The 72,089-nt window shown below is 42.9% G+C and overlaps 3 protein-coding genes across 3 annotated transcripts; 1 reads left to right on the plus strand and 2 right to left on the minus strand.

Moving 5' to 3' along the window:
* Positions 1–2,865: 2,865 nt before the first annotated feature.
* LOC135515510 (uncharacterized) lies at positions 2,866–21,170 on the minus strand. The gene is made up of 6 exons (XM_064939133.1): positions 21,144–21,170; positions 11,795–12,029; positions 4,901–4,978; positions 4,359–4,409; positions 4,031–4,237; positions 2,866–3,595 (listed from the first exon to the last, which is right to left on the minus strand). Exons 1-6 carry the CDS (start codon positions 21,168–21,170, stop codon positions 3,387–3,389), a joined length of 807 nt encoding a protein of 268 aa, XP_064795205.1. The 3' UTR covers positions 2,866–3,386.
* Positions 21,171–23,768: 2,598 nt separating this feature from the next.
* On the minus strand, positions 23,769–45,085 carry LOC135515369 (calpain-5-like). The gene is made up of 12 exons (XM_064939046.1): positions 44,921–45,085; positions 43,100–43,231; positions 42,628–42,839; positions 42,005–42,197; positions 41,207–41,409; positions 40,957–41,034; positions 40,346–40,820; positions 39,733–39,855; positions 25,213–25,409; positions 24,869–24,987; positions 24,187–24,323; positions 23,769–24,025 (listed from the first exon to the last, which is right to left on the minus strand). Exons 1-12 carry the CDS (start codon positions 45,083–45,085, stop codon positions 23,849–23,851), a joined length of 2,211 nt encoding a protein of 736 aa, XP_064795118.1. The 3' UTR covers positions 23,769–23,848.
* Positions 45,086–56,898: 11,813 nt separating this feature from the next.
* Positions 56,899–59,698, plus strand: cnpy4 (canopy FGF signaling regulator 4). Its single transcript, XM_064940492.1, has 6 exons — positions 56,899–57,069; positions 57,278–57,404; positions 57,616–57,712; positions 57,863–57,985; positions 58,081–58,198; positions 58,341–59,698. Exons 1-6 carry the CDS (start codon positions 56,985–56,987, stop codon positions 58,448–58,450), a joined length of 660 nt encoding a protein of 219 aa, XP_064796564.1. The 5' UTR covers positions 56,899–56,984; the 3' UTR covers positions 58,451–59,698.
* The last annotated feature ends 12,391 nt before the right edge of the window (positions 59,699–72,089 follow it).

Consider the following 72,089-nt stretch of genomic DNA (forward strand, 5'->3'; position numbering starts at 1 on the left):
AAGGAATTCTCCGGTTGGAACATTATTGAAGATTTATGTTAAAAACATCCTAAAGATTTATTCTATACTTCGTTTGACATGTTACTACGGACTAACAGAACTTTTTGACTTTTCGTCTGCTCCTAGTGAACACGCTTCGTGAGTTTGGATTTGTTTACCAAACGCGCTAACAAAAGGAGCTATTTGGACATAAATGATGGACATTATCGAACAAATCAAGCATTTATTGTGGAACTGGGATTCCTGGGAGTGCATTCTGATGAAGATCATCAAAGGTAAGTGAATATTTATAATGTTATTTCTGACTTCTGTTGACTGCACAATATGGCGGATATCTTTTTGGCTTGTTTGGGCTCTGAGCGCCGTACTCAGATTATTGCATGGTTTGCTTTTTCCGTAAAGCTTTTTTGAAATCTGACACAGCGGTTGCATTAATAAAGACCCTACACGAAAACACTACACGATACAAAACAACAAATGTGAAACCCGAAACAGTCCTATCTGGTGCAATGACACAAAGACAGAAGACAACCACCTACAAAGTACCCACAGAATATGGCTGCCTAAATATGGTTCCCAATAAGAGACAACGATAGACAGCTACCTCTAATTGAGAACCAATCTAGGCAACCATAGACCTACAAACTACCTAGAAAGGATACAGCCCCAGAAACATACAAAAAACCCTAGAACAAACTAAACACATAAATCCCCCATGTCACACCCTGACCTAACCAAAATAATAAAGAAAACAAAGATAACTAAGGCCAGGGCGTGACAATATGGTAGACCATTCTTGAGGGGAAGGGGATGCACACTCTCCGCACGTAGCAGGGTATTGTGGTCTGTGAGCTTGTGTATTAGTCTGTGTGTAATGCATCATTCTCCATTATGATCCATGTAGTTTGCTTCTAATTTTCAGAGTAAATAACTCACGGACAAGTTTAATTCTTCCCAAAGGGTCGATACAGCTGTATTCAGTCAAAGACATGGCTTCCCCTGTGGTGGTATTCATACCCCACTTTGGGTGGAGCCTCCTCCTTATCACTAAACATTGCATCGTTCTTGCTAAGCAGGGAACTAAGTGGTTTGAGCCTTCAACGGTTTCTCCCATTATCAGTACTGTCACATGCGATTGTTTTCCCTGCGCTCAGCCCCTCCCAAGCTTCATTAAGGCACCCCTCATGTCTCTTTTGTAACTAATCAAATCAGATCAAATGTTATTGCTCACATACACATGATTAGCAGATGTTAATGCGAGTGTAGTGAAATGCTTGTGCTTCTAGTTCCTACGATGTAGTTATATCTAACAAGTAATCTAACAATTTCACAACAACAAAGGAATGAATAACAATATGTACATATAAATATATGGATGAGCGATGACCGAATGGCATAGGCAAGATGCAGTAGATGGTATAGAGTACAGTGTATATATATATGAGACGAGTAATGTAGGGTATGTAAACATTATATTAAGTAGCATTGTTTAAAGTGACTAGTGATACATTTATTACATCCAATTTTTTATTATTAAAGTGGCTAGAGATTTGAGTCAGTATGTTGGCAGCAGCTACTCAATGTTAATGATCGCTCTTTAACAGTCTGATGGCCTTGAGATAGAAGCTATTTTTCAGTCTCTCGGTCCCATCTTTGATGCACCTGTACTGACCTCGCCCTCTGGATGATAGCGGGGTGAACAGGCAGTGGCTCAGGTGGTTGTTGTCCTTGATGATCTTTTAAGCTTTCCGGTAACATCGGGTGGTGTAGGTGTTCTGGAGGGAAGGTAGTTTGCATTGATGTGTTGTGCAGACCTCACTACCCTCTGGAGAGCCTTACGGTTGTGGGTGTAGCAGTTGCCATACCAGACGTTGATAAAAGTTTATGAGTGTTTTTGGTGACAAGCCAAATTTCTTCAGCCTCCTGAGGTTGAAGTAGCGCTTTCTGTGTGGGTAAACAATTTCAATTTGTCTGTGATGTGTACGCCGAGGAATTTAAAACTTTCCACCTTCCCACTACTGTCCTGTCGATGTGGATAAGGGGGTGCTCACTCTGCCGTTTCCTGAAGTCCACATCATCTCCTTTATTTTGTTAACGTTGAGTTTGAAGTTATTTTCATGACACCACACTCCAAGGGCCCTCACCTCCTCCCTGTAGGCTGTCCCATTGTGGGGCCCCAGTGTTGAAGATCCACGGGGTGGAGATGTTGTTTCCTACCCTCACCACCCGGGGGCGTCCCGTCAGAAAGTCCAGGACCCAGTTGCACAGGGTGGGGTCGAGACCCAGGGTCTCGAGCTTAATGATGAGTTTGGAGGGTACTATAGTGTAAAATGCTGAGCTGTAGACAATGAACAGCATTCTTACATAGGTATTCCTCTTGTCCAGATGGGTTAGGGCAGTGTGCAGTGTGATTGCGATTGCATCAGCTGTGGACCTTTTGGGGTGGTAAGCAAATTGGAGTGGGTCTAGTGTGCCAGGTAGGGTGGAGGTGATATGATCCTTGACTAGTCTCTCAAAGCACTTCATGATGACGGAAGTGAGTGCTAAGAGGCGATAGTCGTTTAGCTCAGTTACCTTAGCTTTCTTGGGAACAGGAACAATGTTGGAAGCATGTGGGAACAGCAGACTGGGATAATTTTTGATTGAATACGTCCGTCAATATGTCCGTCAACACACCAGCCAGCTGGTCTGCGCCTGCTCTGAGGACACGGATAGGGATGCCGTCTGGGCCGGCAGCCTAGCGAGGGTTATCACGTTTAAATGTTTTACTCACGTTGGCTGCGGTGAAGGAGAGTCCGCATGTTTTGGTAGCGGACCGTGTCGGTGGCACTGTATTGTCCTCAAAGCGAGCAAAGAAGTTGTTTAGTTTGTCTCGGAGCAAGACATCGGGGTCCCCGATGGGGCTGGTTTTCTTTTTGTTGTCTGTGATTGACTGTAGACCCTGCCACATACCTCTCGTGTCTGAGCCGTTGAATTGAGACTCTACTTTGTGTCTGTACTGATGCTTAGCTTGTTTGATTGCCTTGCGGAGGGAATATGTTCCTATACTTCTGCACTTCTATACTTCTGAGTTTAATTCAACAATGTTCCAAGTTTAACCCCGAATCCAACAATGTCCAGGTAGTTTATTTTTCTCTCATCAGTCTGCATGGTGAATTTGAGATCCAGTCACAATACAACACTGGTACTCTGTAACAACAACTGCTTCAACATTGTATTATGTTATTATTACTATTATTACTAAACATAATCAGTCATATTGCTGAAATTGTGATTATAATGTTTAGTAAACATTATACACCCTCTCCTCCCCTCTCCTCCTCTCCAATACCATCTTCCTCTGCTCCTGTCTTGTATTGTTGTCTCTTCTCCTCCCCTCCTCTCCCTCATGATCTGTTGTCATCAGGGTCCCTCTTGCCCAGTATAAAGGCACAGACAAGCATACAGCATTCCCCCAGCAGCAGAAGGCCCAGCACAACGTAGGCTAGAGTGGTGGTCCAGAAGGCAAACAGGTACAGGGTCTTGTTGCAGTAGGGGTCCTCAGTCAGTGTCTGGTTGAAATTGGGCTGATAGATGGAGTAGATCCACACGTTACCTAGAGAGAGAGAGAGGGCGATATATATATATATATATATATATAAATATGAGAGAGAGAGAGAGAGAGAGAGAGGCCTTTGGTATGAAGTTGAAAAGACGGTCATTTTGTCAAGTAAATGTTTCCTAACAGAGTGTAAAACTCACAAGTCTGTTATTTTCGCAAGTCTTTCACTGTCACAGCTTGACATACGTTGTATTTTTGGTGGGAATCAGTTAGTTCTTGGAAGAGGTTAAAAGTGTGCTGGAACGCTTCCTCCTCCTCTCTCTCTCTCTCTCTCTCTCTCTCTCTCTCTTCTCTATTCTTCCTATTCCCCCCCCCCACACACACACACACACACACACACACACACACACACACACACACACACACACAGTGTTCTTTCTCTATCCTACCACACCGTCTTTCTCTCTCCCACGGGTCTCTCAGACTCACCGCTGATGAACCAGCAGAAGAGGAAGAGGGAGGCCAGGGTGCTCCAGGTGGTGCAGAGGTGGTTCAGGAGGTTGGGGGCCATGTCATCTGAGTCCTGGGCACATGATAGGCAGGAGAGCAGGGCTAGGGCCAGGCCGGAGGCCCCCATTACCACCAGGTAAATGGGGATGTAGTGCTGCCGGGGGCAGTCATACAGGTACACTGCACCTATAAAGTAATACATAGGGGTAGGAGAGTTTGGGATAGTCAGTTGCAGCAAGAAGGGGTTACAAAGTGTACAACAATGGTAAGGAAGGTGTATTATAAAAGTATTACTTCAGCTACTCACCTATGGTGATCTGAGCGATAGGAATGACACACGCAAGTAGTTTTGAGATACCTGGGGGAGAGAGAAGATAGAGGTTCAGATTTTTGCCCGAAACCCACTCTACATATTTTAGCTACATTTTCCCTTTGACTTAAAGTGGTAATCTGCAGCTACTACATACATTTTTGGATCTATATATTACTGATATGTACCCATTGATTATTAAATAATATAACTTAGAAATGTCTCATGAGCTTAGTTCAACTGTCATCCTCAGAACCCAAAATATAAGCTTGTTTGAATTTTACTCCAATGTTTGTATATAAAGTAAATGTAAATCGATAGCATGGATAGTCAGTCCTTGCATCCATAGCCATGTCTATGAATTATGCGATAGTGGTTACATTTCTGCAGCCCCATCCTTCAGCTGTTTACCAAGAGCTATATTATTGTTTCAAATGCGGAAGGGCGCTTTAAGTGGAAGTTAGGATTCGACCCTAAATGCACCATTCCATTGACCTGAGCAACTCTTAAGTGATGCAATGGGACGCATTTCATTCCACCTGAAATGGTTGGTTTGGAAGGGTGACCCATGTGTTGCAGCAGATTTCCCCTCTCCATCTTGTGCGACACAGTCAGTCCTACAGAGGGCGATAGAGAGCCATGACACAAACACGACATAGGACAGCTGTATTAATTCAGTGGTGTACAACGCTTGGAACATTGGAGATAGAAATGTAATGTATAGCTCTCACAATTCTCAATTAGCCACAACAGAGATAATAGATAAGAGATGATAGGTAATGATTTCAGTAGTAAACATACACTGCCGTCCAAAAGTTTGTGGTCACTTAGAAATGTCTTTGTTTTTGAAAGAAAAGCACAATTTTGTCCATTAAAATAACATCAACTTGAGCAGAAATACAGTGTAGACATTGTTAATCTTGTAAATTACTATTGTAGCTGGAAACAAGCAATGTTTTATGGAATATCTACATGGGCACACAGAGGCCTATTATCATCAACCATCCTTCATGTGCTCCAATGGCACGTTGTGTTAGCTAATCCAAGTTTATCATTTTAAAAGGCTAATTGATCATTAGAAAACCTTTTTGAAATTATGTTAGCACAGCTGACAACTTTTGTGCTGTTTTAAGAAGCAATGCAACTGGCCTTTAGACTAGTTGAGTATCTGGAGCGTCAGCATTTGTGGGTTCGATTGCCATCTCAAAATGTTCAGAAACAAAGAACTTTCTTCCGAAAGTCGTCGGTCTATTCTTGTTCTGAGAAATTAAAGCTATTCCATGTGAGAAATTGCCAAGAAACTGAAGATCTCGTACAACGCTGTGTACTACTCCCTTCACAGAACAGCGTAAACGGACTCTAACCAGAATAGAAAGAGGAGTGGGAGGCCCCGGTACACAACTGAGCAAGAGGTACATTAGAGTGTCGAGTTTGAGAAACAGACGCCTCACAAGTCCTCAACTGGCAGCTTCAATAATAAAGTGCCCGCAAAACACCAGCGTCAACGTCAACAGTGAAGAGGCGACTCAGGAATGCTGACCTTCTAGGCAGAGTTGCAAATAAAAAGCCATATCTCAGACCGGCAAATAAAAATAAAAGATTTAAATGGGCAAAAGAAAACAGACACTGGACAGAGGACCTCTTGCACCCAAAGTATACATGCAGTACAAGTTAAAAGTTTGGACACACCTACTCATTCAAGGGTTTTCTTTATTTTTACTATTTTCTACCTTGTAGAATAATAGTGAAGACATCAAAACTATGAAATGACACATATGGAATCATGTAGTAACCAAAAAAGTGTTAAACAAATCAAAACAATATTTTATGTTTGAGATTCCTCAAAGTAGCCACCCTTGATGACAGATTTGCACACTCTTGGCATTTTCTCAACCAGCTTCATGAGGTAATCGCCTGGAATGCATTTCAATTAACAGGTGACACTTAATGGAATAGTGGAATTCATTTCCTTCTTAATGCGTTTGAGCCAATCAGTTGTGTTGTGACAAGGTAGGGGTGGTATACAGAAGATAGCCCTATTTGGTAAAAGACAGCTCAAATAAGCAAAGAGAAACGACAGTCCATCATTACTTTAAGACATGAAGGTCAGTCAATCTGTAAAATTTCAAGAACTTTGAAAGTTTCTTCTAGTGCAGTCACAAAAACCAATTAGCGCTATGATGAAACTGGCTCTTATGATGACCGCCACTGGAAAGGAAGAGCCAGAGTTACCTCTGCTGCAGAGGATAAGTTCATTAGAGTTACCAGTTATTAGAGAAACCACTACTAAAGGACACCAATAAGAAGAAGAGACTTGCTTGGGCCAAGAAACACGAGCAATGGACATTAGACCGGTGGAAATCTGTCCTTTGGTCTGATGAGTCTAAATTGAAATTTTTGGTTCCAACTGCCATGTCTTTGGAAGACGCAGAGTAGGTGAACAAATTATCTTTGCATGTGTGGTTCCCACCGTGAAGCATGGAGGAGGAGGTGTGATGGTGTTGGGGTGGTTTGCTGGTGACACTGTCAGTGATTTATTTAGAATTCAAGGCACATTTAACCAGCATGGCTACCACAGCATTCTGCAGAGATATGCCATCCCATCTGGTTTGCGCATAGTGGGACTATCATTTGTTTTTCAACAGGACAATGACCCAATACACCTCCAGGCTATGTAAGGGCTATTTGACCAAGAAGGAGAGTGATGGAGTGCTGCATCAGATGACCTGGCCTCCACAATCACCCGACCTCAATCCAATTGAGATGGTTTGGGATGAGTTGGACCGCAGAGGGAAGGAAAAGCAGCCAAAAAGTGCTCAGCAAGTATGGGAACTAATTCAAGACTGTTGGAAAAGCATTCTAGGTAATGCTGGCTGAGAGAATGCCAAGAGTGTGCAAAGCTGTCATAAAGGCAAAGGGTGGCTACTTTGAAGAATTTCAAATATTAAAATATGTTTTGATTTGTTTAACACTTTTTTTGGTTACTACATGATACCATATGTGTTATTTCAAAGTTGATGTCTTCACAATTATTCTACAATGTTGAAAATATTAAAAATAAAGAAATCCTTGAATGAGTAGGTGTGTCCAAACTTTTGACTTGTACTGTATGTATAAACATACATGATGTCACCTATACATCTCATGTTTGTGATGTTGAGATATGATGTTATCTACCATTTATACAAACGTAAAGTGCATTCGGAAAGTATTCAGACCCCTTCCCTTTTTCCACAATTTGTTTCATTACAGCCTTATTCTAAAATGGATTAAATAAAACCTTTTTCTCATCAATCTCCACACATAATGACAAATCAAAAAGAGGTTTTTAGAAATGTTTGCAAATTTATAAAAACTAAAAACAGAAATAACATATTCACATACGTATTCAGACCCTTTGCAATGAGACTCGAAATTGAGCTCAGGTGCATCCTGTTTCCATTGATTATCCTTGAGATGTTTCTATAACTTAATTGGAGTCCACCTGTGGTAAATCCAATTGATTGGACATGATTTGGAAAGGCACACGCCTGTCTATATAAGGTCCCACAGTTGACTGTGCATGTCAAAGCAAAAACCAAGCCATGAGGTCGAAGGAATTGTCCGTAGAGCTCTGAGATAAGATTGGCAAGCATCACGTCGGGAGGAAACCTGGCACCTTCCCTACGGTGAAGCATGGTGGTGGCAGCATTGTGCTGTGGGGATGATTTTCAGCGTCAAGTACTGGGAGACTAGTCAGGATCGAGGGAAAGATGAACGGAGAGAGATCAGAGAGATCCTTGATGAAAACCTCCTCATGAGCGCTCAGGACCTCAGACTGGGGCGAATGTTCACCTTCCATCTGGACAACGACCTTAAGCACACAGCCAAAACAATGCAGGAGTGGCTTTCGGACAGGTCTCTGAATGTCCTTGAGTGGCCCAGCCAGAGCCTGAACTTGAACCCAATCGAACATCTTGAGACCTGGAAATAGGTATGCAGCAACGCTCCCCATCCAACCTGACAGAGCTTGAGAAGATCTGCAGAGAATAATTGGAAAAACTCCCCAAATACAGGTGTGCCAAGCTTTTAGCGCCATACCCAAGAAGACTCAAGGCTGTAATCGCTGCCAAAGGTGCTTCTACAAAGTACTGAGTAAAAGATCTGAATACTTATGTAAATGTAATATTTCAGTTTTTGTTTTGTCATTATGTGGTATTGTCTGTGGATTAGAGGGGGGATAATTATTTAATCAATTTTAGAACACGGCTGTAACTTAACAAAATGTAGAAAAAGTCAATGGGTCTTAATCCTTTCTGAATGCACTGTATATCTGCCATGAAAAGTTGACACAAACATCAATCACACAATCACCAATCCCATAACTATACACACACCTGTCTGTCTTTGCTGGCCCTGACCTATATTTTATGTTCTTAGCTTTGCAATGTCACCTCTCGTTGTGTTTTCATACAAAGTTTTATGTTTGGTTGAAGTTACATGAAATAGTGAAGTAACCTGACCTGTCACACTTGTTCACGTTAGCATTTTGTTAGTCCATCACAGACTATATCTTTTTCAATAAAACACAGTAGGACAGTTCTACATTACAATTAATAATATTTAGCTACTACAATGTCATTTAATAATATTAAGTTAATACCAATAACCAAGAACCTATGCAGACAATTGATAACCAGTAATGATCAGCCTCTTATTCTTTCGGCTACTCTATGTCCAATGAACGCGCATCCATGGATTGTCGGCAATAGAATGTAGGCTATGATAAAAAAAGATCAATTAAAAACCTTTACAGAATTTGGCAAAACATGTCACATGTATTTGATGGTCAACTTTGATGGTCAACTTACCTTGGTTGTGCGTGTGTCAGTGAAGTAAACACGACTACTGAGAGATCTACGCTTGAGGAAAGTCAGAAAATAATTAAATTACACCATTTCTCATCAACTGACCGAGCCACCGCTCTCGACAGCACATGCTCTTGAGGTCCCTCATCTGGTGCTGCGGGCGACTGAAAGCAGCCAAGATAACAAGCTACTGTTGGCTACCTTATCGAAACGGTACGGGCGACTGACAATTTACAATGTTACAGTAAGGCAGCACAACTTCATTTGAATAGATTGGCAACCATTTGAATTATGCCAACTTAAATAGAGTAGGTCAAATGAAACACACCAGTCTCGAAGCCCTGGCCTTTTTATTGTGGAAGAACACAACACACATTTTATCAATTCAATGGACGAGCAATGTCAGAGCGGCATTGGCTAAGATACAGTAGAACAGCATATAATACAGTATATACATATGAGTAGAGTAACGCAACATATGTAAACATTATTAAAGTGACATTATTAAAGTGACTAGGGATTTCAAGTCTGTGTATATAGGCAGCAGCCTCTGTGCTCGTGAAGCAGCAGCTACTCCTCCTGGGGTCCACATGAAACATGACATAATACAGAACATTAATAGACCTCACACTCAACGTCAACAAAACTAAGGAGATGATTTTGGACTTCAGGAAACAGCAGAGGGAACACCCCCCTATCCACATCGATGGGACAGTAGTGGAACAATAGTGGCAAGGTAGTAAGTTTTAAGTTCCTCGGTTTACACATCACAGACACACTGAATTGGTCCACTCACACAGACAGCATCGTGAAGAAGGCGCAGCAGCGCCTCTTCAACCTCAGGAGGCTGACGAAATTCGGCTTGTCACCAAAAGCACTCACAAACCTCTACAGATGCACAATCGAGAGCATCCTGTCGGGCTGTATCACCGCCTGGTACGGCAACTGCACCTCCCACAACCGTAAGGCTCTCCAGAGGGTAGTGAGGTCTGCACAACGCATCACCGGGGGCAAACTACCTGCCCTCCAGGACACCTACACCACCCGATGTCACAGGAAGGCCATAAAGATCATCAAGGACAACAACCACCCGAGCCACTGCCTGTTCACCCCGATATCGTCCAGAAGGCGAGGTCAGTACAGGTGCATCAGACTGAAAAACAGCTTCTATCTCAAGGCCATCAGACTGTTAAACAGCCACCACTAACATTGAGTGGCTGCTGCCAACACACAGACTCAACTCCAGCCACTTTAATAATGGGAATTGATGGGAATTGATGTAAAATATATCACTAGCCACTTTAAACAATGCTACTTAGTATTATGTTTACATACCCTACATTATTTATCTCATAGGTATACGTATATACTGTACTCTATATCATCTACTGCATCTTTGTGTAATACATGTATCACTAGCCACTTTAAACTATGCCACTTTGTTTACATACTCATCTCATATGTATATACTGTACTCGATACCACCTACTGCATCTTGCCTATGCCGCTCTGTACCATCACTCATTCATAAATCTTTATGTACATATTCTTTATCCCTTTACACTTATGTGTATAAGGTAGTAGTTTTGGAAATGTTAGCGAGATTACTCGTTGGTTATTACTGCATTGTCGGAACTAGAAGCACAAGCATTTCTCTACACTCGCATTAACATCTGCTTACCATGTGTATGTGACAAATAAAATTAGATTTGATTTGACAACAGCTCAAGGACAGAACTACATAAATTATTTTATTTCTTACAAAAGGCACACTTATGTAACAGTATAACTTTAGTCTGTCCCTCTCCTCGCCCCAACCTGGGCTCGAACCAGGGACCCTCTGCACACATCAACAGTCACCCTCGGTGCATCGTTACCCATCGCTCCACAAAATGCGCAGCCCTTGCAGAGCAAGGGGAACCACTATTTCAAGGTCTCAAAGTGAGTGACTTCACCGATTGAAATGCTATTAGCGGGCACCACCTCTAACTAGCTAGCCATTTCACATCGGTCACACTTAGCCTACATATTAATATGTACACAAACTATCTAGGTCAAATAGGGGAGAGGCGTTGTGCTTAGGCCTAGTATTTGTCAAGCACTAAGATGATGGTCACACAATTTGATCCAGTTAGTTATTATAATTGTAATGATTTACGAACTACAGCTGGGGCAAAATCGGACCAATAGTCAGCCCAGGCATTTTAACACACCAGTCCATTTTCTTTGGGTGTGAGTTTTCTTTGATGGGCCGTTCCACTAAACTATTTCAGGGCGGGTTTTGTGAAGTGGAACAGCAGCCTATTAGCCAAATTATTATCATTCTGCTCAAAAATGGTAACGAAAATATTTGTCTACCAAGGTACATTTTAAATCTTGAAAATCAAAGTGGGAATTAATATTTTTATTTTAATCTTCAGATTTTTGGCAACATAATGGCACAAATTGACCCATTGATTGCTTATTTTCTATGATGACATCTACATTTTTACATTATCTCACACCCCAAAATAGACAAATTCATGTAAATTACTATTGGTATTGTGAATAGTGAATTGCATTAATAATGAGCAGTGTTGGACTCACTCTGCCCAGTTACCACATACTCCTTATACTCCACACTCTCCACATACTCCACACTCTCTTCATGTCTCACACTCTCATCATGCCCCACACTCTCCTGAGTCTCCACACACACCTCAATCCCCATACAAACCTCAGTCCCCACACACAGGTCAGTCCCCACACTTCCGTCAGTCCCCACACACTCCTTAGGTTCAACACAGTCCTCAGTCTCCACAACCCTCAAAGGCTCAACAACCTGCACAGGTTTGACATTGTCAGACTTGCATAAAGAGACACAGCAGACCAGACAAAGTATGCAGCATTTACATACATCAAAAAACACAAGCCCCACATACATATAATAATGTCCAATATGATGGTGGTAGAGGCCACAAAGAGGTATAGAGATTTGTTGCAGTATACTATGTTGCCGATGATCTCTTTCCGTGCGTAGTTGGGTTGGAATACAGAGAAGGTCCAAAAATGGCCTGTAGACAAAGCAGTAGGAAATGTAATCAATGTACACAGTTTGAGAGATCTTGTGTAGTTTTGTGCAGTGTCGAGTTAAGGCTAAGTTAGATAAAAGTTTGGTCCAAATCAGACTATATTTATAGAATATTATATGAATACTATAAATTAAAATGGGCAATTTGGCAATCAATTAGCTTCTCAGAGATCAAATTATTTTTCAACAAAATAATGCTGCAGAAATCCTAATCTTATCTGTTTCTAACTACAGAAATGATTTCAGAACAATCTGAGATGGTGCTTGCTGAAATGACAGTTTCAGTACATTCCTACATTCCTTCCTACCTTCCTTCCTTCAAGTAATCACTGAGCTGATAATATTGGATTGTTGGAAGCAATACAGAAACATATCAGTGATTACCTCAAAGAAAGGAGGGAGGAAAGGTGTGAGGAAGGAAGCATTTAAAAAATATTCAAACCAGGCAACATGTATCGTAATTTGATGTCTCGTACCAATAATGAGCCAGATTATGATCATGAACCAAAATAGTTAAGACAAATGTTGGCACACAACACGGTCCTTGCAGCAGGAGAAGAATACATAGAGGAGACCGAAAGATCCAGAAATTATCATGTGGATAGGGATGACACGTTTCACTGGGCAGTCATCAGCGTACACAGAACCTATGTGGAGAAGTAGAGGAGTTTTGTCAATGAAAGATGATGCGGTATGATAACTGTTACGGATAAAGTTATCCTGTGTGTGTGTGTGTATCCTGTGTGTGTGTTTCTTTTCTCTCCTTCTCCCCTCACAGGTGAAAATCATCACTCCCCAATCAATCATCAATCAGAAGACACACCTCCTCCAATTTCCTGACCTATCACAGTTCCTTCCCCATGGTTTAAAAACCCCATTTGTTTGTTCTAGAGCCCAGCTCAGCTCAGCTCAATCTCTCTGTAAATGCCATGTCTGTAGGTCTCTGTGTTTCACTCTCGCTTTGTGTCTTAACCTCTCTTTTGTTTAAGCACCTCATAGCACTTTGTCATCACCTGTGAGTATTGTTTTTGGTTATGGTGTTTGTGTTTGATTGCTGGTGGAAAAGGGGGAAACCAAGACAAGTCGCCCATGGGCATACACTACCCGTAGGTGAACTTTGTTAAATACACTAGTTAGAACTGGGCGGACCACCCACTGTATTTTTGGTTAGTTAGTTAGCTGTTGTTAAAGTAGGCTAGTCTAGCTTAGGGGTGTTTTTGAATACTTATTGTTTCTTTCCTTGGGTCCAGCTCAGCCCCTTTTCCTGCTCCCCCCATTACCGTGTGTTTATAAATAAACCTAGAGTTTGACGGTAGATTTCAGTTGTCGTGCTTATTTCGTTCACACTTTTCCTTTGTCACAATAATAATTTGCATGAGTTATGTTACGAGTCTCATTACCATCCCCCTAGACTGTCGGGCCAAAAGGGATTCGTAACATAAGTGGAGCCTCGTCCGGGATATGTCATAACTGACACCCATGCCGCTCATGTAGATTGTTGTAGTGGTATAGTTCAGTGTTGAGCGTCATAGCTGAAGTAGCATTAGTGTTTGCTATTTCCTTTGGCACTTGTGAAGTAGTGTAAAAATGACTACTTTTGATTTGAAATCTTTTTGGATAACCCTTCGTGGGAGGTTTTTGACAAATGTCGTAGAGTTGATTTAATGACCTTGGCTGACCATTATTCAGTATCGATTCCGCAGAGTTTAGTTAAGGCGGAGGTGAAACGGATAGTATTAAATGTATTGTTGGAAGAGCAGGTGCTTGTGTTACCGCTGCCTGAGCCTACTACCCCTGTAGCGGATGTTGCTGCTCCTGTAAGACCATTGGTGTCTGATAATGAGGGAGAGGCTAAAACACCAGCCACATTGTCCCATTTTGATCCACTCTCCCCACTGTCAAATGGTGATGCCAGGAGGGATGTCCGTTTAGCACAGTTCCAACTGGAGGTGGAAGAGAGAGCCCAAATTAGGCGAGAGACTCTCCAGTTGGAGATGTGTAAAATAGAGGCAGAAAAAGAACGAGAACAACGGCATTTGGAGATGTGTAAAATTGAGGCAGACAGAGAACAAAGGCAGTTGGAGTTCAAAATGCGCCAGATGGAACTTGAGGCAGAGACAGCGAGGCTAGCCTCCGGTCCTACTGTGCCTGTTTGTGAGCCGTCCTCACCTGCTGTGTCCTCAAACACGTTTGACATTAGTAGGCAGATTGCCTTAGTACCTTTGTTCAGAGAGTCAGAGGTTGACTCCTATTTTTGTGTATTTGAGCGTATAGCCGTAGCATTGAAATGGCCTGAAGAGGTTTGGTGCCTATTACTTCAGTGTAAATTAACTGGTAAAGCCCAAGAGGTTTTGTCAGCGCTACCTCTGGAGGACAGTTTGAATTATGAAGTGGTCAAAGCTACTGTTCTTCGTGCCTATGAGCTTGTGCCTGAGGCATACCGACAGAGATTTAGGTCTCATAGAAAGTCTTCTAGTAAGACTTATGTGGAATTTGCTAGAGACAAGGGAAATCTGTTTGATAAATGGCATGCTGCTAGTAAGGTAACTGATTTCAACTCTCTCCGGGAGTTAATCTTGTTGGAAGAGTTTAAAAATTGCTTACCCGAACGCATTGTAGTTTACCTAAACAAACAGAAAGTATCCACCCTGGCAGAAGCGTCTGTGTTGGCAGACGAGTTTGTGTTGACGCACAAGAGTGTGTTTTCGGCTCAAACTGAGAGTAGAGCCACTGAGTTTCCTACCTTTAGTCCTAGTCGGCCAGCAGTAGTATGTCAAGCACGCCAGAAGAATGAGCGTCCATGTTTCTATTGTCATAAAGTAGGACATATGATTAATGATTGCTTCCTGCTTAAACGCAAACAAGGGATGCCTCTTCGTGCCAAGCCACCAACAGGTGTTGCTCTAATTCGTACGGTTGTGAGGTCTGCAACAAAACAGGTGCCTCAGGGTAACTGTAGTTTGAAAGTCTCAGTCCCCGACCGCAGTTATGAACCATTCATTTTCGAGGGGTTTGTGTCCCTAACGAATGACGAAGCGTCTCAGCGTCCGGTTAAAATCCTTAGAGATACTGGTGCGGCGCAGTCGTTTATATTGTCTGATGTGTTGCCCTTATCTGATGATACATACTGTGGTTCCAGTGTGTTAGTGCAGGGTATTGAAATGGGTTTTGTCCCAGTGCCATTGCACTTTGTGAAAGTACACTCTGAGTTAATCAGTGGAATATTCAGAGTGGGGTACGCCCTATGTTGCCAGTGAAAGGTGTGACCTTCATAATGGGTAACGATATTGCCGGAGGAAATGTAGTACCCGTATTGGAAGTATTGGATAAAAGTGACCACTCTCTCTCGAATGAGCTGGCACAGAATTATCCACATGTGTTCCCCGCTTGTGCCGTCACTCGTGCTCAGGCACGACAAGAGGGTGATGAGATAGATTTGTCGAACACTGTTCTGTTCAAAGAGGTTGATCAAGAGGATGGATTGTGTGATACCTCTGAGAAGCTGATCACCTCTGACAAACAGCCTAGGAAAGAATCAAAGAACGTTGAACTTATTGCTGATGCAATACAGTTACCAGTCACTCGTGAGCAGCTGATTGCTAACCAAAAGGTTGACAACAAGCTTGCTAAATGTTTTTCTAGTGTTGTCTCATTGGAAGATGTAAAGAAGAAGAACGTGGCTTACTTCATTGATGGTAATCTCCTCATGCGTAAATGGAAATCCCATGTTGACGCGGATGGAGATTGGAATGCTGTTTACCAAATAGTAATTCCTACAGCCTTTCGACAAAATGTGTTATCCCTTGCTCATGATCACCAGTGGTCTGGTCATTTAGGAATCACAAAAACTTATGATCGGATCCTTCGACATTTCTTTTGGCCGGGTTTAAAACAAGATGTGGCTCAGTTCTGTCGGACATGCCACACATGTCAGATAATAGGAAAACCAAATCAGGTTATTCCTCCCGCTCCTCTTTGTCCCATACCTGTCATAGGTGAACCATTCGAGCATGTGGTGGTTGATTGTGTCGGACCGTTACCGAAGACAAAATCGGGTAACCAGTTTTTGTTAACGATAATGTGTATGGCTACAAGATACCCCGAGGCCATTCCTCTGAGAAGGATTACAGCCCCGGTAGTGAGTAAAGCCTTAATAAAATTCTTCACGACATTCGGGTTACCTAGGGTGGTACAAAGCGATCAAGGTACCAATTTCCTATCCAAGCTCTTCAGGCAGGTGTTAAAATCCTTGTCAATTACGCACCGTGTGTCAAGCGCCTATCACCCAGAGTCTCAGGGTGCACTTGAAAGATGGCATCAGACACTGAAGTCTATGCTACGTAAATATTGTTTGGAATCTGAGGAAGATTGGGATGAGGGAGTTCCTCTAGTTTTGTTTGCTGCTCGTGAAACTGTGCAGGAGTCCCTAGGTTTCAGCCCGGCTGAACTGGTGTTTGGTCACACAATGAGAGGACCAATGAAAGTCCTTAAAGAACAGTTCTTGTCCCAAGAGTTGTGTACCAGAGATGAGAATGTGTTGGACTACGTTAGTCGCTTTCGTGAGCGCCTACACCAAGCTTGTGCTCTCGCAAAGGAAGCTCTGTCTTCCTCACAGAGGAGCATGAAAAGACAATATGATAAAGAGGCTGTTTCTCGTCCACTACAGCCAGGTGACCAAGTACTGGTGTTATTACCTGTTCCAGGATCTTCACTGTCAGCTCGTTTCTCGGGTCCTTATTTAATTGAAAAGAAAATAAGTGAAACTGACTATGCGCTTCAAACTCCTGATAGACAACGCCAATCTCGTGTGTGTCACATTAACATGTTGAAAGCTTACCACACCCGACCCATCACACAGTTAGAGAGTTCAAAAACAGAGGAAGGTACTGCTGTCTCCTCTGCTACTACTGCTATGATAGTGGACTGTCATATTGATGATGATGGCTTGGAGTTGCGCAATACTCAGCAGCAGTGTGTTAGATTGCCCAACTCAGAAATGCTGCTGTCTATCCAATCCGGTCTGGTTCATTTAACGGATGGACAGGCCAATGATATTGTGAGGCTACTACACAGTTTTCCATGTCTCTTTAATGACGTTCCTACTCGCACAAATGTGTTGGAACATGACATTAATGTTGGAAATGCTACACCTATCAAGCAACACCCATATCGTATCAACGCTTCCAAGAGGAAGATAATGAGGGATGAGGTGAGATATTTGTTGGAGAATGACCTGGCTAAGCCAAGTTCAAGCCCTTGGAGTTCTCCTTGCATTTTGGTTCCTAAACCTGATGGTACGTCCAGGTTATGTACGGATTATCGAAAGGTAAATTCTGTCACTATGCCAGATTCGTTCCCGTTACCCCGACTGGACGACTGTATCGACACTATTGGTGCTGCTAAGTACGTAACTAAGTTAGACCTCTTAAAAGGTTACTGGCAGGTTCCGTTAACTTCACGTGCTTCTGAGATTTCTGCCTTTGTGACCCCAGACAACTTCCTACAGTACTCAGTCATGGCTTTTGGGATGCGAAATGCACCAGCCACCTTCCAACGACTGGTTAACTCCGTATTAGCTGGCGTTCCTAATTGTAGTGCATACCTTGATGACCTAGTGATTTATTCGTCTGAGTGGTCAGATCATGTTGACTCGATAAGGGTAGTATGTGAACGGTTGGCAGCTGCTTCTCTAACCGTGAACTTGGCAAAGTGCGAGTTTGGGAAGGCTACTGTTACCTATCTCGGTAAAGAGGTTGGCCATGGACAGGTGCGCCCTGTTAATGCCAAGGTCTTGGCTATAACTGCATTCCCTGCACCTACCACCAGACGAGAGCTACGCCGCTTTTTAGGGATGGTTGGCTACTACCGTAGCTTCTGTAAAAATTTCTCTGCGGTAGTTGCTCCATTGACCGATTTGCTTAGTCCGGCTAGATCATTTGAGTGGTCCCCTGATTGTAAGAGAGCTTTTGAATCAGCGAAAGCACTCTTATGTAGTACACCTGTACTTGCTGCTCCTGATTTTGAACAACCGTTCAAACTTGAGGTAGATGCTAGTGCCAGAGGTGCTGGTGCTGTTCTACTGCAGCAGGACAAGAGTGGAGTGGATCATCCCGTTTGTTATTTTTCACGTAAATTTAATAAATGTCAAACAAACTATGCGACAATAGAACAAGAAGCTCTTGCTTTGTTGTTGGCTCTGCAATACTTTGAAGTATATATTGGTTCCAGTGCCCCACCCGTGATTGTATATACTGACCATAACCCCTTAGTTTTTCTCCACCGAATGTACAACCAGAACCAGCGCCTTATGCGTTGGGCGCTGATTGTACAAAATTATAATTTGGAGATCCGCCACAAAAAGGGTTCTGATAATGTGTTGGCAGATGCTTTGTCTCGTGTGTGAAAATGATTTCTGCATGTTTTGCAAGGTTGTTGCTTTGTTGGGAGTATTAATTGAAATACTGTAGTCGCAACCCCTAGGGTTGCTCTTTTAAGGGTGGGAGTGTTACGGATACAGTTATCCTGTGTGTGTGTGTGTATCCTGTGTGTGTGTTTCTTTTCTCTCCTTCTCCCCTCACAGGTGAAAATCATCACTCCCCAATCAATCATCAATCAGAAGACACACCTCCTCCAATTTCCTGACCTATCACAGTTCCTTCCCCATGGTTTAAAAACCCCATTTGTTTGTTCTAGAGCCCAGCTCAGCTCAGCTCAATCTCTCTGTAAATGCCATGTCTGTAGGTCTCTGTGTTTCACTCTCGCTTTGTGTCTTAACCTCTCTTTTGTTTAAGCACCTCATAGCACTTTGTCATCACCTGTGAGTATTGTTTTTGGTTATGGTGTTTGTGTTTGATTGCTGGTGGAAAAGGGGGAAACCAAGACAAGTCGCCCATGGGCATACACTACCCGTAGGTGAACTTTGTTAAATACACTAGTTAGAACTGGGCGGACCACCCACTGTATTTTTGGTTAGTTAGTTAGCTGTTGTTAAAGTAGGCTAGTCTAGCTTAGGGGTGTTTTTGAATACTTATTGTTTCTTTCCTTGGGTCCAGCTCAGCCCCTTTTCCTGCTCCCCCCATTACCGTGTGTTTATAAATAAACCTAGAGTTTGACGGTAGATTTCAGTTGTCGTGCTTATTTCGTTCACACTTTTCCTTTGTCACAATAATAATTTGCATGAGTTATGTTACGAGTCTCATTACCATCCCCCCTAGACTGTCGGGCCAAAAGGGATTCGTAACAATAACGATATGTTTTTCTTACTAGCTACTTACCCAAGACAACGAAGGTCACAAAAACTGCAACCCATAAAAACTGCAATCCAGCTTGCAAACTGCAGAATTAGACAACACAAAATGTTTTTGTTGTTGTTTCATGCCCTATCTATGGTTGCATAGCATGATGATAAACATCTTTACATTTTAGAAACCTTTATAAATGTATACATTTATAATCCTGTACATTTATAAACAGACATGTGTCAGTCATTGTTTCCCTACCCTTCAGTTATCATCAACAGCACAGCCATACCATGACTAACTGTTCTCTAAAGGGGTGCAATATGTATATTAAGAGTTATGATGTCATGTTACAAGGGTCACAGATCAGAGCTATCCTGGTCTAGGAGAGAAAGAATAGAAGGGCAGAAATCCTGTGAGTTAATACATTTCCTACCTACTGTAGCTGTAGAACTTGCGTTCTCTTTAGTGGTCAGACACTTACGCTGCTGAACACCAAATCAACTATAAATGCAGAAGTGAAAAGGGAATTGGAACGTCGCTAAAAATGGAACTACGGTGACCTTACAGTAACAGTATGAATCTAAAGGTAGTACTTTCAGTTTGATGAATGATAAGAAACTCCACATTCTCCGGACTTTATCACTACTGCATCTTGTGGGTGGCAGCAGATTTGACGTCTTAATCCTGCATCTTAATTCAAACACAAACACTATATTGATTTAAAGTTGCAGTTTTATTCAGCAGTGGCATTGCCTGTCACATATAAATATATATATATTTTTTAATTATTCAGTTAATAAAGCTGCATGGTCTCTTTTTTGCTTTCTTGAGTAAGGGATCTCCAAAATGCAGGTGTTTCAGCTTTGCTCTGTGCTTTCTGTGGTGATGGGGAAGCCAGGTTGGTAATGTTCTCTAGTTGGGACGTGATTGGCTCAGTGTTCTGAAAGCTTGGCACATCTAGCCACTGGGATTTTTGCCCATTCTTCAAGGCAAAACTGTTCTTAACTGACTTGCCTAGTAAAATACAAAACTCCTGACCAGTTTCCCAGTCCCTGCTGATGAAAAACATCCCCACAGCATGATGCTGCCACCACCAAGCTTCATTGTGGGGATGGTTTCTTGGGGTGATGAGAGGTGTTGGGTTTGCACAAGACATAGTGTTTTCCTTGATGGCCAGAAAGCTCAATTTTAGTCTCGTCTGACCAGAGTACCTTCTTCCATATGTTTGGGGAGTCTCCCACATGCCTTTTGGCAAACACCAAACGTGTTTGCTTATTTTTTTATTTAAGCAAATGCTTTTTTCTGGCCACTCTTCTCGAAAGCCCAGCTCTGTGGAGTGTATAGCTTAAAGTGGTCCTATGGACAGATAATCCAATCTCCAATGTGGAGCATTGCAGCTCCTTCAGGCTGATCTTTGGTCTCTTTGTTGCCTCTCTGATTAATTCCCTCCTTGCCTGGTCTGTGAGTTTTGGTGGGCGGCCCTCTCTTGGCAGGTTTGTTGTGGTATCATATTATTTCCATTTTTTAATAATGGATTTAATGGTGCTCTGCGGGATATTCAAAGTTTCTGATATTTTTTATAACCCAACCCTGATCTGTACTTCTCCACAACTTTGTCCCTGACCTGTTTGGAGAGCTCCTTGGTCTTCATGGTGCCGCTTGTTTGGTGGTGCCCCTAGCTTAGTGGTGTTGCAGACTCTGGGGCCTTTCAGAACAGGTGTATATATACTGAGATCATGTGACAGATTATGTGACACTTAAATGAAGTCCACCTGTGTGCAATCTAACTAATCATGGGACTTCTGAAGATTATTGGTTGCACCAGATCTTATTTCGGGTTTCATAGTGAAGGGGTTGAATACATATGCACAGACCACTTTTCCGTTTTAACAAGTTATTTTTGTCATTTCACTTCATATTTTGTGTATGTCCATTACATGCAATCCAAATAAAAATCCTTTTAAATTACAGGTTATAACGCAACAAAATAGGAAAAACACCAAGGGGGATGAATACTTTTGCAAGGCACTGTATACGCCCCCTTTATATATCCTATGGTTCTGACTTGGTGAACAGGGAGAATACTGTAAGAACGGCCCATGTTCTGAATTCTGTAACTATACATGTCAAAAGTGCTGAACAAATAATTATATTGACTAAATCCGTCCTAGCTCTCTCATTAATGTCTAATCGAAATTACAGATTGCCTCCTATCTGCTCGTCATCTCCTTATGCCATCGTTTGTACATCTCATTTATCAGTAGAAACCACATTTGTTTAAGCAAGTCAGCCATATCAGATATCTATTTTTTAAAGACAGTAAATAAGACTGAATAAACTGATTTGCTGCTAGACAAGACTCCACTGATAGCCAGGTGTAGTGATGGTAAGGATTCACTCCATGATGCTGAAAAGAAAGCTCTGCTGTTGGGACAGCTTCATTTAGGCCCTAACAGTTTGTGGGCACTGTTTGTCACCGTTATAGTGCAATGAATGCATTGTTTAGTGTTGTGTTGTGTAGTGGCTTTGTTGGCATGCATCAACAACAAAACATTTGGGGAGTTTGCTTCACCAAGATTGACATGCTAAAATCACCACTGGTATTCAGGAAAGTCAGAGGGAGGAAGACAGCCATGACACAAACATTCCATAGGTTGCTGTATTATGGGCCTTGTCATCAACAGATCTGTGTTCAAATACTATTTGAAATCATTCACTGTATCTGTAATTGATTTAGGTTGCCTGTTGAAATGGAACCAATAGAAAAGTCTCAAAAGTGCAAATCCCTCATACATTGCACTCCAGGCTCAAAATATTGGAAAGATTTCAACCCAGGTTTGGTCATCAATGGCCTATAGAAATGTAATGCATAAAGCAGCCCCAATTCTCTACTCCTCACAACAGAAAAAATATTTTTTAAAGTTCTATACAATATGTTTCTCTCTTTTGTACTCCTTCTAATCAACACTTTGCCTCAAAGTGCTTTGCATTTGGAGTAATTAAGTTGATCATACCACAGATAGAACAATGAGACAGATATTTCACCAGATGTATAAATGTGAAGCATCCGATTGGCGTTTCCACTCTACCAAATACCAAATATGGTGATGAGAGGAAGCCCAGTTTGCTCCCATTTGAAAAGACAGTCTCAAGTCTATCTTGGTTAGTTATAAAAGTCTTTTATAATACTGTGTACAATATTATTTTTTTAGCATTCAACTCAATATTTTTTTTACAATTTAAATGTTTGCCCACACCCACTTTAGCAATGTCTCTCGCAATTTCTGACTCTCATGCATGACAGAATATGACTATAATCATTTAGGAGAGGAATCAAAAATCCCTCCATCCTTCCCAGTTTTGACCGTTCTGCCTGCCCTGACCCAGAGCGTTTCTGCCGTTCTATACCTTGTCCCATCTCACTGGATTATTGACCCCTTCCTGCCCTGACCCTGAGACTTCCTGCCGTTCTAGACCTTTTGTACCCTCGCTGGATTACTGACCTCTGCCTGCCCTGACCCTGAGTCTTCCTGCCGTTCTGGACCTTTTGTACCCTCGCTGGATTACTGACCTCTGCATGCCGTTGACCTGTCGTTTGCCTGCCCCTGGACTAGAAATACACTTTTGTTTCATCGCCACTGTCTGCATCTGGGTCATACCTGAAACCTGATAGTTGATTGTGAATACGGCTAGAAGAGACAGGTTAGGGTATACTCTTGTTCACATTAATTCAACAACAAAAAAATCCCACGTTGAAATATGTATCTTTTTAAAATAAATATTTGAAAATATAGCATACCATATTAAGGTGAAATAAAAAATCTATATAATGGTCAGTTTGTAGAGAAAAATGACATTTTAATTGATCAAAATGTTTTTCCTAAAATTATGCACCTTTCATGACACGTAAAAAAATAGTAAATCTACATATATTATGTATATTCCTTAGTTAACCTTGGCAGCTGGTAATCAATGTATTTTTACAGTTTAAATGTTGTTGTTTAATGTTGTACTCTTACATGGTCTGACCAGCAGAGATGTAAAGTTAGGGGATATTTTTATGATTTTATGATCTCCTCTGCACTAGTAGTGAACAGCAAACAGATAGATCACTGTGCTTTTCTGTTCCTTAACGCAGTAGTTCCGAGTTCTCATAAAATTTAATTCAAAGAGGTATTTGTCTTTGTAATTCATGGAAGCCGAAGACAAATGTCTATTTTCCTTCAAAGCTATTGAATTGGATCCATCCTCATTCAAATCCGCTGCTTCATCCAGAAAAGCAGTGATTGCCATGGTTGTATAGTGGGTGGGACAAGCCACAGCTGTCTGTCACAAGTCTGTCAGGCATTTGCTGGATGAGGTTTCCACATAGATGCATCCCTGGTATCCTGAATGTGATTGGCCGCCCTGCAGGTCAATCCCCTGGCTCCGCTCTCTCTCGCTGTCACCGGTCTGGAGTCGAGCCCCTCCTAATAGAGTGTCCCAAAGTAGACCACGGCTCCACAACTAAACACACACACACACACACATTTGCCCTCAGTGGTATTCGCCCTCAATACTGTTTCCTCTCAAAACTATTTGCCCTCAGTACTACTAGCCCTCGGTACTGTATCATCCTTGTGAGCTGTGTGTGTGTGTGTGTGTGTGTGTGTGTGTGTGTTTCTAACCTTAATGCTGATGTGTGCATCTGGGTATCTCCTGTAGAAAATGGCCCTCATATTGAACTCTGGATTTCCATCCTCCTTGAACACTCGTGTTCTTATGGTTTCGTCTTCACAGCAGATCACAGCATACACATCTGGTGCTACACAACACAGATACAGACACCATGCATAGACATTTACTCTTGTGTTGTCAGACTTCGTCTCATATTCTTTGGAAAGATGGATATCGAGGTTTGTATACAATGAGACTTGATGTGGTCAGTTACTGGCATGAGCCACAATTCCGTGGGATGGTAATGTATGTTAATGTATGTAATACTAATGTTCGTTGCGACAATGTATGCCACAATTTTGTTGTTGTTGAGATAATGTATATCATAAATAAAAAAGTGTTTGTTATAATAATTTGTCAACAATGTTTGCTGTGATAATGTATGTTATGATAATGTTTAGGATGATAATGTATGTTACGATAATACATGTCATAATAATCTGTTTCGATAATATATGTCACAATAATTTATGTTATGATAATGTATGTTTATAATAATATGTCACAATAATGTATTTTATGATCATTTATGTTTAATGTAATGTATGTTATGATAATGTATGTCATAATAATGTATGTTATGATAATGTATGTTGTCATAACGTTAATAATGCCCCAGTGAGGTAACACTACCTGTCTGTTTGGGCTGGCTGAGTCCGCAAGCTCGGCGCAGGTGGACGGTGGTCACGACACTGGACTGGGGGAGACAACACTGCCACACTGACAGAGCAGGCAACTCCTGTCTCAACTCACTATATATATATATATATATATATATATATATATATATATATATATAGGGAGAGAGAATAAAAGTAGTAAAGAGGAAGAATGATAGACAGTAATATTATCAATCATTATATAGTGCTGACATGCTAAATGCACAGGGAATCTCACACACACACTTGACATTACACCTTCTTTCCTAACATACGTTCCATTCCTTCATTCTTAACATTCACACCATTCGCCCTGACCTGAGTCTGAGGTGTGAATGTGAGAAGAGGCGTAGCAGAAAGCGTCCGGTGGCCCTAGGTTGAAAGGTGGTGGGGAGGAGGGCGTAGCGGCCGGGGACCAGGGTCACTCGCAGGGCAACGCTACGGGAGTCTATGTACACAGAGCTTGCAGCCTGCTCCACCACACGCTGCACACGGCTTAGACGGTTCACCTCCACCTGTTAACAATGGGGGAGGGTGAATTAATATGCGGGTAAACGCACAGTAAATATGACATACGCACACACATATGTAGTTTAGAAACTTTGTATCCATTGAACATGCCATACAAATAAAGGCATTTTAATTACATGAAGAGTACCTTGGTCCTCCTTTCTTTTTGATGACCAATTTACCCCTTTTATCAAAGAGCCCCTTCTGTCTACCAAAACCTACTATTGTGTACCTTAGCAGTGCTTCCCTTATTTCTTTTGTTTGGAGTTTTGCATATCTTTTACATTAGCTGCTAACGTGGCTATCATAAAGAACTACAAATACCATGATGATCTGGACAAGACTGCCGAATCGAGGCAAAGGTCATTAATCTCTGGATTAACTATCTAATGTTAGCTACGTGTACAGTACCAGTCAAACGTTTGGACACACCGACTCATTCAAGGGTTTTTACTTTATTTTTCCTATTTTCTACATTGTAGAATAATAGTGAAGACATCAAAACTATGAAATAACACATGGAATCATGTAGTAACCAAAAAAGTGTTCAATCAAAATATGTTTTATATTTGAGATTCTTCAAAGCAGCCACCATTTGCCTTGATGACAGCTTTGCACACTCTTGGCATTCTCTCAACCAGCTTTCTGAGGTAGTCACCTGGAATGCAAGAGTGTGCAAATCTGTCATCAAGGCAAAGGGTGGCTACATTGAAGAATCTTAAATATAAAATATATTTTGAATTGTTTAGCACTTTTTTGGTTACTACATAATTCCACGTGTTATTCACTATCCATTCACTATTATTCTACAATATAGGAAATAGTAAAATAATGAAAAACCCTTGAATGAGTAGGTGTGTTTGACTGATGCCTTAGTAAAAAATAAATTGGCAAAAAAAATTAAATGGACATTTCTGTGAACTGTCTTGTGCAAGTTTACAATACCTGCAAAGGTGTCAGCTAGAGATGACTTGCAGGAGCTTGCAGGGATTTGTAGTTTTTCATGATGTCTACTGTCAAATCTACTCCTGCTCCCGGTCTCGACGCATCACCTTTCTGATTACTTCCCCTATATCTGTCACTCCCTTTGGATCTTTCCCCCGGCGTTACTGACTTTGTTTCTGTGTTTCCTGTCTGTACGCTATTCGTGTTTCTTGTTTCGTTCAATGTTCCATTATTTATGAAATTCACTCCCTGTACTTGCTTCCCGAATGGAGGCAGCAAACAATGTACCAGGCCAGCTGTGGTTTACAACCTGATAGCAATATTTTTAGGACTATCAAGAAATGTATTGGTGAATTGTATTAATCATTCATTGAACTGCATCCATCTTTTCTGCCAACAATGCCTTAGTGTACGTCATGGAAGGTTGATTGAAATATAACCTATTTTTAAAACCTCTTATGAAGTTGGTTTTGTAGCATGAACTGGAAATGTGATATTTGTTACTGATATGATTATCAGTTTGTTTAATATCTGCAAAGTAATTAAAACGCTGTCAGTTACACTTTAAACTTTAGGTCACTGGTTACTTTGTGTGCTAAACATGAAATGTATTTTGCAATGGGAAGTAATAGTACATTTCGATTGGGAAATGCTTAATACTTTTCCAGTATTAGTAGCCACATTGTAAGTTCAACATTTGCAAAACACCCAGTTTTCATAAATAACTCTCTCTCATAACTCTCCATATTTTTGTCCAAAAGGAAAAGGCTTGCTGTCGCACAAGGTCAGCAGCAACATTTAGCGACAGATAGGGGGTCCACATACTCCTGTAATGCCCAGCTCCTTGACTATCTAGCAAGCTTTGTTTGACCCCCCCTCCGATTGGTGCTTATTTGACAAAGTTACAGTCAATCAAGTGAAGACCACCCGCGTCATCGGCGCTCCATGAAGGCGTTGCTCTCTGACCAAATTTGTTGTCCTATAGGATATACTACACTCCTAATGATTTAGTGAAGTCTGGTTACTTCTAGGATCTCTGAGGAATAAATACGAGCGTAATTTGACTGGTTGAAACAACGTTTAGGGTTATATTTTCACAGATTCCTTTCTATGCAAATTGAACGAGTGGAAATACAAAATTGATAGTGCATGCTATATGGACCTTTTAAGGATATGAATAAGGATTTTATCTAACAAAACGACACTTCATATTATCTCTGGGAACCTTTGGAAACCTAGACTGTGCATCCCAGTAGTACATTCTAAAATTGGGGCAGGTTTAAGTCCCCCTGACCATAATCAAGTGTCAGTTTATCCAGGCCAACCCTAGGGGTTTAGCTGTGCCAGATAAACTGTCTGGTCAGCTTGTCGAGAGAGGAAAAGAATACTGCGGGCACAGGGATAGGGAGAGATTGAAACAAATATAGAAATCTGGGCAGGACTTTCATTTTAATTACATTGATTCTACCCAGTAGAGTGAGAGGTAAGTCGATCCATTTACAAAGGTCACCCTCCACCTTTTGCAACAAGCTGGCCAGATTGAGTTTATAGAGGTTCTTCAGGTTACCATTCACCATTATACCCAAATATGTAAAGCCATAGGCGACCATCTAAAAGGAAACGTGTGCTTGATGGTATGGTGGTCAAAGACAGACAACGGTAAGATTTCGCTTTTATCAAAATTGACCTTATATCCAGAGAAAGAACTATAACACTGTAGTAGGATCTGCAAGTGAGAGAGGGATTGTTCTGGGTTCGTTAGAAATAAGATAAGGTCGTCCGCAAAGAGTGATAACTTGTGGGTATGGGGGCCCACCTCAAAGCCATGTATGTCAGGGCACGTTCTAATAGCCTCAGTCAACGGTTTGATGGTGTCATGACGTTGGCCTGGGGGTTAGGTTTATGACAGTCATAAATACCTCTTCCCCCCTTTTTCCTCTCTCTACCCTACTAAGGTTACTTTTGCAAAACCCTTGGTTAACATAGAGATTTGGGGAACATCAAAAGGTGGGGGGAAATTAACTATATTCTGGTAATGCGACCAATTGAACATTTGCGGTGGTACTTAATGAATATGATGTCAGTTCGGTTTTCATCTGAGACATTCTCATCAATGATAAGATGACATAAACTCTACAGTGGAAAGTCTACAGATCAGAGTTATCGGATTCACATGGAATTGTTGTTCAATTTAAATGTTTGAATATGAAATTATTTGTGATGGGTTCAAATGTGATTTTACCTACTAAAATGAGAGATTTGGATTTTCATAAGATAGGGCTCCTCAATCAGTTGCCCGCCCTGTGAAGGGACATGGGCTATACAACTTTTCAAACACGCCCTCCTCTCCCTTCCTATATAAGCCCTTGACGACAATATAACTTTCTGTTCCGAGGATGTAGGACGACGGTCCGATGCCAGAAAGGTTCAGATAAGAACTACAGAATGAAGCAAACATCAGTGGGAGCTTTGGTTGCGAATGGTATGAACTTTGAACTATTATTCACTACAGAAGTGATACCTCCTAGCCGTTGAGTTAGCAACCGCAGTTGCAAACGTAGGTTAGGAAGGAACAGACAGAGTATCCCGTCTACCACACAACGGCGTTACTACAACATATTCAATTTACCAGAAGAGACATTCTTCAAAGGACTCGGTTGGGCAACACGGCCTTCCATCTACCACCAACCTACCGAAGCGCAGCTCAGAGTAAATGTTTATTGCATTTTCCTTTTCCAAATGGGCGGTAATTTAGAATGCATGAGATACTGTATTTACGATAGCACAGATTCTCCTTTGTTCCTCAGTCTTCTCGCTCTTTCACTCTTTCATGATTTAAATTATGTGTATGTGTAATTCTGTGTGATTAGTTAGGTATTTAGTAAATAAATTATTAAACACAATTTTGTATTGCTGATTCAGATTGTTAGCCAGGGTTCATGCAGATAACCAAGAATTTACAACTTTCAGATGAGACTGAATTAAGATGACGATTGATGTTGACTGCTATTGATGTAAAATATTACTAGGTCTTTAAGAGTTTATTTGGAAGATAACAGCTCTACAAATATTATTTTGTGGTGCCCGACTCTCTAGTTAATTACATTTTCATGATTAGCTCAATCAGGTGATATTAATTACGGAGAAATTATTTTATAGAATAGCATGTCACATCACTTAATCCGGCATAGCCAAAGACACGACAATGGCGAGGGCAAAGAGGTGGGGGATAATTAGGCAACCTTGTCTATTCCCCCTATAGAGAGGGAAAGAGGAGGAAGTAATCCCATTGGTAGCAATCCTAGCTTTAGGAGATTTTTAGAGTGATTTTATCAAACTTACAAACATGGTACCTAAACAAAACTTTTCCAAGACGCGAAAGAGGTATGGCCATTCAACCCTATCAAAGACCTTTTCAACGTCGAGGGAGACTGCGACACTATGTATTTTGTTTTTGTTAGCAAGGTGAATTATATCAAAAGAACCTACTGAGATTATGGGAGGACAATCTATTAATTATGAAGCCAGTCTGATCCGGGTTGACCAACAGGGAAACTGGTGACCAGTTTACAATCTGTGTTCAGGAGAGAGATTGGTCTATAGGAGGCACACTTTAGCGGGTTTTTCCCTTTCTTGTGAATTACAGTAATCACTGCTTGAGAGAAAGACACTGTAAAGCAGTTGTCTTCCCTGGCTTTTTAAAGTACCTCCATAAGGTAGGGGACCAACAGCTCCCTAAATACTTTATAGAACCCTGGAGGGAAGCCATCCTCCCCAGGTGATTTATTAGAAGGTAAGGATTTTATGGCCTCCAACAATTCAGGCACTGAGAACTGTTTACTCAGGTGCTCTCTGTCTTCCTCTGACAGGCATGGGAGGTTGAGAGAGGAGAGAAAGGAGTTGATCTCTGATAGATCATCGCTTGATTGGGAAGTGTAGAGGTCTTTGTGTTATTTCTTAAAAGTATCATTAATTTCAGTAGGGTCGAAAGATATCTCATTAGTAAGAGTTTCTATAGCATTAATTGTCCTCGACTTTCCTCTGCATTCAGTTGCCATGCCAATACTTTGTGTGCTTTCTCTCCAAGCTCGTAGTAACGCTGATTTGATTTAGTGATGGCCCTCTCAGCCTGATATGTGTTCAGAGTATTATATTTCAGTTTTTTATTTATCAAAAGCCTGTACAGATATTTAGTTGGGCCTCTTTGGTAGGTTTTCTCTAGCTCAGAGATTTCAGATTCAAGGACATTCAGTTCCGCACCGTGTTTTCTCTTCAACCCTTTATTATAGGAAATGATCTGCCCCCTCAGATAGGCTTTCAATGTGTCCCAAAGAATGAAACTGTCAGGAGCGGAGGGTTTGTTTGTCAAAGTAAAAATATTGATCTGCTCATTGATGAATGCACAAAATTTAGGTTGCTTTTGGAGTGTAGAATTTAGTCTCCATCTATATGCTCCATTTACCTTGGTAGGAATGGAGATTGATAATACCACTAAGCAATCTGGGGAGATACTTGATATCTAACACTCTATGAAACAGTTGGGTCGATAGTAAAAAGTTATCTATGCGTGTGTGTGTGTGTTGTGTGGGTGTGAACAAAAAGAGTAGTCCCTATCCTGTGGATGCAACTGTCTCCAGATGTCTAGCAAATTAAGATCTTTCATGAATGACATGGTGAGCTTGCCGGCTTTGGTAAGAAGTTAGGGTTTATCAGAGGACCTATCAAGAAATGTATCTAAACAAACATTTAAATCTCCTCCAGCCAGTAGTCATCCTGGTGGTGCTTGAGGGGCCTGAAGGAAGACATTCTGAATAAACATATGGTCAGCGAAGTTAGGATCATACATATTCAATAGGGTCCAAGACCCCGAAAACCTATGCCCCTACACCAAAACAAACCTGTCCGAGGGATCAGAGATGGTGTTGTTGACACAGAAGGGGATGTGTCTACTTATCAAAATTGCAGTTCCTCTTGCTTTGGAGTTAAAAGACGCAAAAAATTGTCCTACCCATTCCTTCTTCAATTTCTTGTGTTCACTGGCTGTAATATGTGTTTCCTGTAAAAACACAATGTCAGCCTTTAATTTCACAAGGTATGTATAGACTCTTTTCCTCTTAATCGGGCTGTTAAGACCTTTTACGTTGAATGTGACATATTTTAGTGGATTAAGCATAGGTTGGGTTTACAATATACACTTCTCAAAAAAATTAAGGGAACACTTAAACAGCACAATGTAACTCCAAGTCAATCACACTTCTGTGAAATCAAACTGTCCACTTCGGAAGCAACACTGATTGACAATACATTTCACATGCTGTTGTGCAAATGGAATAGACAACAGGTGTAAATTATAGGCAATTAGCAAGACACCCCCAATAAAGGAGTTGTTCTGCAGGTGGGGACCACAGACCACTTCTCAGTTCCTATGCTTCTTGGCTGATGTTTTGGTCACTTTTGAATGCTGGCGATGCTTTCACTCTAGTGGTAGCATGAGACGGAGTCTACAACCCACACAAGTGGCTCAGGTAGTGCAGCTCATCCAGGATGGCACATCAATGTGAGCTGTGGCAAGAAGGTTTGCTGTGTCTGTCAGCGTAGTGTCCAGAGCATGGAGGCGCTACCAGGAGACAGGCCAGTACATCAGGAGACGTGGAGGAGGCCGTAGGAGGGCAACAACCCAGCAGCAGGACCGCTACCTCCGCCTTTGTGCAAGGAGGAGCAGGAGGAGCACTGCCAGAGCCCTGAAAAATGACCTCCAGCAGGCCACAAATGTACATGTGTCTGCTCAAACGGTCAGAAACAGACTCCATGAGGGTGGTATGAGGGCCCGACGTCCACAGGTGGGGGTTGTGCTTACAGCCCAATACCGTGCAGGACGTTTGGCATTTGCCAGAGAACACCAAGATTGGCAAATTCGCCACTGGCGCCCTGTGCTCTTCACAGATGAAAGCATGTTCACTCTGAGCACATGTGACAGACGTGACAGAGTCTGGAGACACCGTGGAGAACGTTCTGCTGCCTGCGACATCCTCCAGCATGACCGGTTTGGCGGTGGGTCAGTCATGGTGTGGGGTGGCATTTCTTTGGGGGGGCCGCACAGCCCTCCATGTGCTCGCCAGAGGTAGCCTGACTGCCATTAGGTACCGAGATGAGATCCTCAGACCTCTTGTGAGACCATATGCTGGTGCGGTTGGCCCTGGGTTCCTCCAAATGCAAGACAATGCTCGACCTCATGTGGCTGGAGTGTGTCAGCAGTTCCTGCAAGAGGAAGGCATTGATGCTATGGACTGCCGCTTGTTCCCCAGACCTGAATCCAATTGAGCACATCTGACCATCCGCCACCTCATCAGGAACATGCCCAGGCGTTGTAGGGAGGTCATACAGGCACATGGAGGCCACACACACTACTGAGCCTCATTTGGACTTGTTTTATGGACATTACATCAAAGTTGGATCAGCCTGTAGTGTGGTTTTCCACTTTAATTTTGAGTGTGACAAATCTAGTCCTCCTTGGGTTGATAAATTTGATTTCCATTGATAATTTTTGTGTGCTTTTGTTGTCAGCACATTCAACTATGTAAAGAAAAAAGTATTTAGTAAGAATATTTCATTCATTCAGATCTAGGATGTGTTATTTTAGTGTTCCCTTTATTTTTTGAGCAGTGTATAACCAAATGGAAATCTCTTATATGTAATCTCTTATATATATTCAACTTTAGTTTGAACACTGAAGTGACCTACTGTATGTGTCTCTTTAGGAAGGAAAAAACAATAAACATAGAAGAAAAAAAACAGAAACCCCACCCGGGGTTGTCAGACTAAATCCACAATCCCAACAATCAAACATGAATACACTTGTAGAGATACGTTGTTGCTCGTTATCCATCTTGCTCTTACTAGCTAAACCTTGGCGTAAACTAAAACCTGCGAGCTCTCTAAGTTGAAAACAAACATTGTGAATAGACGTTTATGGCTGAATATCTACTGCCCACAGTAAGGGCTGCGTGAGTCTTTTTCAGGAGAGGAGAAACATAAATGGGGGGGGAAAGCAGTGGGCCTAAGCCCACTAATTTGCTTCACCCAGTGGATATTGACTAAACCAAAATATACTCTCCTGTAAATGTAATAGGATTCACCCCGGGAAAAAAACGGTTAGTTGAAAATGTACAAATCAATTATAGTGACCGGATAGCGGGGTAAATGGATCCAAATTCCAAGAAGAGATCAGCAGTTCAGTCCCAGGACAGCACGGAAAAGAAAAAACAAACAAACTGTATCTTATCCCCCAGAGAGACCATCCTGATTCAGACCCGGTTCAGTTCTTTGAGAAAAGTGAACACTTCTCCCGGTGTGTTGAAGAGATGGCTTCGGCCTTTGTACTGAACTTTCATCTGCGCAGGGTGGATGAGGTAACCGGTGATGTTCTTCTCCTTCAGTGCTTTGGCGGCAGGTCTGAACTGCTTGCGACGTCTGGCGAAATCCGCGCTCATATCCGGGAAATGGCTGACCCTCTTGTCATCGATGGTGATGTACCCTTTGGCTCTTGCGAGTTGCAGTATCTTCTCTCTGTCCTGGAAACGGAGGAACCTGATCAGGCCAGCTCGTGGGGGCTCATCTGGCCCGGGGTTTCGGGGGCGGATGTTCTGTGGGCGCGTTCGATTTCCAACGGCTTGGTGAAGTTGACTATGCCTAGGACATCCGGGATCCAATGAGTGAAGAAATGGACCGGGTCATGGCCCTCGCTGTCCTCTTTCAATCCCACCACACAGATATTGCTACGTCTGCTCTGGTTCTCCATCTAGTCTACCTTGTTTTTCAGGTAGGCATTGTCCTTCTACAGTTGTATCAGAACCTGGTGATGTCGAGTAATGGTATCTTCAACTGTGCTAATGCACAACTCAATCTCAGTCGTTCTCAAAAAGAGATCATTCATGGAGGATTTCAGGTCGTCAATATAAGGGAATACCCCCCTGAAATGGACAAAAATGAATGGGAAACCATTGGCATAGTACAAACCATGTACACGATGGACAATACCACCCAAATCGGCGTTGATTCATGCAAAATGTTTTGCAAATGCCATATGGCAAATGCCAGTTGTAACACTTCAAAAATCCAACAGGTGGCGTGTGCGCTCCACCGTGGTTTTTCATATAGGAAATGGACCCCAAGTCAACATCCAAAAGCCAAATTTTGAAAAAATGATTTTTTTGTCAAAAACTTATCACCCCTTAAAAAAGTGCTTTCTGGACCATTTTTCGAAATTCTTTCGCTTTTTTTGTCAATTACACGTGTAAGAACTGTATGAATATACTTTTGTCCAATTTTATTATCATAATTTTTTTTTTTTTACTTGCGCATTATTGCACATGTTTTCTCCATTTGCAATATGATTTCATAGGAAGTCAGAAGTCAAAAGTCAATAATTGCAAAATTTCATAAAAAACTTCACACACCCCTAAAAAAGTGCTTTCTGGACCGTTTTTCGAAATTCTTTAGAATTTTGTGTCAATTACACACGTATAAGAACTGTATCAACATACTTTAGTCATATTTTATTATCATAATTTTTTTTTTTACTTGTGCATTAGGCATATGTTTTCTCCATTTGGAACATGATTTCATAGGAAGTCAAAAGTCAAAAATGGCAAAATTTCATAAAAAACTTCACACACCCTTAAAAAGTGGCATATGTTTTGTGGGGGCCAAATGTCATAAGAAATTTGACATGCTCAAAAATCCTGCAGAAATGCAAAATTAACTGGCCTGATGAACTCGGGATGGCCGGGCAGTGATTGTTGTTCCTTTCCATCACTGGTGGTGTTGATTTCATCATGTCCATTTGTTTATGTTTTCTCACTTTTGCAAAGTCACTGTGCATTTGCAATATGGTTAACTGGGCATTCACCATCACGAATTTGTCATGCTATAAAAATCGTGCAGGAATGCCAAATTGACTGGCCCGATGAACTCGGGATGGCTGGGCAGTGATTCTGGTACCTCTCCATCGCTCGTTAGGGTTGATTTCAGAATGTCACTTTTGGTGATGGTACCTCACTGTTGAAACATATTGCAAATGTTTTCTCACTTTTGCAAAGACACTGTGCATTTGCAATATGGTTAACTGGGCATTCACCATCACGAATTTGTCATGCTATAAAAATCGTGCAGGAATGCCAAATTGACTGGCCCGATAAACTCGGGATGGCTGGGCAGTGATTCTGGTACCTCTCCATCGCTCGTTAGGGTTGATTTCAGAATGTCACTTTTGGTGATGGTACCTCACCGTTTAAACATATTGCAAATGAACAAGAGTCACCAGCAAGTCACCGTCCATCAGTCAATTTGATATCATTCTGACACCAAACTGATACAAACTGACACCAAACCCACTTTTCCCAACTCGTTTAGTAGCCAACTATCACATACTTCAGAGCTGGCCCAAAATTCACAACGCCTTCGGTTCAAACCATAAAAAAACATAAAACACGTAGTTACGTTCTAGCTGCGGGTCCATTTCTTGTGTTATGTGTATGCCTAGCTGAGGCGACCCCGAATCCCAAGTTTCGGCTCGATAGGTCATTTGGTGTCCGAGTAAAACCCTAATTGGTGCTGAAAATCCACTTTTTTCAATTACTTGCTACCGGGGCCTTGAATGAGCTACCGGACAGAAACGTTGGGTTCTGTCTCTATGGGCCGAGACGGTCACAATGCACCTAGTCTTGTGACTCTGGGACTTTTCTAAATGTCGCCATTTTTGTAATGGTCAAAATGAATTGAAGTCATTGCAAATGTACGAGGCTGTTTCTCGGTCCGAGAACCTTCTAGAGCCACCTAACTCACCACGCACTATCGACCTGAGGTCTAGAACAAGTTTCTAAAGATTTGGAACACTAGGTCTGACGGTTCATTTTTAGCTCGAACAAAGCTAACTATTGGAGGCAGTGTCAGTCTCTACGCACCCCAATACGTCCGTCCTTCCAAATTGTGTATCTGTGTGATTTAGTTTTGAATTTTTATGGGAAAAATGACTGATTTACAGTTCATGGGGGTTGCCTAATCACACATATGAAGTTCTGGACAGATCTGATTTTTTTAACCCTTCCAAACAGTCCCTGAGACACCAATTATGGCACTTCCAGTTGGCACAGGAAGCTATAAGTCAACACATATCCTCATTGGGGTATGCTTTTACAGAATCCTGAGTTTTAAGTCTTTACGTTAAGAATTGACTGATTTACACAGGGTTCAATGCACTATGTCCATCAAATTGCAGGCAGGGTATGAATATACACTTTTAGGGTGATTTTAAGCACTTCCGGTTGGTCCAGGAAGCTTGGAATCGACACAGGTAGACCTCATAGTGTCCTGATGGACTGTCATCAAAGACAGGTTCATAAGGCATTCATAACCCATATAGGCCTCAGGTTGAATTTAGAGGAGCAGGCAATGTATTCCTATGGGGAGAGAAGTCAATGCAAACTGTTTGATGTAAACACCTTATTTTAACTGTGAAGGGTTAATGCCACACGGTCAAGGTTAGGCTTGCACAGATCGGGAGGACCTTAGGAACATTCCTGTGTTTGAATTGTCCTTCTAAACCTAACGGTTCCGCCGCTGTCACCCAAAATCAAATGACGTTGTGGTGCAGGCTTCATTTTGGGCCTACTTTTCTAATGGTCGCTGCGCTTAGTCCGAGTGAGCTACGGTCAAGCGGGATATCTCGTTGAACTCGGCATGGCCTTGGGATTATGTTTATGCCATTGCCTGCTCTCTGTGTCTTTAAACACCGCGCTTTGTCACTCCATCCTTGCTGTGTGCGTGTGTGAGAGCTTTTCTTTGACATCTGTTGGGAGAAATGACTGATTTTACAGTTCAGGAGGGTTGCCTAATCACACATATGAAGTTTTGAAAAGATGTGACCTTTTTAACCCTTGGATACAGCCACTATGACACCATTTAAGGCACTTCCTGTTGGCACAGGAAGCTATAAATAAACTCATATCCTCATTGGGGTATGCCTTTACAGAATCCTGAGTTTTAAGTCTTTACGTTAAGAACTGAGTTATTTACGGAGGGTTTAGTGAGTGTGTGTTATTTCAGAAAATCATAGAAAATCACAGAAATCTCGCAGAGCTCCGCAGCACACTTTAAAAATATTCGTATGAACACCCTGCAACTGGATCTGTAACTGTTGAAAAAAAAAACTATATTTGAACATCACATATCTGTCATTGTACGATTTCTCTTAAATGACGATAGATAAATGGCTGATTTTTTTGTTATTGACACCGGAGGCTCCTTGACTTTGACGTGAAGTGAAAAAATAATTTCTCTATTTTCATTTTGGACCTTTAATCCCAGAAAAATGGCCAGAACTCAAAAACCGTTGAGGCCTAGACGCCATCTTGTTCGGGGCCAACTGCCCATTATGCCAAACCTATGCTCACCAAGTTTCGGCTTCGAAATATTTTCAGTTTTCGAGATAAGGCCCGTCGTGATTCGTGATGTTTTGTCAAATTGCAGTATGATTGCTTATGCCCTCTTGTGGGATTTTCCGGGATAGCGGAAAAATGACCAAAATTTGATTATTTTATAAAACGAAAACCGAATATCCGACAAAGTTCATTTGATGACTTCCCGGTAGGTCTGGCCCTGCCGCTCGGCCCGACGCCGTCCCCGAATTTAACAAATGTTTTCAGACGTCTAGTAAGGGACGGTACATTTGCAATATGGACTTTCTCACTAACCATACAGAAAATGTCGAAATGTTCCCTTAAGGTATGGAAGAATGGAGTTCAGCCGATTTCTTGTCAATTTTCAGAGAAAGACCTTTGTTACCATCCTGATTTCCCGGAGGAGAGTAGCAAGCCTGTCTTTAGGCTCGCAAGAGGCCGAGAGCAACAGTCTGGAACTGTCGTCTGAGTTATGATAATCTTGCTAGCTGTATGCTAATGCTAATCTTGCTAGCTGTAGCGTTATCTTGGGAATCAACTACTTTTAGGTTGTCCTTCTTGCCTCTCGGCCAGAGGTCCAAGGCTCTTTGGGAAGGTAAGTACTTGACAATTTATCAGCTGATGTTAGAATATTGTTTCAATGTTGTTATTTAGGTAATAATGGAATAACTTTGAAGAGCTTGGTTTGTCAACGTCTGCTCAGCTCCGCAGCATCACGTGCTCCTCGATTTGGTACTGTTTGACACGTATGAAAGAGAACTCTTGGCCAACGTTTCTAGACGTTGTCAGGAGGTTTCAAAATGAATGTATTTGAAACCTATTCCAACATAGCCAATAGGTTGGGATTTGATACTGTTTGACACGTACGAGAAGGAACTCCTGGCCAACGTTTATGAACGTTTTCAGTAGGTTTCAAAATAAACATTTATAAATAAATGTATTTGAAACTTATTCCAACGTTTGTCACGTACCTACTTCGTGGGTACAGCCATGTTTGTTTACTTCACCGCTATCCCATAATGCTAGGTAACTTTCTTCTTCTATAACGTTACTTGTCAAAATTGACACATCTGTCTCCAGAGAAAAGAGAGTCTGTCACGACTCCCTGCCTGTTCAGGTGGCGCTCGGCGGTCGTCGTCGCCGGTCTACTAGCTGCCACCGATCCCCTTTTCCTTTTCTGTTTGTTATGTCTTATTGGTTGCACCTGTCTCTTATTTTGTTTTGCTTCAGGACTATTTAAGCCTGTTAGGCCCGCCTGTTTTTGTGCGGGCTTGTTTTCTGTTAGTCGAGGTTGTTGCGTGTAGTGTTCCTGTCTGTTTGTGCCCTGTGTTGGGTTGGACAATTTTTGATTATTCGCCTGTTGTTTTGGGCGTTTAATTTGGAGGCCGTAATAAAGTCCGGTGTCCGCATTATCCTCTACTCTCTGCTTGACTCCGCACCCACTACTCCAGGCTTTGTGACAGAGTCACCGATAAACAGAAAGAGATCTGTGTGCCCAAATGGTGTGAGAGAGCACGAGTTAACTGTGCCCCTCAAATAAATGTTATTAGTCCTGGGATGAGTTATAACACTCAAGTTACCTTGTTTCAGACGACAGCACCTGAAATAATGGAGAGAGACGGAAGCCCAAGAGACAGAAGCCCAGGGGAGAGAAGGAGCACAAGCACAGATTTGACCTGAATGCTTTTTGACTAAAGAGGACATTTTGTAACTCCAGCGATTTGATTAAATGTGTCCAGTGGTAAAAAGAAAGGGAAATAGTAATAAAATAGTAAAGTAGTACTTTACTAAAAGTAGTAAAATACACCTGGGAAATATTAATAGTGTTAACTAACAGGGAAGTTCAATCTCGTGCTTCTCTGCGTGGGCTAATATTTCTTCTGCATGGCACGCTTCCAGCTTAGAGGGAACATTGCCTGTGACTCACCCTCAGCACCTCAAAGCCGATGGGCAGATTCGCTCCTCCTCCATCCTTCCTCTTTATCCTCCTGTCCTCCTGCTGCAGACAGATCAACACCTCATCCTCCTTTCCCTGCACCTCAAACATGAACTGTAGTGGGAGAGGTGGGATAAGAGATAGAAGGGGGGGGGGCAGAAGGGAGGCAGAGCTTCCCTAGAATAGCAGTAACACTAATATAGCTTAGTGTCAGCCATGTTGTTTTTAGCTTATGTTGTTTCCTAACTGCACCCCTCTGAATAGGCTTTCACAGGTCTATTTCTACACCATTATTAAGTTTGCAGCAGTTGCCAAAATAGTACATGTTGAGTCCTTACAGTTATAGCAACACAAATGATTTACATGCTTGAGGTATAAGCATACTATATAATGAGATACTATACTATCATACTGTGTGTAGGTCTCTGAACATAAAGAACATGTTTATCACTACCGTCAGAATGTAACTACTGGTCATTACCAAACACACTCTGAATGGACTGAACCTTGCCCTGGAACCATTTAACCAGTTGCTATGGGCATAAACCTTGTTATAGTGTAGGCTCACCTGGTTGTTGTGTAGAAATATATAGGGTAAACCCACCTGGGGGTTGTGTAGAAAGGTGTCTTTGTGGTTGATGCATCCTCCACACCTACTCCTCTTATCCATGTGTTTATCCCACCGTCCATCCACCTCTCCCTCCTTCTTCACACTCTCCTCCTTCCTCTTTGTCTTCTTCTCCCCCCCCTTCTTCGCTATAGCCACCTTCTCTCTCCCTCCACCGGCTCCTCCTTCTCCTCCTCCACCTCTCTGTCTCTTCCCCAATCTTGCCTCCTTCCGGTCCCCTCGCGGAGTCTGGTTCACCTCCCCATGCTTGGCTGTGTTCTTCCCGAGGTTGGATGCCTGGCGGCCGGGGAGGAGGGTGGCGAGGGTTGCTCCGGTAGTGTTGGGGGATGGGACCCACTCCCCATGGCAGCGAACCTCTCTCCAGTGGGTGTTGGGCCACAGCAGGGCTCGTTCTACCAGACGACACACCACCACATCTGTGAAGTAGCAGCAGAAATCCTCAAACTCCATCCTGAGGGAAGGGGAGGTGAAAAAGTATCTTTTTAGTTTTTCAACAGGAATTGTAGTGTATTTGTAGTGACTTGTTTAATGATTTGAGCATTGTTTTCTGTCAAAAGAGTGATGCTTATTTTACTATTTGTCTTTACCAGAACTCTCCCACATCTCTGACAATGAGGCCCATCTTCTCCCTCTCACCACGACCAACCTGCTTCCACTGCTGAGACCTGAAGCGGGCGCAAAGTAGCTCTATGTCAATGGACCAAATAGACAAAACCTTGTTTCTAGTCCGTTCCTGATTTTTGACATTACCCAAAAGGGACAACCCTTGGCCTATAGTTATTTGTTGAATGTACCGTATGCTGATAGACTAGAACAGCAGTAACCGTTCCCCCTCACCCCTGACTCCAGGGCCCGGTAAAGTCGGCTGTACCCCAGGGGTTCCTCATGCGCACCATGCCGAGATGGGACGTCCCGCTACAACGGCCAGGCAGCAGTGACCGCTTCCCCAGACGCACCTTCCTCACCGCGGTGATACCGTAGGCATGGCCCCGCACCAGACCACAGTCTAGCACCGACTCTACTCTCTCTCCCTCCGCTGGCTGTAGAGAGAGTGAGAGAGAGACTCAATACAGATATGCTAATACCAATACACACCACAGGCACTCTATGAAGGCAACCTTGATGTGCATAATTGGAATCTTGCAGTATACTACAACTACACAATGAACAATACAGATCATTAATCAATAGAGGCATGTGTGGAGTGAAAGGACAGACAGAGACGTGATAGGATAGATAGCATTCAGTGCCATTCTAACGCATTCTGTACTACAGTACATGTAAGCGTTAGCATTGTTAATGCTGGACTGTGCCCAACACAGCCACTATGTAGCCACCTGTCTCTCTATAACCCGCTACTGTACAGTAGGTAGAGGTGATCTCTCTGGTAGGACAACATTCATAGAAGCTCTCTGGCCCAATCCCAAACCATTCATTACCACCCTGAATGCACACGTTCATATCACATCTAGGGCAGGTGGGCACAAGCCTAGATTTTGAGGCCTCGGTACTAATTCACTGATCTAAGGTCAATTGAAAATCTTCCCCACACATGGTTACTGTTACGCTGTGGAGAGAAGGGTAAGCTGATCCTAGGACTGTGGTTATGCAGGGAAAAGTGTATTGGTCACTAACCCGTATGGAGCAGGTGATGAGGGCTTTGCATCCGTGGGCCTTGGCCAGGGTCTGGAACAGCGCCCTCCTCTGGTCGGGGTGCAGGGTGAGGGCCTCCCTGTCCAGGCATAGGGGCTCCGACACCCCCCCTGTGAAGTCTATGAGGGCCTCCGCCGTGTTACCGCCTTCTAATGCCTCATAGCAGCCATTCAACCTGGGGAAGAGGAAGAGGGGAGGAAAGGGTTGGAAGACTGAAGAAATGTTAAATGGGTGAGGATAAGCTACTGGTTTTGTTGACTAGCTACTGGCTTATTTTGTCCTGTGTGGTCACTGTGGTGTATACTGTGTGGTGTACACTGTGTGGTGTATACTGTGTGGTGTACAGTACACTGTGTGGTGTACACTGTGTGGTGTACACTGTGTGGTGTACACTGTGTGGTGTATACTGTGTGGTGGATACTGTGTAGTGTATACTGTGTAGTGTATACTGTGTGGTGGATACTGTATTCATTATATCTAAAATTACTCTGTGCAATCGGGACAATAAATGAATACTGATTGAGTGATTAACAAGCCTCCTCCTAGCCAACCTGAAATCTAATCTCTCAGCTGTGTCTTGGCTTTAGTACAGTGTAAAGTCTCACTTAGCGTAGGCCTTCTCCAACAGGCTGCTCCAGTACTCCCGTGGCGTGGCTGAGCGGCAGAAGAGCAGCGTTCCGTCCTCACTGACCGGAAGGAGGTCGTCCACCACCACGTCTGTCCAGCGGCCAAGCCGCCAGAAGCGGAAGTGGAAGATTCCGGCGTACAGGTCCGGACGCTTGGGCTTCCACTCCTGTTCCACGTGATCAGGAATCACCTGGTGGTGTAGACCAATGAAATTGAACAAGGGTTTTGGGGTACTTGAATGTGTTAGTACAGAGGCGGCCAGCTTCCTGGTCGTTCAGAGCTACGGAGTGTGCAGGCTTTTATTCCAGCCCAGCACTAACATGTCTGATTCAGCTATAAGAAACATATCGTTAAGACTTCTTCAGTAAAATGAATAGGAAATCAGTGACCAGGAAGTAAATCACTGAGTGTGACCTATAGGGATTTGGCCTCTGCCCTTTGACCCCTCACCTTCTTCCACAGCGATGGCTCCGAGGCCAGACAGGAAGTGGCTGCCACCATCCAGCAGTTACCTAAACTGCCTTGGTGCAGGTCCCATGTGCTGATCCTGTCCACAAAGAGACGAGGGTCCTTACACAGTTCCTGAGAGAGAGAGAGAGAGAGAGAGAGAGAGAGAGAGAGAGAGAGAGAGAGAGACTCAATACAGATACACAATAACATGTTAACATATGCATACTCCAAGATCAGCAGTAAATTGGGTGCAACGTAGAGTACAGTACAGTAAGGCTATTCAATCTAGTTTATCTTGACATGGTGTCAGTGTTTTTGTCAGGACAAGTGTCAATCCAGTCTATGCTCATAATCCTACACCTAACCCGTACTCTTACCCTCACCCAAACCTTAAACCAAAAACCTAACCTTAACCCTGAACCTTAACACAGCTCCTAAACATAACCCGAAACCTAACCCTAGGTCCTAACCCTAACACTTAACGTAATTCTAACCCTAACCCTAACACTAATTCTAACCTTAACCCTAAACCCCCTAGAAATAGCATTTGACCTTGTGGTGACTAACAAAATGTCCCCAGTTGGTCAAATTTTTGTTTGTTTCCTAATCTTGTGGGGACGTCCAGTCCCCACAAGAATAGTTAAACATTATCACACACACAAACACACTGCTACACACACAGGTCACAACCTGTAAACATGTAACTCTAGAAAAGTTATGAACTCAATTTCCCCTTAGATGACATCATGTTCAAGCTAAGTACTGTATGAAATATGATGCTGACCGGATTTTATAACAGTTATGATAGCTGAGGAAGGAAGTTCAGAGTGTCCAAGCGTCTTGTCCATGTGTGTGTTGTGTGTGTGTGTGTGGTGTACACGTGCATGAATGCTGGTGAGAGTGTGTGCAAGTGTGTGTGTGCGTTTGTGTGTATACAGGAGTCCAAGTGCGTATGTCTCACTGCAAAGTGAGGTGACAGATGTCATCCTATCATTCGGCTCATGTTGGATGCAGGCTTAAATTACCTGTGCAGAGCATTAGGAACACAATCCCATTAACCCTTTGTGGTTAGCCCCCCCACACTCCAGTGAGCAAAGAGAATACCTGTGCAGTCCAGTATTCTATCGATTAATGCAATCAACAACAAAAATCTGACCTCCTATAGGAACATTTCGTTCCTCATATTGTTTTTGTTTTTTGTATATCTTCTATGTATACTTAAGAAAGACTACAACCACAACCTGATGTCCAATAAACAGCCACCCTTGAAGCTACACCACTACACAGCCCTTCTCCACTCGTCATCACAAACACATGCTATTTAAATCATCAGGTGATGCTTTTATAAACACACACTGAAACCCTGGTCATATTCAGGTCCAAATCTGCAACACGCGCCACACACACTCCCGTTGGTGTTGGGTTACACTGTCCTGACGCCTCTGGTCTGTTAGAAAGGCTTTAATGAACTATATCTGGAATAAAACCTGCTGAGTGGACAACTAGAATTAGACTGGGGACTTAAATGGGTGCCTCCTGGGAAAGGGCACAAAGGGGAGTCCAGGCGTTCTAAAGTGTGTGTGAGGTTGTAGAGGAAGAGAGAAAGCAATTGATTGATTTTGATGAAAAATTATGTTCTGGTGCCGCTTCTCTCTCTTTTTTTTCTTTTTTTTTGTGTGTTTTTTTTGTTGTCTTTTTGTCTGTGTATGATTTTACCTCTGTTTTCCACTTCTATCTCTCACCCTCGTCCACTCTTTCACTGCCTCACTCCATCTCTCTCTCCCCCACCTTCCCCCTCCGTCCCATCCCCGATCCGCTCACCCGTGGTCTTTTCCATGTGAGTCCAGGGGGTGGGGCTCGTTTGTAGAAGAGTGACAGTGCGGATGGGGGAAAGAGGGGATCCTTGAAGAGCTTGCCCCGCTGCAGACATGCCCTCTTCAGCTTGTGGTAACTCTGCCCCTGGAACCAACATACTCTCTCTGGCATACTGAGGGTGAGAGAGAAAACGAGGAGACTGGGATTGAGAGAGAAAAAGATGGGGATTGAGAGAGGAGAGGGGGGGGGACAGCGAAGAGAATGTCTGCTCATTTCAGTAGTTAGAACATGATGTTACAAAGTCCTCTCATTCTATTGGTGTCTATAGAGAAAGAATGGTTCCGTTATTAATTACACTTTGGATGGTGTATCAATACTCACCCTGTCACGACAAAGACACAGGCGCTCATCCTAACTCAGTTGCCAGAGAGGAAGGAAACCATTCAGGGATTTCACCATGAGGCCAAAAATGATTTTAAAACAGCTACAGAGTTGAATGGCAGTGATAGGAGATAACTGAATATGGATCAACAACATTGTAGTTACTCCACAATACTGCCATAAATGACAGAGTGAAAAGTAGGAAGCCTGTACACAATAAAAAATATTCCAAAACATGTATCCTGTTCGCAATAAAGTAATAGTGCAAAGAAAATCCTGAATGCAAAGTGTTGTGTTTGAGGCAAATCCAACACATCACTGAGTACCACTCTTCATAGTTTCAAGTATGGTGGTGGTTGCATACTGTTATGGGTATCCTTGTCTTCGGCAAGGACTAGGGAGTGTTTCTTTAGGATAAAAATAAACAGAATAGAGCTAAGAACAGGCAAAATCCTAGAGGAAAACTTGGTTTACTTTCCAACAGACGCTGGGAGACAAATGTATCAGCTGGACAATTACCTAAAACACAAGCCCAAATATACACTGGAGTTGCTTACGAAGATGACATTGAATGTTCCTGATTGGCCTGGTTACAGTTTTGACTTAATCTATGACAATATTTGAAAATGGCTGTCTAGCAATGATCAACAACCAACTTGACAGAGCTTGAAGAATTGTTTAAAGAATAATGGGCAAATATTGTGCAATTCAGTTGTGGAAAGCTCTTAGAAACTTACCCAGAAAGACTCATAGCTGTAATCGCTGCCAAAGGTGATTCTAACATGTATTGACTCAGGGGGTTGAATACTTATCTAATCAAGATATATTCGTTTTATTATTTTAAAAATGTGAGAATTTTTTTCCTCATGACAATTAATCCATATTAATCCCACTTTGTAAGACAAAAAATATGGAAAAAGTGAAATGGTGTGAATACTTTCTGAAGCCACTGTACATAGTATTCATAAAGTGTGGAGCTAGAAGGGTTAACGTTATGGTCGTAGGGGTTAGGGGACATGAGGTGAGGACACAGTTTAGGTCATTACACCTAGCTACTGCCAAGGAGGCCCTGACACCAGCCAGCAGTGTGTGTGTGTGTGTTAGCCAGGTGCGATTCTGTGTCAGTGTTTATGCCAGAAGCCAGTGTGTAGGTGGCTGTGGGATCTAGTGGTGCTGTATACCTACACACGCAAGCAAGCACGCACGCACACACACACACACACACACAGGCCAGCGTTAGTAAATTAAACCTCTTGCTTGCCGTTTCTGGCCACCATGTTAAGATGGGGTCTAGTTTCCTGAATTTCCGCCTGACTGGCGTGTCCAAAGTAAACCCCCTGTTACTCAGGCCCAGATATATGCATATAATTGGTAGCATTGGATAGAAAATATTTTGAAGTTTCTAAAACTGTTAAAGTAACGTCTGAGACAATAACAGAATTGATATGGCAGGCGAAACTCAGAAGAAAAATCAACCTGAATGTTTTTTTTGTTCGAGGTTCCATGCTCTTACAATGGAAAGCTATGGGTCCTATGTAATTCCAGCTCCCATATTGCAATTCCTATGGCTTCCTCTACATGTCAACAGTCTTTATTCAAGGTTTCTAACTTTTTTCTTGAAAAACTAGCAAGAATGTGGAGTTTTAGTGAAGACAGCACCGGAACAATATCAGTGTTCCGGAGCGCGAGGAAGAGGGCGCGCGTTTACTAGTTTTACTTTCCTATTGAACATACTATTTTCCGTATGAAATATTATAGTTTATTTACATTTTAGCGTACCCGAGGATTATATAGAAACGTTGTTTGACTTGTTTGGATGATGTTTAGCGGTAGCTTTTTGGACTCCTTTGTCTGCATGTTGAACGAGTGGATTACTGAAATCGATGGCGCCAACTAAACAGCCTTTTTGGGATATAAAGAAGAATTTTATCTAACAAAACGACCATTCATGTTGTAGCTGGGTCCCTTGGGATTGCAAACAGAGGAAGATCTTCAAAAGTAAGTGATTTATTTCATTGCTATTTGTGATTTTATAGAAGCCTGTGCTGGTTCAAAAATATGTTCATGTGGGGTGCCGTCCTCAGACAATCACATGGTATGCTTTCGCTGTAAAGCCTATTGTGAATCGGACAACGCAGTTAGATTAACAAGAATTTAAGCTTTAAAATTATATAAGATACTCGTATGTTCATGAATGTTTAATATTACGAATATTTATTTGAATTGCACGCCGTCCAATTTCACGGGATGTTGTCGACTGGTGTCCCGCTAGCGGGATGCCTATCTTAAGGGGAACTATACTGACGAGAAGCGCCCCTCCACATTAACAGCTCTAAAATGAACTAACATGGGTTCTGTCTGTGAGAGTATGACTGTGAACTGAAAATATTCTCTGTGCATGACAAAGGTAAGACTGAAATAAGCCTTTTGACAGTATTTCTTTGCAATATAATGTGTACTGTGTTTCTATGATACCTGTAACGATTCAGCATCATTTCCATATAATAAAGTATTCTAACTACAGTGCATTCGGAAATTATTCAGACCCCTTGACTTTTTCCACATTTTGTTACATTATAGCCTTATTGTAAAATTGATTAAATAAATGTTTTTCCTCATTTATCTACACATAATACCCCATAATGACAACGCAAAAACAGTTTTAGAGACATTTTTACAAATGTATTAAAAATAGAAACAGAAATACTTTATTTACATAATTATTCGCACCCTTTGCTATGAGACTTGAAATTAAGCTCAGGTGCATCCTGTTTCCATTGATCATCCTTGAGATGTTTCTACAACTTGATTGGAGTTCACCGTTGGTAAATTCAATTGATTGGACATGATTTGGAAAGACACACACCTGTCTACATAAGGTCACACAGTTGACAGTGCATGTTAGAGCAAAAACCAAGCCATGAGTTCGAAGGAATTGTCTGTAATGCTCCAAGACAGGATTGTGTCGAGGCACAGATCTGGGGAGGGGTACATTTCTGTAGCATTGAAGGTCCCCAAGAACACAGCGGCTTCCATGATTCTTAAATGGTAAAAGTTTGGAACTACCAAGAGCAATCAGGGGAGAAGGGCCTTGGTCAGAGAGATGAACAAGTACCCAATGGTGACAGAGCTCCAGAGTTCCTCTGTGGAGATGGGAGAACCTACACCTATGGTGAAGCATGGTGGTGGTGGCAGCATCTTGTTGTGGGGATGTTTTTCATCGGCAGGGACTGGGAGACTATGCAGGACCGAGAGGAAGATGAATGGAGCAAAGTACAGAGAGATCCTTGATGAACACCTGCTCCAGAGCACTCAGGACCTCAGACTGGCGTGAAGGTTCACCTTCCAACAGGACAACAATCCTAAGCACACAGCCAAGACAACGCAGGAGTGGCTTCGAGACAAGTCTCTGAATAACCTTGAGTGGCCCAGCCAGAGCCTGTACTTGAACCCGATCAAACATCTTTGGAGTGACCTGAAAATAGCTGTGCAGCGACGCTCCCCATCCAACCTGACAGAGATTGAGAGGATCTGCAGAGAACAATGAGAGAAACTCCCCAAATACAGGTGTGCCAAGCTTGTAGCGTCATACCCAATGAGACTCGAGGCTGTAATCGCTGCAAAAGGTGCTTCAACAAAGCAGTGAGTGAAAGTGTCTGACTATTTATGTAAATAAATTAGCAAAAAATTCCCAACACCTGTTTTTGCTTTATCATTATGGGGTATTGTGTGTATATTGATGAGGGGTAAAAATATGATACATTTTAGAATAAGGCTGTAACATAACAAAATTTGGGAAAAGTCATGGGGTCTGAATACTTTCCAACGGCACTGTAAATATAAGGCATACCTGTTCTAGATGGCTTGTCAGATAATCCAATTTGTTTCTTGAAGGAGAGAATTCCTGGAGCTCAAGTACGTCCTGTTAAACCTTCCCTCTTGGTCATATATATCTGTTTTGTCTAATACATTATAACTGAGGAAGCGTATTCGATATCAGCTTGTCAGAAAATCCTCTTTTTAGGGACTTCCATATCTTCCATAGAATATTAGAGAGCGGGTGTATGAAGTGACCGTTCAGCTTCTGTTGTTCCTGCCTGTCTTTTCTAAGGCAGCCGGTACAGGCTCCCTGATCAGCTGTAGGTCTTGTCAGAGTTTTACAGTGTTTTATAGTGGCATGTTGGTCATGTCTCCTTTGGAAAATACGTTATTTATGTTCAGTGAGATTTTCCTGAATCAAATAAAAGTTCAATGGAAGAAAAAAAATCTGTGAATTAAAACATTTTTTCAGTTAGTCAGCATATTGTTATTACAGCATGGATTGACGACTCTTAATATCTGGCTGTTCTCATTTGATTTAGTTTAATTATCTGTGTGTGTGTGTGTGTGTGTGTGTCCGCCTCTGTCTGACCGCTTTGTGTATGTAGTCTTGACACAAGCGGCGTCGCTTGCTACTTTTTATAGCGTATAAGTGTGTTTGTGCGTACGACACAGCGTGTAGTTGAGTGACACTCTGTATGTATAATGTCCATGTTCTACCTGTGACGACCTGTCCTGGGGTGTGTCAAAATGTGTGCCTTCCCTATGACTTAATCTGATGCGGGTGTGTGTGTCACACATGGGTTAAAATACTATTTAAAATCTCTTAAATACTTTCAGTGTTTGCTTAAGCCTGCCTGGAGTGCCAGATGGGCGGGGATTTCTCTTTTGTGTCTATTCAATTAAGTCCATCGCACCAGCGAAAGTGGGCTTGATTGACAGGGCATCTGTAACATCCGTAGACCTGTGTAGCTATGTGCGCTGTAAACGTATCCCTTGACAGACAATGGATACTACTTCCATCCCTCTTTGCGATAACACACAATTAGCAACAGTGCCTCACACACTGGGGATAACCCATAGAGGTATGGGAAAACCACATGGTTACTTCAGACATGCTTTTTCAGTGCATTACATCAAGAACACTTCGTCCTCTGGACCAAGTGTGTTAGCAAGCTGTCCAAGGACCATAGGACACGGGGAGCCCACACAAACAAACCAATCAAAAGTACTTGAGATCTGAGGCCATCCAAGGTTATTACTGTTATTGTGAAGGCCATTCCATGCAAAGACACACAGCGCACACACGTTAAGGTGCTGTTTGGTTATCTCTTCATTGAGCAACTTACTGACTTCTCTCGCTCTGTTTCTCGTGTGTGTGTGTGTGTCAGAGGACGTCTCTCTTACTTCTGGTTCTGCTCCTCTCTTTGGCTCCTCTACATAGTGTTCTGTCCTCTCCCTGAACTCCATACTCCCCCAGCAACTTTATCTATGCAAGACCCCTCTCGTTCCTCTCACTCTCCCTCCTCTTCTTTGCCCGCTCTCTCTTTCTCCCCCTCGCTTTTTCTCTGTCAGTCTCTCTCCCTCTCACACTTTATAGTTGTCATTTACACATTCACATAAATCTTTATTCACAATTTACCCCTCGTTCTCTCTATTTTTGGTATTTCCTTCCGTCATCTCTCTCTCCTCCCCCACTCTCTCAGGTTGTCATTAAGCATGTGTCCCGTGTCTCCTGAGTCCGCAGGGGGCACCCCCCTTCCCCACCCACCTCACTTAACCCCTCCATCACCAGACTTGAAACTGATGATCTAATTTGAATTAAAAATAGCTATGTATCGATGTATAAACATGTTGTATACATTTGCAGCTTAAAGCTGGATTACAGTGTACACAGACAAGAGTGGGACAGGACAACATTATCAAATTAAATGTTATTTGCCACATGCGCCAAATACAACAGGTGTAGATCTTACAGTGAAATGCTTACGTACAAGCCCTTAACCAACAATGCAGTTTTAAGAAAATACCCACAAAAAAGTAAGAGCTAAGAATAACAAATAATTAAGGAGCAGCAGTAAATAACAATAGTGGGGCTATAGTCAGAGTACCGGTTCAGAGTCAATGTGTTAATGTGCGGGGGCACCGGTGTCGAGGTAATTAAGGTAATTGTAATTATGTACATGCAGGTAGGGTTATTAAAGTGGCTATGCGTAGAGGATAATAGAGAGTAGCAGCAGCGTGGGGGGGGGGGGGGGGGGGGGTGCAAATAGTCTGGGTAGCCATTTGATTAGCTGTTCATGAGTCTTATGGCTTGGGGGTAGAAGCTGTTTAGAAGCCTCTTGGACCTAGACTTGGCGCTCCGGTACCGCTTGCCGTGCGGTAGCAGAGGGAACAGTCTATGACTAGGGTGGCTGGAGTCTTTGACAATTTTTCGGGCCTTCCTCTGACACCGCCTGGTATAGAGGTCCTGGATGGCGGGAAGCTTGGCCCGGTGATGTACTGGGCCATTCGCACTACCCTCTGTAGTGCCTTGCGGTCGGAGGCCAAGCAGTTGCCATACCAGACAGTGATGCAACCCATCAGGATGCTCTCGATGGTGCAGCTGTAAAACCTTTTGAGGATCTGAGGACCCATGACAAATCTTTTCAGTCTCCTGAGGGGGAATAGGTTTTGTGGAGTGCAAAAGAGATTGCATCATCTGTGTATCTGTTGGTGCGGTATGCAAATTGGAGTGGGTCTAGGGTTTCTGGGATAATGGTGTTGATGTGAGCCATGACATCCTAGTAATCCGTTTGGCCCAGTGGCCTTGTGAATGTTGACCTGTTTAAAGGTCTTACTCACATCGGCTGAGGAGAGCGTGATCACACCGTCATCCGGAACAGCAGATGCTCTCATGCATGTTTCAGTGTTACTTGCCTCGAAGTGAGCATAGAAGTTATTTAGCTCATCTGATAGGCTCGTGTTACTGGGCAGCTCTCGGTTGTGCTTCCCTTTGAAGTCTGAAATAGTTTGCAAGCCCTGTCACATCCAACAAGCGTCGGAGCCCGTGTAGTATGATTTGATCTTAGTCCTGTATTGACGCTTTGACTGTTTGTGGTTCGTCAGTGTCACACCCTGACCATAGTTTGCTTTGTATGTTTCTATGTTTTGTTTGGTCAGGGTGTGATCTGAGTGGGCATTCTATGTTACATGTCTAGTTTGTCTATTTCTATGTTTGGCCTGATATGGTTCTCAATCAGAGGCAGGTGTTAGTCATTGTCTCTGATTGGGAACCATATTTAGGTAGCCTGTTTGGTGGGTGATTGTTCCTGTCTCTGTTTGCACCAGATAGGGCTGTTTTGGGTTTGCACGGTTCTTGTTTTGTTAGTTTGTTCATGTGTAGTTTCTTTATTAAAGAACCATGAATAGAAACCACGCTGCATTTTGGTCCGCCTCTCCTTCAACTCAAGAAAACCGTTACAGTCAGAGGGCATAGCGGGATTTCTTATGAGCTTCTGGGTTAGAGTCCCGCTCCTTGAAAGTGGCAGCTCTGCCCTTTAGCTCGGTGCGAATTTTGCCTATAATCCATGGCTTCTGGTTGGGGTATGTACGTACAGTCACTGTGGGGACGACGTCCTCGATGCACTTATTGATAAAGCCAGTGACTGATGTGGTGTATCTCTCAATGCTATCGGAAGAATCCCGGAACATATTCCAGTCTGTGCTAGCAAAACAGTCCTGTAGTTTAGCATCTGCTTCATCTGACCACTTTTTTTATAGCCTGAGTCACTGGTGCTTCCTGCTTTAATTGTTGCTTGTAAACAGGAATCAGGAGGATAGAGTTATGTTCAGATTTGCCAAATGGAGGGCGAGGGAGAGCTTTGTACGCATCTCTGTGTGTGGAGTAATGGTGTCTAGAGTGTTTTTCCCTCTGGTTGCACATTTAACATGCTGATAAAAATTCTGTAAAACTGATTTAAGTTTCCCTGCATTAAAGTCACCGGCCACCAGGAGCGCAGCCTCTGGGTGAGCGTTTTTCTGTTTGCTTATGGCGGAATACAGCTCATTGAGTGCAGTTTTAGTGCCAACTTCGCTCTGTGGTGGTATGTAGACCACTATGAAAAATACAGATGAAAACTCTCTAGGTAGGTAGTGTGGCCTACAGCTTCTCATGAGATACTCTACCTCAGGTGAGCAAAACTTTGAGACTTCCTTAGCGTGCACCAGCTGTTACATAAATGCATAGGCACCCGCCCTGTGTCTTACCAGAGGCTGCTGTTCTGTCTTGCTGATAGTGTATAACATGCCAGCTGAATGTTCTTAATGTTGTCGTTCAGCCATGACTCTGTGAAACACAAGATATTACAGTTTAATGTCCAGTTGATAGGATATACGTGCTTTCAGTTCGTCCCATTTATTTTCCAGCGATTGAACGTTAGCTAGCAGAACGGAAGGCAAGGGAAGACTAGCCACTCTTCGCCTGATCCTCGCAAGGCACCCAGAATTGTTTTGGCTCGATCTCTGTTTCCTTCTCCAGCAAATCACAGGGATCGGGGCCTTGTCGGGTGTCTCCTGAACATCCAGGTCATTTTGTGACGATTCAGATGGCATTGAAGCATTGGATGAAATATTACTGTATCTGCTCGTCGGATTCACATTACATCAGTCATCTATTTATAAACCCCAACTTTGATTATTAATCTATTCACGTCTTCATACCTGAACTTCTTCACACTCTCTACCTAGCCAAAGTATATTCCTCTCTCATACCCAACACTGTCAACAAGAATACCACCACGATGATATGAACGCTACAAACCCTGCTGTGTCAAAATGTTTCATACAGTGGGGTATAAAAGTATTTAGTCAGCCACCAATTGTGCAAGTTCTCTCAATTAAAAAGATGAGGCTGTAATTTTCATCATAGGTACACTTCAACTATGACAGACAAAATGAGAGAGAAAATCCAGAAAATCACTTTTTAATGAATTTATTTGCAAGTTATGGTGTAAAATAAACTTTTGTTATTGACCAAATACTTATCTCAATACTTTGTTATATACCCTTTGTTGACAATGACAGAGGTAAAATGTTTTCTGTAAGTTTTCACACACTGTTGCTGGTATTTTGGCCCATTCCTCCATGCAGATCTCCTCTAGAGCAGTGATGTTTTGGGGCTATTGTAGGGCAACATGGATTATCAACTCCCTCCAAAGATTTTCTATGGGTTTGAGATCTGGAGACTGGCTAGGCCACTCCAGGACCTTGAAATGCTTCTTACGAAGCCACTCTTTTGTTGCCCGGGCGGTGTGTGTTTGGGATCATTGTCATGCTGAAAGACCCAGCCACGTTTCATCTTCAGTGCCCTTGCTGATGGAAGGAGGTTTTCACTCAAAATCTCACGATACATGGGCCCCATTCATTCTTTCCTTTACACGGATCAGTCGTCCTGGTTCCTTTGCAGAAAAACAGCCCCAAAGCATGATGTTTCCACCCCCATGCTTCACAGTAGGTATGGTGTTCTTTGGATGCAACTCAGCATTCTTTGTCCTCCAAACACGATGAGTTGAGTTTTTACCAAAAAGTTCTATTTTGGTTTCATCTGACCATGACATTCTCCCAATCTTCTTCTGGATCATCCAAATGCTCTCTAGCAAACTTCAGACGGGCCTGGACATGTACTGGCTTAAGGAGGGGGACACGTCTGGCACTGCAGGATTTGAGTTCCTGGCGGCGTAGTGTGTTACTGATGGTAGGCTTTGTTACTTTGGTCCCAGCTCTCTGCAGGTCATTCACTAAGTCCCCCCGTGTGGTGAGATCTTACGTGGAGCCCCAGATCGAGGGAGATTATCAGTGGTCTTGTATGTCTTCCATTTCCTAATAATTGCTCCCACAGTTGATTTCTTCAAACCAAGCTGCTTACCTATTGCAGATTCAGTCTTCCCAGCCTGGTGCAGGTCTACAAGTTTGTTTCTGGTGTCCTTTGACAGATCTTTGGTCTTGGCCATAGTGGAGTTTGGAGTGTGACTGTTTGAGGTTGTGGACAGGTGTCTTTTATACTGATAACAAGTTCAAGCAGGTGCCATTGATACAGGTAATGAGTGGAGGACAGAGGAGCCTCTTAAAGAAGTTGTTACAGGTCTGTGAGAGCCAGAAATCTTGTTTGTAGGTGACCAAATACTTATTTTCCATCACAAATTGAAAATAAATTCATAAAAAATCCTACAATGTGATTTTCTGGATTCTTTCCTCATTTTGTCTGTCATAGTTGAAGTGTACCTATGATGAACATTACAGGCCTCATCTTTTTACGTGGGAGAACTTGCACAATTGGTGGCTGACAAAATACTTTTTTGCACCACTGTATATACACTGCAACCGTAAACAAGGCAACAGTAAACATGTTGTCCCCCACAAATGATGCAGCACCCCCCTTGGGCCAGTCAGTGTAATTTTGTAAATGACGGTTCTCTATGGCAAGGTGTATCATTCATCCAAGTTTCATCAAAATGGGGCCAGTGGTGTCCGAGATATCGCATGGGTTAGCTAGACTCATGTCCCTGAGCATGTGTGCCAAATTTCATCGCTGTGAGTCAAACCGATCAAGAGATATAAACATGTGCCCGTTATAGTGCCACTGTGGTCAAAATGTTCTTGCATCTGTTGAGTCTTGACAGTGTTTTCAAAATATGTACCAAATTTCGTTACAATACAAATGTGCCAGGCCACACCCACATGAATGTTTATTGGTCTGTTTTCTGTACAGGTCTGGAATATATTGCGTTGAGAGACCGTTGTCCATCGATGCCACATCAAGTTTTGTGCAGATCAGTCATTCGGTAACAGTAGTGTTTTTCACAAAACTCTAAATGGCAGAAGAGCCACCATGACAGTCTTAATGGGTCCCGAGGCAAATGTATTCCTTGTGAGAGGGACCTATGTACCGAATTTCATGACTTTAGGTCAAACGGGATGTGGGGTGTGACCTTTCAAAGTTTGAAAATGCAATCTCTTGTTACACTGATTGGCCAGATGGTGGCACTGTATTTTAAAAAAAAATGCCGGATCTTAAATGGCAAGATGCAGCATTTACCCACATTTCGTCAAAATCAGGCCATTGCTGTCTGAGATATCCTGTATGACTAATGTGCGAACGAACGGATGAAGACAGATCCACAGGCCCCTCCAGATTTCATCATGGGGGTCAATAAATAGTAGGCCCTAGTTCTGAATTATAGCACTGACAAGCAAAGGCTGTGTGAGGAAAATGGCACGTGAACTTCAGGAGCATTGCAGCCGCGTGATAAATCGGCTAAAAAGGCACAGCAGTCTTTCCTCTGGCCAGAGTGCTCATTGCTAACTGGGGAGTGGGGGCTTGAGACTCCAAAGCTCTAAACTCACTTAATACAATCCCTATGAGATAAAATAAATATACGTTAACTAAAAAAGTTTGTTTACATTTTACAAATGTCCACTAAATATATTTCCCCACCTTGAGTTTGAATTTTTCAATGCTCGACTAGATTTCCTAAATCGGATTCGCACGATCCGCCTTTCCCCTTTTTGTTTTTCACTAGATAACACAGCTGCAACGTAAAGGTGCATGAAAATAATAAATAATTGCTTTTTGGTCTTAACCGTATGACTTACCTTAAATTATCAGTCTGGTGAAGGTTAGGGCTAAAATATTGTATGAAAATAAATTGGAAATAGCGGGGTTTAGCCATATTTATGACTTTCTGGCTGTGTTAAGTGAATACCTTTTTGGGAAGCTTCAACTACTACACTGCGCCTGCGCCTTGCCATTTATGTGCTGTGAGTCTCTCAGAAAAATGCCGATGTGGCTTCTGTAAACGGATTTAGGGAATCAAGTTGGCGAAAAGTTGCAATGGAACTTTTCCTCTTGTGCCTTTTTTGGGTGTGCAGCTTCGCAATATCAGCCGAGGACGAAAGACTGCCCAATCGATGCGAAGGTAACGTTAGCTACAGTAGTTACACATTGAATGTGACGATGTCTTGCTCAGCGTTAGCTTTTTTGTATACTTAGCTAACGTTAGTTATCTAGCTAACTAGGAGATTCAGTGTCTGTGAATGCATTTTCTTACTTACATGGGACGTGTTTATAAATGTAAATTAACATGCATTTGAACAACAAAACATCCGCCTGTCGGAACCTTATAGTGTGTAAGTTCCTGACGGTAGAGCTCCAAGCAGCCTTGGAGAAGACTGGTCGGTCCAAGGAGGTTCTGGAGCTAGGAGCAGTGCTGGACACGGGTAAACGCAGACGCAAGATCAAATACAATACCTCGTAAGTAACCCTAGGAGGAGTATTTTAAAGTGTCCCTCTCCTTCAACCGTGTTGATGTGATAAAACAGGATGGGTCAACTGGCCTTTAAGATCGATGAATGGAAGGATACATGGAGAGCAAGCATCTCATTGAGCTCTGCTCTATTGTCATAGACTGAAGTGATTTGACCACTCATTTTGTAGTTGTGATTTTTGAAATAACTGTTTTCAGTGAGACCCGTCTGACGGAGGCAGTGGATAACATCTGTGAGGGGATCCTACAGTACAGTGTCCATGCTGAGAGACCTGGCAGCCTCCGATACGCCAAGGTCCTCACACCTCCATCTTCGCAGTTTAACCAATGTTCATGCTTTAGAACAGTGTTCTTCAATCCTGGTCCTGTGGACCCACATGACATGCAGGATTTTGTTCCAGCCCAGTATTAACACCTGAGTTAACTAACCATCTGTGTGTTTTAGGGTACCAGTCAGACCATGGCCACTCTGAAGAACCTGGTCCATAAGGGGGTGAAGGTGGAGTTGGGTCTGCCCTATGAACTCTGGGACGAACCCTCAGTGGAGGTGTCTGACATGAAGAAACAGGTACATACCCGTGTGTGTTTACACATCAACACACAGCTTTACAGGCAGAGGGTTGTGCGTGTTCATGACAATAAGTGGGTGTTGGGTTGTTTCAGTGTGAGACGATGCTCGAGCAGTATGAGGAGGTTGTGGAGGACTGGTACTTCCACCATCAGGAGGAGAGGCTGGAGCGCTTCCTGTGTGAGACACACATTCTCAAGACCTCCGAGCAAGGTAGGACACACACTATAGCATACACACTTGCAAACGTATACCTAAAGCACACACTCACCCAAGACACTTGAATAGTGGCAAACACAACATACACGTGTTCACATAGTTAAACACTTTCCTGGGTTTTCCCTCTCTCCCTCAGAATGTCTACAGGAGGTTTGGAAGGGTGACATGGGAAAGAAGGGATCCAAAGTGGAGGTAGCAAGCGAAGAAGAGGGAGGAGGGAAGACTCACGATGCAGGAGAACTGTGAAATCATCCAAAATGGCGGAGTGAAAGTCTTCCTAACAGAACTACCCCTCTTTCCTTCCCAAATGGTCATACGATATTTGGCGTGGAACATAGTTAGAAGGCGTGGAACATAGTTAGAATGCATGGAGCAAAGTTACATTCAACATCAATAATACTGTATGTAGCAGACCAACCAACTGAACATTACAATTCCTATCTCTGCATTGACAATCCGCCTCCTGTCTTGCTCCTCAGAAAGCTAAATGTGAGCTAAGTCAAGTCTCCCAAACCTTCACCACTCTATTATCATACACTATATCTACAAAAGTATGTGGACACCCAGGGTAACGGGGTAGCGATGAGTAACGATGCTTCGTGGGTGACTGTTAATGTGTGCAGAGGGTCCCTGGTTCGCGCCCGGGTATGGGCGATGGGACGGTCTAAAGTTATACTGTTACACTGGTTTGGGCTAGGCCCCTTAGTTCCAGTGAAGTGAAATCTTAACGCTACAGCATACAATTACATGATAGAAGATTCTTTGCTTCTAACTTTGTGGCTGCAGTTTGGGGGTGGCCTTTTCCTGTTTCAGCATGACAATGTCACTGTGCACAAAGCAAGGTCCAGAAGTGGTTTGGTTGAGATGGGTGTGGAAGAACTTGACTGGCCTCCACAGAGGCCTGACCTCAGCCCTATTGATCATCTTTGGGATGACTTGAAATGCCGTGAGCGAGCCAGGCGTATCGCCTCACATCAGTGCCCGTCCTCACTAATGCTCTTGTGGCTAAATGCAGCAATGTTCCAACATCTAGTGGAAAGCCTTCCCAGAAGAGTAGAGGCTGTTGTAGCAGAAAAGGGGGGATCAACTCGATATTAATGAACATGATTTTGGAATGAGACGTTCAACGAGCAGGTGTCCACATACTTTTGTTCATGTAGTGTATCTATTGAGCAAGAGCAACATTTTAATAGTCATAGATGTGTCATTGTTTACAGTTTACAGCAAATCAATATCATCAATTTACACACACCTGTCCCTTTTCAGTAGGTAAGTTGAAACTGAGAATGCTACAGAACACTACAATATGAAAGTAAATTGAAAACCAACTGCATTATCTAAGATGGGGAAGTATAAGAAATTGGAAAGCCCTTTTACCCTGTCGAAGTGTGCACATGTTTTGTATTCGAGTACTACTATATGGTACATTTTTGTTTAAAAAATCCAATATGTACGTATCGTTTTTACATTTGAATAAACTGTTATCGCATTGTGTACATGTGAGTCTTGAAATTTGTCTGAATTTAATTTAGCTTCTCACATGCCTTCTACTGTATAGTGAGCAAGAACATTGGGATACTGGATTTTATTTATTTTATTTTAAATGGTACAATTGCATATCCAATGAAAGTCTGTGGAGCTACCAGGCTGGAGATGTGAGAACTTGTAATGTGCTGCCATCTTGTGGTATATTTTTGAAATTGTCTCTAGAACTGCATTGATCTGTCAGGGTCCCTGGCCAAGACCGGAGCAACAAGTTTTTTTTTTGTTTTTTTTGTGTGTGGAAGATGCGCTATTAGTCTTGCTGCCATAATATTATGCGGAACAAATATCCAACATTAAGCTCTGTTTAGGTGTCTATGATGGGAACATGTACGATTTTACACGTGTTTTTCTTTTTGAAGGAGAAACTAAATTGAAATAGTGTGTTCTCCTGTTTCTGTCCCAGTGTTTATACAGGCTTTTGGCCCTGAGGATGGTACTGCAAATCAACCAAAACTATGTGAACCCAGCAGATACAGCCAAGCACATTAAGAAACAACACTAAGGCGGTGTTGCCAGAATTCAAATAAAGGATCTATATAGTCATCTTCATAAGGTTGGAACCTGGCTCTCTAACTTCTCTACCCAGAATCAACAATTCCAATCTCAACTACTTAGTCAGTGTTCAAATGAAATGTAATATATTTTTTTACAACAAACAATTGAGTAGTTCAACTAGGGCAAATTGTGACCACAGAACTTTACCTGCACAATTGTTTATTGGCCGTTGACTAGGTTGACTACTTTTGTGCTACATCATTGATCATTCATATTTCACAAATGTAGGAAAATATTTTCCATGTGGTAAAAAATAGATTTTTGCCTTATGCAAAGTGACATCATCCCTATTCTAATCGGTCCCACCTGCCAGAAGACTACACCTGATTGGTCAACTCATTATCTCCAAAAATTCTGATTAGTTGATTAATAATTAGAACTACCGGTAATTGCTATCTCTGTGGAAGGTTATTGCTGAAGCACTGACTTGTTTGCCATAAAACCTAAAGAAGAAGCTCTAACTTTGGTTTGAGAGTAATGGAGGAAGCAGAAGCGATGCTTGATTCTTTTGGCGCGAGTATAGATTGAGGAAATGAGTGAAATACTGTAACATCTTAGAATGGAGCTTAAAGGACTAGTTGTAAATCAAGATAAGCTTCGGTATGATAACGCCTCATTCCTTGTGCAGTTCATGAGCAAGGATGTTTTTAGGTGGGAAACCCGTTTGCCGTCACAAAGATTGTGAAGGATGCATTGGGTGAAGTAGAGTCAAAGTGACCAGGAGTGGTATGGTGGTGTTTTCATGTGTGTCAAAAGGAGAGAAGGATAAAGCACTGTGGATGCACAAATGGTCGACGCATGAAGTGGAATGCTATGATTATCGGAGTAGGGCACCGATTAAAGGTGTCATATCTGGCGTCTCGATAGATATTGAGGCTTCATGGTTTAAGATGAATATGCCAGGAATAGTTTATTCACATCGCTTAACCTGCACTGTGAATGGAAAGGAGGAAAGCCTTTCCGTTCTTACGTTTTGATGATGAATTTCTCCCGACCCTTGTAAAGCAGGACTGTATTAGATCTGCAGCGCAAACGTACGTACAAAAGCCACTTCAATGTCATATATGTAAAACATTTGCCCACATCTCAAGTGTTTGCAAACTCAATATTGTTGCAGAGTTCACTGAGTGTCCTGTTTAGGGTGAAGAAGGTCCAAGTAGGAAGGATCAGGGCTGTTGAGAAGCTCTCCTATGCAGAGGCAGTGAAAAAGGTTGAAGCAGCGAGCAGAGATGATAACGCTAGGGCAGTGGGTGATGCCCAACAGTTATGTGGATGTCAGGTAGTTGAGAGATCCTGAAAACACTTAATTGTGAAGGTTGATTTTGTTGCGTTTATTTGCAAAGGTGATTAATTGTACAGGACAAACTAACAAACAAAAAAATTAAAGAAACTGGAAATCATTGTGAAAGCAGGTCAAATGTTCTTGGATATCAATGATTTCACTGCTGAGACACTGCAGGGAATAATGTCTGACAATGCTTTCTCCTCTCAGGCCCCAGAACCTGTGTAAGGATCTGAGTGAATTTGACTGAAGGAGTATATTGACTTTACTTCTTTTTTTTCTGCAAATAATGATTTATTTTTAGTAGGTGGCAGCGAACCGCCTTTTTTGGATGTATTCCACCAATTAAACTTTAAAGAAGAACTTTTCACCAAGTTATTTGGTGACGCGAAGTGCACCCTGTTGGCTCAGCGTTTGGCTCTTGGTGCTGATGGTCCTTTAAGTTTTGGCAAAATTATGTCAGTTGTTCGGGTTAACCACAATGTGTATTTATTATGGATCCCCATTAGCTGCTGAGGTTTATGGTTTAGTGAACGATTTGTCCCAAATAAAATGCTTTTAGATTTGAAATTGAAAATATGGCAAATAGGAGAAGCAATATCATCCACTATTTTCCTCTAATTTTCCATCCAAGTTGTCATACCCTGGTGGCATGTCATTGTTGATATACAATACTTTTTTCACCTATTCCACACTCACTTTATGGAATTCAAAATAACAATGCTTGTCTTTCATAATTTGGTCAGATATACTTGGATGTATAGTGTCACCGTTTGTTGCTGGCATGTTATGCCTAAATTTGCCAATATTGCCAACTATTTTAATGTTTTTTTAATTGGCAAGATCAGTCGGTTTTGTGATGAATGAGCTGATTCAATGAATGATGGAGCTGAGTTTGCCTGTTTTCCCAAAATTTCATTTTAGGTGCTCCAAAGCTTTTTATATCACTTAACTTTGTTTCATCGTGTAGTTTCTTCTTTTTATTCAGATTAGTGTCATGAATTTCTGAATTTGCAATAGGTTTGCCAATTGGTTGTGCAGCCATTCCTGCCATTCCTTGAGCCTCATCCCTCTCAACCATACAATTGTTAAATTCCTCATCGAGCCACAGGGATTTCAGTGTTTATAGTCATTTTCATAATGAGCGCATGCTTATTAGAAACTGGAATAAGCAATTTCATAAATGTGTCAAGTGCAAGCGTCTGTTTGCTCCTCATTACACACCACAGACCAACAAATATTATTTACATCAACATAGGAATCACTACAAAAATTATTGTATGACTTCTCATACACTATATTTGGCCCAGCCTTTGGAACTTTGATTTTCCTAGATATGGCTACCATATTGTGATCACTACATCTGATGGATGAAATTAGCTTTCAAGCTAATTTCTGTAGCATTAGTAAAGATGTGATCAGTACATGTTGATGATTTCATTCCTGTGCTGTTTGTAACTAACCTGTCAGATTGACTGATAACCTGAACCAGGTTGCAGGCACTGGTTAAAAGTTTGCAGCTTTTTCTTGAGTGGCCAGCTTGTTGAAAACCTTTCAATATTTAAATCACCCAGAAAATATATCTCTCTGTTGATATCGCATTACATTATCAAGCATTTCACCCGTTATCCAGAAACGGACTGTTAGCACTTGGTAGTCTATAGCAGCTTCCCACAAGAATGGGCTTTAGGTGAGACAGATGAACCTGTAGACATATTACTTCAACAGTATTTAACATGAGCTCCTCTCTAAGCTTTACAGGAATGTGGTTCTGAATATAAACAGCAACACCTCCACCATTGGCATTTCTGTATTTTCTACAAATGTAATAACCTTGTATTGCTACTACTGTTTCATCAAATGTATTATCTAAGTGAGTTTTAGAGATAGAATATGAATGTCATCTGTTAATAGCAAATTATTGATTTCATGAACCTTGTTTCTTAGCCCACGTCAGCATATGTAGTTAATTTTGAGCACTTTTCTGAGATGCTTGCTGGTTTTCATTGCTTTACTGGGAAGCTTAGCAGAAGTAAATATACTCGTGTTATTTAGTTTAGTGCAGGGTGAGCTGCACATGGTGGATTTCCTACTAGGGCACACTGCCTCGGTGTTAATAGTATAAATCTGGATCATGGGCACATGATTACTGTATACAATAGCTGTAGGATCAGCATAGGCCTTCAGGGCAGTTAGAGGAACAGAAATTAAATTACTCACATTGTGTCTACCAACGCCCCTGGGATAATTTACATTTGCTGAAGCATAATGACAACTCAGCATCACAATGATAGGGATTAACTGAGCTTGGCTTGGGTCATTGATAATTCATTGTCTCAACGTAGCTTTTTATAATGCTGTGAAAATATCTAGGAACCCAAATTAATTAGGTGGATCCCATCCTCCTCATAAAATGTGTTTTGTTTCCAAATGTATCGAAATAGTGAACAAAAGTTACACCCATTGCGCTGCAATAGTCACGCAGCCAGTTGCGGAAGCAGCCATTGACCCATTAAGGTGTGGAATAAGGCTGTAATTTAACAAAATGTGGAGAAAGTCAGGGGGTCTGAATTCTTTCAGAAGGCACTGTACATTTGACTGACTGAGTCTGAGCTGTTGTTTTGACAGGGAGCTGTGTTATTGTGGGAATGCTGGTAGTCCTAATACGCTGTTTACATTCCATTGTGATCTGATGGTAGAACTTGACATCTTGTTTTAGTGAATGGTTAGGGCTATATGGATTTGTTTTGGCTGTTTGGATGTCCAATTGAATTTGTCAGAGATCTGAACTAGGCCTACCTATCACATAAAGTTGCTAGTATCTCTCACGCTCAGACTCTCCACTGCACCAGTGATGGTCAGTTTGTGGTTGTGGTGGGCATCACTGAACCTCATCTGGACTTGTCCACAGTCAGTCTACTTGGAGGAGAGGGAGGAGACGATGATAGCACCTGCAGCCCTGTTGACACCACAGCAGCCTTTGCCATCTACCAGTTCCCTGTCAAAGCCTGTGGCACTTGGATACAGGTGAGGCTGGCATTAAATGTATGAAACAGAATATAAAAAATGAGGGGGGGGGGGGAGAGAATCTCACAGGCACTGACAGCCACAGTAAGAATGTTACCCCTGATGTTCTAATCAATTCACTGATGCAATTCCCTTTCCTCTCAGGTTGAAGATGACTCTGTTGTATGGTAATGATATGTCATCTTCATACGAGGTGATGGAATGACGTTTTGGCAGAGTGTGATGGAAAATGTTATGTTTGTGCTTTTCTAATAACCAATTTCTGTGTTCATGCAAGTCACTGAATGAACATGCCTGGGAGGAATCCTCACTATCAGTATCTGCAATTTGGCAGTATGCCCAGAACCTTGTTTTGAGAACAGAAAGGGATATCTCAGTTTCAAGGTCTCAGCTTGGAGAGATCGGTCTGTCACATGCATGAACCAGTATTGGTTGATCACATGCATGAACCAAACGTTAATGATGAATTAATTATGAATAATGAATAAGCTAAATCATGCAAATATAACTTGTCTGTTGAAGCAGTATATAAGAGAACTAACGGGACTGCCCCAGGGGACTTCACTTCAGACCGGTACTTTATGCATCTAAGTTGGACTTTTACCTCTCCAGCATGCTGTTAATAAACAATGATTAATTTAAGATTGACTTCGAGTGTCCATGTGTAGAATTTCCTCAACAATTTGGCATCACAAAAAGGGTTGATTGAATCTGCCTGCGGAGCTTTCCAGTGAGGGTCTGCGAGGAAAACCAGTGGCGCATTTTATGAAGCATTAGGGAAATTCCCATCTGACCAAAAGACGACGAGAACTCGACCAGACCCTTACTGTGAGCTGCTCAGGTGACACATCATCCTCGAGCAATTGAGGGACATGACAACTGATTTCAGTAAGTAAAAAATACAATAAAAATAAAAATCATAAAACCAATGAAACTAAATATAAAGAAGAAGGGTACCAGTCTTAGAAAAAGGCTAGAGTGAGGGCAGTGGAGGCCCCACTGAAAATTGTCTGTAGGGATTTATGTGAGAAGTGTCTACGTGGTCTGAGAACCACTGAAAATAGCTCAAGATGTTATTGTAGGCATTTATGAGAACTGTCTGCGTGGTCGGAGAACCACGACAATTATTGGTATGGGAAGCGTCAAGACTATAGAGTCTATAGAGACCATAGCATTTATGACTATATAAACTATTGATACTATGGATGCTGAGAGAATATGTGTATAATTGGTTACTAGAGATATGATGAAGTACTACTTATTTTCCACCATAATTTGCAAATAAATTCATTAAAAATCCTACAATGTGATTTTCTGGATTTTTTCCCCTCATTTTGTCTGTCATAGTTGAAGTGTACCTATGATGTAAATTACAGGCCTCTCTCATCTTTTTAAGTGGGAGAACTTGCACAATTGGTGGCTGACTAAATACTTTTTTGCCCCACTGTAAGTGGTGTAAAAAGTATTAAGAGAAATTAATAATATAATGTGTTACTATATTTGATAAAGCAACAATGTATGAATGCATAATGGGTTACTAAAGTTTAACTTGCTAGGTAGAGACTTATTATGGGACAGAAGACACCATCTGCAGGGGACTGATAGATAGTGCCAGCCCAGTTTTAATACATGTTGATCCCAGAAAGTGTATCACATCCCTTCTGAATTGGCTGATGTATTTTATAAATTAATCGCATTACAGGTTAATCTATATCCAGCTGAAATTGGTCATAAACATTGTTAGGGTAGACTACAATGAAAACAATGCCTTATAATATTGAGAAAGTTATCATGTTTGTTTTAAAACTTGCAATAGGGGTAAAAACAGAATATTGTTTGAGAGTGATCCATGTGTATTAGCAGTAGCGATTGGGAGGGTCTTGAGAGTCCTAGTTAAAGGAAACAGAGACTAGTGAAAGTAACAAAGTGAATGGTAATATTAGTGGCTTTCAGATATCAATCAAATGTATTTGAAAAGCCCTTTTTACATCAGCCCATTTTATTTTTATTTCACCTTTATTTAACCAGGTAGGCTAGTTGAGAACAAGTTCTCATTTGCAACTGCAACCTGGCCAAGATAAAGCTTAGCAGTGTGAGCAGACAACACAGAGTTACACATGGAGTAAACAATTAACAAGTCAATAACACAGTACAAAAAAGGCGAGTCTATATACATTGTGTGCAAAAGGCATGAGGAGGTAGGCGAATAATTACAACCTTGCAGATTAGCACTGGAGTGATAAATGATCAGATGGTCATGTACAGGTAGAGATACTGGTGTGCAAAAGAGCAGGAAAGTAAATAAATAAAAACAGTGTGGGGATGAGGTAGGTGAAAATGGGTGGGTTATTTACCAATAGACTATGTACAGCTGCAGCGATCGGTTAGCTGCTCAGATAGCACATGTTTGAAGTTGGTGAGGGAGATAAAAGTCTCCAACTTCAGGGATTTTTGCAATTCGTTCCAGTCACAGGCAGCAGAGTACTGGAACGAAAGGCGGCCAAATGAGGTGTTGGCTTTAGGGATGATCAGTGAGATACACCTGCTGGAGTGCGTGCTACGGGTGGGTGTTGCCATCGTGACCAGTGAACTGAGATAAGGCGGAGCTTTACCTAGCATGGACTTGTAGATGACCTGGAGCCAGTGGGTCTGGTGACGAATATGTAGCGAGGGCCAGCCGACTAGAGCATACAAGTCGCAGTGGTGGGTGGTATAAGGTGCTTTAGTGACAAAACGGATGGCACTGTGATAAACTGCATCCAGTTTGCTGAGTAGAGTGTTGGAGGCAATTTTGTAGATGACATCGCCGAAGTCGAGGATCGGTAGGATAGTCAGTTTTACTAGGGTAAGTTTGGCGGCGTGAGTGAAGGAGGCTTTGTTGCGGAATAGAAAGCCGACTCTTGATTTGATTTTCGATTGGAGATGTTTGATATGAGTCTGGAAGGAGAGTTTACAGTCTAGCCAGACACCTAGGTACTTATAGGTGTCCACATATTCAAGGTCGGAACCATCCAGGGTGGTGATGCTCGTCGGGCATGCGGGTGCAGGCAGCGATCGGTTGAAAAGCATGCATTTGGTTTTACTAGCGTTTAAGAGCAGTTGGAGGCCACGGAAGGAGTGTTGTATGGCATTGAAGCTCGTTTGGAGGTTGGATAGCACAGTGTCCAAGGACGGGCCGGAAGTATATAGAATGGTGTCGTCTGCGTAGAGGTGGATCAGGGAATCGCCCGCAGCAAGAGCAACATCATTGATATATACAGAGAAAAGAGTCGACCCGAGAATTGAACCCTGTGGCACCCCCATAGAGACTGCCAGAGGACCGGACAGCATGCCCTCCGATTTGACACACTGAAATCTGTCTGCAAAGTAATTGGTGAACCAGGCAAGGCAGTCATCCGAAAAACCGAGGCTACTGAGTCTGCCGATAAGAATATGGTGATTGACAGAGTCGAAAGCCTTGGCAAGGTCGATGAAGACGGCTGCACAGTACTGTCTTTTATCGATGGCGGTTATGATATCGTTCAGTACCTTGAGTGTGGCTGAGGTGCACCCGTGACCGGCTCGGAAACCAGATTGCACAGCGGAGAAGGTACGGTGGGATTCGAGATGGTCAGTGACCTGTTTGTTGACTTGGCTTTCGAAGACCTTAGATAGGCAGGGCAGGATGGATATAGGTCTGTAACAGTTTGGGTCCAGGGTGTCTCCCCCTTTGAAGAGGGGGATGACTGCGGCAGCTTTCCAATCCTTGGGGATCTCAGACGATATGAGAGAGAGGTTGAACAGGCTGGTAATAGGGGTTGCGACAATGGCGGCGGATAGTTTCAGAAATAGAGGGTCCAGATTGTCAAGCCCAGCTGATTTGTACGGGTCCAGGTTTTGCAGCTCTTTCAGAACATCTGCTATCTGGATTTGGGTAAAGGAGAACCTGGAAGGGCTTGGGCGAGAAGCTGCGGTGGGGGCGGAGCTGTTGGCCCGATGTTGGAGTAGCCAGGCGGAAGGCATGGCCAGCCGTTGAGAAATGCTTGTTGAAGTTTTCGATAATCATGGATTTATCGGTGGTGACCGTGTTACCTAGCCTCAGTGCAGTGGGCAGCTGGGAGGAGGTGCTCTTGTTCTCCATGGACTTCACAGTGTCCCAGAACTTTTTGGAGTTGGAGCTACAGGATGCAAACTTCTGCCTGAAGAAGCTGGCCTTAGCTTTCCTGACTGACTGCGTGTATTGGTTCCTGACTTCCCTGAACAGTTGCATATCGCGTGGACTATTCGATGCTATTGCAGTCTGCCACAGGATGTTTTTATGCTAGTCGAGGGCAGTCAGGTCTGGAGTGAACCAAGGGCTGTATCTGTTCTTGGTTCTGCATTTTTTGAACGGAGCATGCTTATCTAAAATGGTGAGGAAGTTACTTTTAAAGAATGACCCATGTCACTAAGTGCTATACAGAAATCTGGCCTAAAACCCCAAACAACAAGCAATGCAGATGTAGAAGCACGGTGGCTAGGAAAAACTCCCTTAAAAGGCAGGAACATAGGAAGAAACCAAGAGTGGAACCAGAGTCTGAGGAGTGGCCAGTCCTCTTCTGGCTGTGCCGGGTTGAGATTATAACAGTACGTGGCCAAGATGTTCAAACGTTCATAGATGACCAGCAGGGTCAAATAATAATAATAATAATAATCACAGTGGTTGTAGAGAGTGCAACAGGTCAGCACCTCAGTTGGCTTTTCATAGCCGAGCATTCAGAGTTAGAGACAGCAGGTGCGGTAGAGAAAGAGTCGAAAACAGCAGGTCTGGGACAAGATAGGACATCCGGTGAACAGGTCAGGGTCCCATAGCCGCAGGAAGAACAGTTGAAACTGGAGCAGCAGCACGATCAGGTGGACTGGGAACAGCAAGGAGTCATCAAGCCAGGTAGTCCCGAGGCATGGTCCCAGGGCTCAGGTCCTCCAGAAGTGGAGGGAGAGAGAAAGTTAGAGGGAGCATCCTTAAATTCACACAGGACACCAGATAAGACAGGAGAAATACTCCAGACATAAGACTGACCCTAGCCCCCCGACACAAACTATGGCAGCATAAATACTGGAGGCTGACACAGGAGGGGTAGGGAGACACTGTGGCCCCATCTGACGATAGCTCCGGACAAGGCCAACCTGGCAGGATATAACCCCACCCACTTTGCCAAAGCACAGCCCCCACACCACTAGAGGGATATCTTCAAACCACCAACTTACTACCCTGAGACAAGGCTGAGTATAGCCCACGAAGATCTCCCCCATGGCACGAGCCCGAGGGGGGTGCCGAACCCGGACAGAATGATCACGTCAGTGATTCAACCCACTCAAGTGACGCACCCCTCCTAGGTAAGGGATGGAAGAGCACCAGTAAGCCAGTGACTAATCCCCTGGTCGTTGTGGCGTCTCCTCCCATTGCCCGGTCTCCCTACGGCCATGCAGACTGCGGAGGCCCTGTTTACACACGTCTTCCGGCACTACGGGGTGCCTGAGGACATCGTTTCTGATCGGGGTCCCCAGTTCACGTCGATCAGCCTGACCTCAGGTTTTCACCCCGAGAGCAATGGGCAGGTGGAGAGAGTGAACCAGGATGTGGGTAGGTTTCTGGGGTCGTATTGCCAGGACCGGCCAAGAGAATGGGCGAGGTACGTCCCATAGGGGGAGGTGGCCCAAAACTCACTCCGCCACTCTTCCACGAACCTGTCGCCTTTCCAGTGCGTGTTGGGCTACCAGCCAGTCCTGGCATCAGAGCCAGACCGAGGCTGCTGCGGTGGAGGAATGGGTGTAGCGCTCATAGGAGACCTGGAGAGCTGTCCAGGAATCACTCAAACGGGCGGGTGAGGGGCAGAAGGTGAGCGCTGACTGCCACCGCAGTGAGGTCCTCGTGTTCGCACAGGGGGACCGGGTCTGGCTCTCGACCCTGCCGCAAGCAGGGGCCGCGGTGTGTATGGACATTCAAATTCCTGAGGAGGATAAACAAGGTGTGTTATAGGTTACAGCTTCCTCCTTACTATCGCATTAACCCCTTGTTTCATGTGTCTCTTCTCAGGCCGGTGGTAGCTGTTCCCCTGCAGGAAGGTGCCGGAGGTCCTTCCACCCCCTCTGGACATCGAGGGGCCCCCGGCGTTCACGGTACATTCCATCCTGGACTGAAGGGTGAGGGGGTGAGGGGCCTGCAGTACCTCGTGGATTGGGAGGAGTACGGTCCGGAGGAGAGGTGCTGGGTACTGGTGGAGGACATCTTGTATCCAACACTGCGGAGTGATTTCCACCGCCTCCATCCGGATCGCCCTGCGCCTCGCCCTCTGGGTCGTCCTCGAGGCTGATGTCGGCGCACTGCGGGAGCCACGCGTCAGAGTGGGGCACTGTCACGACTTCCACCGAAGGTGGCTCCTCTCCCTGTTCAGGCGGTGCTCCGCGCTCGTTGTCACCGGTCTACTAGCTGTCACCGATTCCATTTTCTTTTCTGTTGGTTTTGTCTTGATTGTTTTCACATGTACCTTATTTGTTGTTTATTCGGGACTATTTAAACTTCCAGGGCCCACCTGCTTTTTTGTGGGCTTATTCCTCTCTGTTCGTTATTTTCCCGTGTTTTGGAAGACTTAACTGTTTAGACCCAGCTGAATAAATACGTCTACATTGGAAGCTTTGCTCTCTGCGCCTGACTCCACACCCACCACTCCTAGCTTTTGTGACATAAATAAAATAAATAACAGTATGGGGATGAGGTAGTTGGATGGGCTATGTACAGGTGCAGTGATCTGTGAGCTGCTCTGACAGCTGGTGCTTAAAGCTAGTGAGGGAGATATGAGTCTCCAGCTTCAGTGATTTTTGAAGTTCGTTCCAGTCATTGGCAGCAGAGAACTGTAAGGAAAGGCGGCCGAAGGAGGAATTGGCTTTGGAGATGACCAGTGAAATATACCTGCTGGAGTTCGTGCTGCGGGTGGGTGCTGCTATGGTGACCAGTGAGCTGAGATAAGGAGGGGCTTTACCTAGCAAAGACTTATAGATGACCTGGAGCCAGTGGGTTTGGCGACGAATATGAAGCGAGGGCCAGCCAACAAGAGCATACAGCTCGCAGTGGTGGGTAGTATATGGGGCTTTGGTGACAAAACGGATGGCACTGTGATAGACTGCATCCAATTTGCTGAGTAGGCTATTTTGAAAATGACATCGCCAAACTGACACACTGAACTCTGTCTGAGAAGTAGTTGGTGAACCAGGCGAGGCAGTCATTTGAGAAACTAAGTCTGCCGATAAGAATGTGGTGATTGACAGAGTCGAAAGCCTTGGTCAGGTCGATGAATACAGCTGCACATTATTGTCTCTTATCAATGGCGGTTATTATATCGTGTTGGACCTTGAGTGTGGCTGAGGTGCACCCATGACCAGCTCGGAAACTAGATTGAATAGCGGAGAAGGTACGGTGGGATTCGAAATGGTCGATGATCTGTTTGTTAACTTGGCTTT

This window comes from Oncorhynchus masou, chromosome 27, assembly GCF_036934945.1.
Source record: "Oncorhynchus masou masou isolate Uvic2021 chromosome 27, UVic_Omas_1.1, whole genome shotgun sequence".
Lineage (NCBI taxonomy): Eukaryota > Metazoa > Chordata > Actinopteri > Salmoniformes > Salmonidae > Oncorhynchus > Oncorhynchus masou.

What these genes read in the sequence shown, in the direction of transcription:
- LOC135515510 (XM_064939133.1), bottom strand. Translation starts at nt 21,170, where the DNA reads ATGAAGACCAAGGAGCTCTCCAAACAG. An exon ending in CCAAGGAGCTCTCCAAACAG is followed by an intron (nt 12,030 to 21,143) that starts GTCAGGGACAAA and finishes AAACCTGTGCAG; the next exon opens with GTTGTTGAGCCTTTGAGGGT. An exon ending in TATCGCTCAGATCACCATAG is followed by an intron (nt 4,238 to 4,358) that starts GTGAGTAGCTGA and finishes ATTACTTTATAG; the next exon opens with GTGCAGTGTACCTGTATGAC.
- LOC135515369 (XM_064939046.1), bottom strand. Translation starts at nt 45,085, where the DNA reads ATGCCAGAGAGAGTATGTTGGTTCCAGGGGCAGAGTTACCACAAGCTG. An exon ending in TCACATGGAAAAGACCACGG is followed by an intron (nt 43,232 to 44,920) that starts GTGAGCGGATCG and finishes TCTCTCTCTCAG; the next exon opens with GAACTGTGTAAGGACCCTCG. An exon ending in TTGGAGAAGGCCTACGCTAA is followed by an intron (nt 42,198 to 42,627) that starts GTGAGACTTTAC and finishes CCTCTTCCCCAG; the next exon opens with GTTGAATGGCTGCTATGAGG.
- cnpy4 (XM_064940492.1), top strand. Translation starts at nt 56,985, where the DNA reads ATGGAACTTTTCCTCTTGTGCCTTTTTTGGGTGTGCAGCTTCGCAATA. An exon ending in TGTCTGACATGAAGAAACAG is followed by an intron (nt 57,986 to 58,080) that starts GTACATACCCGT and finishes GGGTTGTTTCAG; the next exon opens with TGTGAGACGATGCTCGAGCA. An exon ending in TCTCAAGACCTCCGAGCAAG is followed by an intron (nt 58,199 to 58,340) that starts GTAGGACACACA and finishes TCTCTCCCTCAG; the next exon opens with AATGTCTACAGGAGGTTTGG.